The following is a 60,948-nucleotide window of genomic DNA, read 5'->3' on the forward strand; positions in this document are numbered from 1 at the left end:
AAATGTGCCGAATTTGTCAATTTATACATTTTCAAGTACATAGGTGTAGAGAACATACAAAAATGTAATGGCACTAAAACATTAAAGGTTACACACTCCCAGGAATTCCATACATGATGGATCATTAGCTTCCTTACAGAAAATACATTAACCTTCACACATCTAGATGGCCGGGCGGGGTGGGGGTGGAGCCAGAGACAGCAGTGGGATCAAACTGTAGAACCCAGTTCCTACATTTGAATATAAACATGGATTTTATCAAACAAAACTACAATACCTTTTTATCTTTGGGACCCTCAAGATGACAAATCAGAGCACGATTACTGAATGTAAGTACATTATTTACCTTCAGAGGTGAATGTATCAAACCAGTTGCCGTGATAAGCGTTTTGATGTTGTGCACTATCCTCAAACAATAGCATGGTATTTGTTTGCTGTAATAGCTACTGTAAATTGGACACTGCAGTTAGAATAACAATAATTTAAGTTTTCTGCCCATATAAGACATGTATATGTCCCGGAAAGTTCTAGTCACATTATCACATACTGAGCTACAACTGTCCCGGTTTAAGGACACTGATCCAGTAGAGGATAAAGAACTGTACACCTTTGATTGTAATTCCACACCAAGGCTGACTAAGACATTTTTAAAATAATTAAGATCTCCTCTTCTCTTAACAGAAGAAGCCGTGTTGCTGGGAGCACAAATATCTCTTAATGAAATTTAAAGGGCATTGGATAGCATAAATAAAGGCAAATCACCTGGATGGGACTGTTTTCCTCCTGAGGTCTATTTGACATTTTTGAATCAACTATGATTCCATGGATGATATTTTACTATATCTCGACAATGTATCTCCATTGCTCCAAAACGCATTGAAGATCATAGGTAAATTCAGCTTCATCTCAAGTTATAAAATGTATTTAATCAAATCAGCCCTAGTTCCTCTCAAGACCCCGATGTAGGACTCCGTCTCTATTTATGGAATTCCAATTGTTTCCCATTTGAAATATTTGGGAGTAGATATACACTACATGACCAAACGTATGTGAACAGCTGCTCGTCGAACATCTCATTCCAAAATCATGGACATTAATATGGAGTTGGACCCGGTTTGCTGCTATATCAGCCTTCTCTGGGAAGGCTTTCCATTAGAACATTGCTGTGGGGACTTGCTTCCATTCAGCCACAAGAGCATTAGGGAGGTCGGGCACATTACTGAATGGACCGCGCTATGTGCAAAGGGGTATTGTTATGCTGAAACAGGAAAGGGCCTTCCCCAAACTGTTGCCACATAGTTGGAACCACAGAATTGTATAGAATGTCATTGTATGCTGTTGCGTTTAGATTTCCCTTCACTGGAACTAAGGGGCCTAGTCCAAACCATGAAAAACAGCCCCAGACCATTATTCCTCCACCAAACTTTACAGTTGGCACTATGCATTCGGGCAGGTTGCATTCTCCTGGCATCCATTTACACCATTCCAGCCGACACTTGGCATTGCGCATGGTGATCTTAGTCTTGTGTGCGGCTGCTCGGCCATGGAAACCCATTTCATGAAGCTCCCAACAAACAGTTATTGTACTGATGTTGCTTCCAGAGGCAGTTTAGAACTCGGTAGTGATTGTTGCAACCGAGGACAGACAACTTTTACGCGCTTCAGCACTCGACGGTCCCGTTCTGTGAATTTGTGTAGCCTACTACTCCGCGGCTGAGCCGTTGTTGCCGTTGTTGCTCCTAGGCATTTCCACTTCACAATAACAGCACTTTCAGTTGACTGTGGCAGCTCGAGCAGGGCAGAAATGTGATGAACTGACTTGTTGGAAAGGTGACATCCTATTACGGTGTCACATTGAAAGCCATTTAGCTCTTCAGTAAGGCCATTCTAGAGCCAATGTGTGTTTATGGATATTCCATGGCTCGATTGTGTGCTTGATTTAATACACCTGTCAACAACTGGGTTGGCTGAAATAGCCGAACTAACTAATTTGAAGGGGTGTCCACATACTTTTGTACATACAGTGTGTTCGGAAAGTATTCAGACCCTGTGATTATTTCCACATATTGTTATGTTAAAGCCTTATTCTAAAATGCATTAAATCGTTTTTTCCCCCTCATCAATCTATATACAATACCCCATAATGACAAAGTAAAACCAGGATGTTTGAAAAATGTGCTAATTTATTTAAAAATAAAAAACAGAAATATCATATTTACATAAGCATTCATACCCTTTACTCAGTACTTTGTTGAAGCACCTTTGGCAGCTATTACAGCCTTGAGTCTTCTTGGGTATGACGCAACAAGCTTGGAACACCTGTATTTGGGGAGTTTTCCCATTCTTCTCTGCAGATCCTCTCAAGCTCTGTCAGGTTGGATGGGGAGCGTTGCTGCACTGACATTTGCATTCTCTCAAGAGATGTTAGTTCGGGTTCAAGTCCGGGCTCTGGCTGGGCCCCTCAAGGACATTCAGACACTTGTCCCGAAGCCGTTTCTGCGTTGTCTTGGCTGTGTACTTAGGGTCGTTGTCCTTTTGGAAGGTGAACATTCACCCCAGTTTGAGGCCCTGAGCGGTCTGGAGCAGGTTTTCATCAAGGATCTCTCTGTACTTTTCTCCATTCATCTTTCCTTCGATTCTGACTAGTCTCCCAGTCTCTGCCTCCTGAAAAACATACCCGCAGCATGATGTTGCCAACACCGTGCTTCTCCATAGGGATGGTGCCAGGTTTCCTCCAGATGTGATGCTTGGCATTCAGGCCAAAGAGTTCAATCTTGGTTTCATTAGACCAGAGAATCTTGTTTCTCATGATCTGAGAGTCTTTAGATGCCGTTTGGCAAACTCCAAGCGGGCTGTCATGTGCCTTTTACTGAAGAGTGTCTTCCGTCTGGCCACTGTACTGAAGAGTGTCTTCCGTCTGGCCACTGTACCATGATTGGTGGAGTGCTGCAGAGATGGTTGCCCTTCTGAAAGGTTCTCCCATCTCCACAGAGGAGCTCTGTCAGAGTGACCATCGCATTCTTGGTCACCTCCCAGACCAAGGCCCTTTTCTTCCGATTGCTCAGTTTGGCCGGGCGACCAGCTCTAGGAAGAGTATTGGTGTTTCCAAACTTCTTCCATTTTAGAATGATGGAGGCCACTGTGCTCTTGGGGACCTTCAATGCTGCAAAAATGTTTTGGTACCCTTCCCAGATCTGTGCCTCGACACAATCCTGTCTCAGAGCTCTATGGACAATTCCTTTGACCTAATGGCTTGGTTTTTGCTCTAACATGCATTATCAACTGTGGGACCTTAAATAGATAGGTGTTCCTTTCCAAATCCAATCAAGTTGTAGAAACATCTCAAGGATGATCAATGAAAATAGAATGCACCTGAGCTCAATTTTGAGTGTCATAGCGAAGGGTCTGAATAATTATGTAAATAAGGTATTTCTGATTTAGATGTTGTATAAATTAGAAAACATTTCTAAAAACCTGTTTTTGCTTAGCCATTCTGGGGTATGGTGTGTAGATTGATGAGGATTTAGTTTTATTTAATCCATTTTAGAATAAGGCTGTAACGTAACAAAATGTGGAATAAGTCAAGGGGTCTGAATACTTTCCAAAGGCACTGTATAGTGTATTTCCTTCCTTAGATAAAACCATTGGCAGAAACCTTAACAGAATGCTCACATCAATTCAATCCGACCTCAGTGGATGGACTAATATCCCAGTTGCTTTAACCGACAGAATATCTATTGTCAAAATGAATATATTGCCCTTTTGGCTATTGGGATAAAATGCCTTCTGCGGCTTAAAAATGAATATGCCAAGGTAAGCGATCCCTGATACAATTAACAAACTTACAAAGAGGGAAATATGTCGGAGGACTATTTGTATCAAACTTTAAATTGTATTTTCAGGCACTAGCATTTCACCACATCCCCATTCGCCCCAAAATTGAAAAAAGATGTAATTGGAAATCATAGCATGCCCATACTCCATTATTTCACAGTGATGCCTTGCGATCTGGAGGGAGGCCATTTGCATCCTCCCAATTGTACAAATGTAGAATCCGTACCCTTACCGATATCATGGACAGTAATGGTGTAAGAACATTCCAGGATTTGAAAGACACATGCACATTACCAGGCAATTCCTTCTTTCTATATTTAAAACTTAGGTCAGCTATGCTGGCCTATTGAGTCCCTTGGGAAACCCAACTAGCAAACCATCTAATGATGGGATTTATAACTAAAGTATCTGGGCTCCCAAAAAGGATGATCTCTATAATATATAAACAACTTTTGAAAAGCTCATATTCTGACCAAAAGTATGGTCCACAGATCTAAGTGAGTCTGAACAACCCTTTAACTGGACCAGAATATCGCAAAAATATGACCTTGGCATCCTGTAATCTGAACCATCAACTCACAGCTCCCCACTGTTCACTGCATCTACTATGTTACTTAACAATGACAGTTTATTGAATCCAATAAATTGTTTCCCCTTCCCTGTAACTAACTATAGATAAAGGGCTAACTACACGTATTTGTTTAGGCTGCTTCATTTAGACACATCCTTGCAAGCAACTAATTTCACAGTATGGACACAAGATGACACTGAAGTTCCATTTAAATCTGCATCATCCTTGTTTTGAAACTGCTCTCATGCAGATACACTTGGTTTAGAGTTAAAACAACTGAGCTAAAGGACAAATACTCTGGTAGCCTATTTTATGAGGTTAATCAGTATATATGTTTTTGCATCAACCTCAAAATAGTACAATGTTATCATTCCTCTCCTCGCTGTGTAAGCATGCCTGTCACTGACGTTTGTCCCCTGCTGATGGAGAGTGGGTTGCATTATCTTGTGCATTTAAAACAGTTAGTTCGGTTGTATTTAGATTTTCTTTGTCACATCAACGAGGACTAGAGCACTGGCTGATAATAACTAGGCAAGAAAGTATTAAATAGTTGCAAAGTTGCTAATTAGCTAACATACTAAAGTTGTCCGTGATGACATTCGAACACAATCTTTTTAGCAAAGTAGCTAAAAAGAAAAGTAGCTAAAAAGTAAAAAGTAGTAAGTAGTTGCTCATTAGCTCAAATAATGAAATTGTCCATGAATAGAATCAAACAATCAACCTTTGGGTTGCGAGATGTTCATGTTATACTCCTACCGAACCACCACCCTTTCGTTTTGCGTTAAGTAACCTTCCATGTTATGTAACCACACTAAGCGTAACATATACTAATGTCAGTGTCTCGGATTTACATTTACTATGCTACGTCTAGTCTATGAGACCAGTCCGGGTTTGAAAGTCAAACTAACGTTGTTGTGGTTTGACATGCTCGTTTTTTTCCTTGATATGAAGTCTACGTTAGAGAGTTTGTGTAATTTTTTTAATTGGCTACTATCTCACGGATAACCAAGATCAGAGCAATAATCTTTGTTAATTTTTTGGGGGGCGGATTTGGTCTGTCCCAGTCCGTGTCCTGTCCTTGGATTATCCTACATATTACAGCACGCGGGAGGGCAGTCGAACCGTGTTAAAGCAATCGGCGAATTATTTGTGGCGTGCACTCGTTCAATCACTGTCATTACAGCGTAACGTTTAGCAGCAAATTCCCTGAAACAACATGCCACCCAACTAGGCTGTGTGATGTTCTGTGACTATTGCGTGCAGTGACACACGTCGCCTTCAGCGTCTGTGTCTGTGTGCGTCTCTGTGGGATCAAGCATCGTTGCTTTAGGACCATTACATCTGATTCTGGAGCGGGACGCAGATTCTATCGACCGGTTATTCGGACCGGCCTGTCAGGCAACATAGGCTAGGGGAGGCAAAGGAGGCAGACAGAGGAGTGTGTTACTCCAAGAGATTGGCTGGAATAAACATATTTATTGCTTCACTGCAGTCATGATGCCGGTAAGTAAGAGTAATCAGATAGGAATAGAAGATAATATATCTTCTTTTTTCTTTTTTTTCTTTTTCTTTTCTTTTTTTAACTTTGAGAGCTCTTGGAAATATATTGTGGATTGAATTAATAAATGCATGTGGAATGAATAGCTTGGAACAAATGAGCTCTAATAAAAAAAATATATAATTATTTTAGGCTACATATGGATTGTGAGCCTGCAAATTTGAGTGGTGATGACCTACAGTACTCCCATCAATTACAATGTACTTTTTTTGTCCTTTCATCCACCTTTTGTGTTTGAGTGGTGTGTGTTTGTGTGAGCAGGTGGTGAATGAGACAAATCACTGCAATATCAGTTTTTTACTATGATTAAACATCACTTGATAGACCACTGATCTATGCATTTGCTTAACTCTCTGCCTGCCTATACAACTACACAGAGAGAGAGTGAACATTAAGGGGAGTAAGGCATACTTTTAGGGTAGCCTATGTAAGATCCCCACACAACAGTGACAGACAGGCAATTCTGGTGATCACCCACACAGTGACGCACATTCACCATGACCTGTAACCTCCCTGTCAGTGTCAGTGCACCAGTAGCTGATGTCAGTGTAAGAAAGAACACACACACATACACACACCCTGTTCCAACATGGCTCTCCTCATGCCTGCTAATTGGCTTTTGCTCGTTGAGCAATGTTTTACTTATATAATTAGCGATGCAGGGAAGTGGGTTGAAAGTTCAGAATTGCATAGCTACTTTTGCAACAACAAAAAAATAGTGCAATTAATCGTATTGTCTGAATCAAAATACACTGGAAACATCCAAAATACATCATCTATATAGCAACGCGATGTCAAAACCAGTTGACATGGAGGTTAAAGTGTGTGCTTTATCAATTTACCCTCCTGCGGCTGCGTGGAGAGGAGACCAGGCTGGAGAGAGAGAGTCAGTCAGTTGCTGTTTGAATGACGGAAGGGATTAGCCTGTGGATTGTGATGGTCTGGGACGGCCTCGCTGTGCGTCACAGAGGTTGGGTGAGATGGCTGAATTTCTGGGTAATTTCCCACACCAGATGAGCTTTCAGCTCTGCACAAGCCCCTCTCGCTCGCCCCTATAGTCCAACTGTACTAAGGTAGTCCTCCTATCCCTCCCTCAAACCCTTCTCTTCGCCCCTATAGTCCAACTGCTAAGGTAGTCCTCCTATCTCTCCCTTACACTTACAGTTGAAATCGGAAGTTTACATACACTTAGGTTGTAGTCATTAAAACTCGTTTTTCAACCACCCCACACATTTCTTGTTAACAAACTATAGTTTTGACAAGTCGGTTAGGACATCTACTTTGTGCATGACAAGAAATGTTTCCAACAATTGTTTACAGACAGATTATTTCACTTATAATTCACTGTATCACAATTCCAGTGGGTCAAAAGTTTACATACACTCAATTCACTGTGCCTTTAAACAACTTGGAAAATTCCCGAAAATGATGTCAAGGGTTTAGATGCTTCTGATAGACTAATTGACATCCTTTGAGTCAATTGGAGGTGTACCTGTGGATGTATTTCAAGGCCTACCTTCAAACTCAGTGCCTCTTTGCTTCACATCATGGGAAAATCAAAAGAAGTTAGCCAAGACCTCAGAAAAAAATTGTAGACCTCCACAAGTCTGGTTCATCCTTGGGAGCAATTTTCAAATGCCTGAAGGTGCCACGTTCATCTGTCAAACAATAGTACGCAAGTATAAACACCATGGGACCACGCGGCCGTCAAACCACTCAGGAAGGAGACACGTTCTGTCTCCTAGAGATGAACATACTTTGGTGCGACAAGTGCAAATCAATCCCAGAACAACAGCAAAGGACCTTGTGAAGAGGCTGGAGGAAACAGGTACAAAAGTATCTATATCCACAGTAAAACTAGTCCTATATCGACATAACCTGAAAGGCCGCTCAGCAAGGAGAAGCCACTTCTCCAAAACCTCCATGAAAAAAAAGCCAGACTACGGTTTGCAACTGCACATGGGGACAAAGATCGTACTTTTTGGAGAAATGTCCTCTGGTCTGATGAAACAAAAATAGAACTGTTTGGCCATAATGACCATCGTTATGTTTGGAGGAAAAAGGGGGCGGCTTGCAAGCTGAAGAACTCCATCCCAACCGTGAAGCACGGGGGTGGCAGCATCATGTTGTGGGTGTGCTTTGCTGCAGGAGGGACTGGTGCACTTCACAAAATAGATGGCATCATGAGGTAGGAAAATTATGTGGATATATTGAAGCAACATCTCAAGACATCAGTCAGGAAGTTAGATCTTGGTCGCAAATGAGTCTTCCAAATGGACAATGACCCCAAGCATACTTCCAAAGTTGTGGCAAAATGGCTTAAGGACAACAAAGTCAAGGTATTGGAGTGGCCATCACAAGCCCTGACCTCAATACTATAGAAAATTTGTGGGCAGAACTGAAAAAGCATATGCAAGCAAGAAGGCCTACAAACCTGACTCAGTTACACCAGCTCTGTCAGGAGGAATGGGCCAAAATTCAACCAACTCATTGTGTGAAGCTTGTGGAAGGCTACCCAAAACGTTTGACCCAAGTTAAACAATTTAAAGGCAATGCTACCAAATTGCTACCAAATACTAATTGAGTGTAAGTAAACTTCTGACCCACTGGGAATGTGATGAAAGAAATAAAAGCGGAAAGAAATGATTCTTTCTACTATTATTCTGACATTTCATGTTCTTAAAATAAAGTTGTGATCAAAACTGACCTGAGACAGGGAATGTTTACTAGGATTAAATGTCATCAATTGTGAAAAACTGAGTTTAAATGTATTTGGCTAAAGTGTATTTAAACATCCGACTTCAACTGTACTCCCTCCCTATTCCCTTTATTAGCACCTAGATTTACAACCCCTCTCATAGCTTTTAAACAGACAGCGGAATTGACCATTTGGGTGGAATAGTCAGAAAAGACAAGCTGCTAGTGGATTGAGTATTAAGTCTTATTTTGAGCTGCTGAACCTCCATGGAAAATAGACTGGGTTGTACATGAGTTATCATTGGGGGCTTGAGTATTATAAACATCAAAACCAATAGCATATAACCTACTACAATGGCAGTGTTACAAGCCAAATATGAAGTTCAGAGCCCTCCAGTAGTTAACCGGCTGATTTTGATCGTGAGCCATTTTGTACGCTCTCATCTCATCTCATGACTTGACCAGTAGCCAGTTGTAGGCTTACAGACGTAACCTGTTTAATTTGACTTATTAACTTATTGTTGTTGTTATAGTGAGAGTCCCCCTCCTTCTCTTCCTCGATCACATCAGGGCTGAGTCTAAAAATCTCCTCCTCAGCTCTCATTAGTGTAAGTGATGCATGACGTCACTGTGTAGTCGAGCTGCAGGGAGCTGTCGTTGTTATGACTCCTGCCATGTGCCATTTGTATTGATGCTTCCCTCTCAGGTTTGGGGTCAATACCATTTCAATTCAGTCCATTAAGGAAGTAAAGTGAAATTCCAATTCCAATTGGGGGGAAAATCACAGAGGAAAATTGGATTTGGAAATTCTGTTTACTTGCTGAACTTACTGAATTGAAATGGAATTCAACCCAACCGTGATCTCGCTAACTAGAGGATAAAGTACATTTCTGTTTGTAGTAGAACATGGAGCAAACAGTGCTAGTCTATGTCAGCTGCTCCAAGGCAGGGTTCTATCACAGAGAAAGCTATACATCCAAACCAAAACAAACTAGGTTCAGATCCTCACCTTATAAAAACTGAACCTTCCATTCAACCTCTTGACTTCATGGCAAACACTCCCCCCAGTCCCGCGTCAATGTGCTAACCCACTAGGCATGTATGTCAGCTGTGTGAATGGGAGGCTGTCAGCTCCATTGAATAGACTGAGGATGGAGAGTGTTGTTTACAGTCATGTCCTGTGTTTAACTTCCACAATCTCAAGAAGAACAGGACTGTCTGTCTGGGATCTTTTCTATGGGTACCAGGCAAGCGTGTTTCCACAGACACAGTGGTTGCTATGGAGACTTTATTGACTGTTCTGTACTGTGCTGCACAGGGGAGCCAGCCAGGACACTAAATCAGGTGTCGGTTGGTTGGTCCGGGTCAGTCCCAATGTGTCTGACTCTGAAACCTCGCACTGTCTGTCTGCATTTTGGGTTCTTATCTCTGTTGTCTGTCCTGAGACCTGGTTAAAAGTAGCACACACACTATATCTTCCACCAATCAGACATGTTGCAAATCCATCCACTGATAAGGAGATACTGTATCTCAAATCTCTCTAATGATTTGTTATACTTTTCATGTGGTTTGTTTGATGCCTCGGGGGTATTCCTTTTAAGGAGCTTAAGACACTTTGTTTATAAACATCTTGCCCCATAGGACTGCCTCTGAGTCAGAAGTGGATATTAGAAGGGTTTTACACACACACACACACACACACACACACACACACACACACACACACACACACACACACACACACACACACACACACACACACACACACACACACTCACACTCACACTCACACTCACTGTCTATCTCGCTCTGCCTGGTAGATGAGGTCTGAGTAACAGGGTAAACTGTGCATCACAGGGATTTGTTTCCAGGCAGTGGTTCATCAGTCAGCCCAACTCCAGGCCCACTGCGACAACGCCTGCTTTGTGTCCTCAGATTTATTATCGACAAGGCCCGGGATGCTGCTGGCACAACCATTAGATTTGTGCTTCATGGAAATCAGTTAGGAGATCCATTCTGCCCTTCTTCAGACCAAAAATTAAGTGAATGAGAATAGAGAAAGAAAATATGAGATGGGATGGGATCATTTGTTCTCTAACAAATGGAATTATTGTAGTTTTGTCCTCTCAGCAGGTTTAAGTCATTGTAATTAAGATTTTGTTCTTAACTGAGTAGCCTAGTTAAATTAAGGTTAAACAAAAAATAAAAAGTTATGTAGCTGCTGGAACATTTGAACGTTTGAACAGTCAGAATGTGTGTGTGTCACGCCCTGACCTTAGAGAGCCTTTTTTATTCTCTATTTGGTTAGGTCAGGGTGTGACTTGGGTGGGCAAATCTATGTTTCTATTTCTTTGTTGGCCTAGTATGGTTCCCAATCAGAGGCAGCTGTTTATCGTTGTCTCTGATTGGGGATCATACTTAGGCAGCCCTTTTTCCCACCTTAGATTGTGGGATCTTGTTTTTGTATAGTTGCTGTGTTAGCGCTACAAAACGTTACGTTCGTTTATATATATATATTTTTTGGTGTTCATCAAACAAAGAAAGATGTACACTTACCACGCTGCACCTTGGTCCAATCCTTCTCTAAACGCTCTTGACAGTGTGCCCCTGTGTGTGTGTGTGTGTTTAATTTAATTTAATTTTACATAACCTTTATTTAACTAGGCAAGTCAGTTAAGATCAAATTATTATTTACAATGGCGGCCTACACCGGCCAAAGCCGACGATGCTGAGACAATTGTGCTCCGCCCTATGGGACTCCCAATCACGGCCGGTTGTGATACAGCTTGGATGCCTCTGTGTGGTGTTTAGCTGGATGATTATGTGTCTGTGGTCACTGAGTGTCCTGTTCCTCCTATTGATGCCCTATGACAGTGACAGCCTGGTCTGGTTAGTGTCACCAGGCGCCTCTTATCTCTCTCAGCCCCACGGCTGTTCCTGTTCCTAGGGAATCTCATTCTGAAGGGGGCCGGCCGCGTTATATTACCACTACCCCTTGCCTGGCCCTGGCACTGGCTGCATTTATCGCCCCCCCATACCTTGACTATGCTCCTCACGTTCAGTCACTGACACCCCCACCCCTACCCTTCTCCTGCCTTGTGCCTGGTGTCACCCACACGCAGACACTTGGAGACCCGTGCACACAGACAGACACGCAGTGAGTCTCTCTCAGCCCTGCCTGCCCTCCTGTCCATCTGTCTGCCTGTGTGAGTCTTCTCCCTCCGGCTCTATGAAGAGGTTCTTCAGCATGGTGCTGCACAGTCTGGTTAGTGTAACCAAGGACAAGGCCTGGCTCCACCAGAGGGTCCGTCCCGCGCCACAGCAGCAGAGGAACCAGGGCAGGAAGACGCCATGCAGGGCGGCTAAGGTGAACAGACAGAGACAGACAGACAGAGACAGACAGACAGACAGAGACAGACAGAGACAGACAGACAGACAGACAGACAGACAGACAGACAGACAGACAGAGTTATAGCTGTAGCACTGGACTGGCGGGAGCTGACTGGGAGGTGGGTGCTGCCGCTATTCTGTCCTGTCCAGCTTTGAGTCTGACTCTGACGGTACCCATGTGCTGCTGCTTAAAATAGCAAAAGGCATTCACAGCTGGCTAGGAGTCATTTTGGGAAGCTGGAGAGTGTGCTTGTATGTTAAGTGTTTGTGTAAGTTTAAGAGGTTGGTGGGCTGTTTGATGTTTTTGTTAGTGAATGAGTGTAGTTCGGGTGAGGAGACAGGAGACAGGAAAGGCACAGTATGTATGTGGTTGAGTACAGAATGTTGCTGATGCATATGAATGTGTATTGTATCTTTTTGCACAGAGTTTTCAAGGGGATTAGATTCTAGGTGTTAGGCGTATGTGTGGTTTCTTTTTGTAGATATACAATGTTACTTGACTGTGTGAAAGTTTATTATGAATGTTAACATGTTACTGTGTGTGGCTGGCTGGCTCCCCTGTGAAGAACTAACGTGTTGTAGGCTGTTCAGTGTGACTGAGTGTTTAATACTATTAGGCAGAGGTAGGTTTTGCCCCTCTTTTAGCTTTTTTTCTGTCTGGTTTCTGACCTTTCATTGAGAGATGCAGGACAGAGTAGATCACAGATGCATGTGTGTTGGCAAACACGTTCCTGTGTGTCAAGAGAATATTTAGCACCGATGATGAGTTCAGGACTGGTTTGGGTTTTCTGAACCTTGTTGGTTGATTCTAGTTTGATAGAATGGTTCGAAGCGGCCTGTGTTTTTTCCCCCTGTATAATCGACAGCACTACAGGCCAATCCCTAAGGAGAAAAACATAGATTATCCTTTTCCCCCTACAATAACCTTCCCATCCTGGATTTGTTTATGCTCTCTCTCTCTCTCTCTCTCTCTCTCTCCCTGGCGTATGTTTTCACTTGTCACCCCGTGGACACAGACATATACATGTTTATAACCTCCATAATCTCATTATTATAGTGCTCTCTATGTTGTAATCTGCACCTTACAGAATTCCTCCTCTCAATCTATCTGTCTGTGTCTGTGCGTGTGCTCTGGCAGTGAGAGATTACCTTACATCTTGGACTGGACGCGCGGCCCCGTTGCAGGGCTTGTCTCGGTCGGTGTGTCTGTGGTTTAGACATGTTTATGGGGCTGGGCTGAGCCACTACAGAGTGGAGGCAGAGGGTTTATACAGATGGTTTATACAGGCCAAGGGACCCGTGTCAAGCACCTCTGTCTATGTCAATCCTATAGTGGAAGTATCCGCTGCAGCAGGATGGGGGGTATGACATTTAGAGAGGAACATATTTGGATTCCGCAACCCAAATTTGCAGATTAATCCTACATTTTGCAGATTATCCCCCATTTCCGTTTACTACAGATTGTCAATCTGGAAATGAGGACGTCACTTCTCATTTTACCAGGAAATCCTATTTATAAATGTGGTTTCTCAGTACTCTTTATTGAGAGCAAATACTGTATTGCAGGCACGCGCACACACACACCTTCGTGTTGCCTCTTTTTTTGTGCTAGGAATTTCAATAATCGATCTTGTTTTTATTTACCAATAGGTTGTAGACACTAACGGAAGCAAACTTGTCATGATGCCACCAAATCACGCATGTTGGTTTGGCAGTCTGCCTGTACTATCTTTGCACTTGCCATATCTCTTTAATGTTTGTAGCTCAGCTCAGTCTTCAATAGTCTCTCTCCCTCCTGAATGCCTTTAAGGCAAAGCATTTGATGGAAATGTATTTAGGTTAGAGGGCAACTGGAGCTAAGGGGACATTTCCTGTAATTCAAGAGCTTTCCTCCCTGGGTTTACATGCATTCAAATTCCTGGCATATGTACGTTGTATAGATATTACCAGTAGTCTGATCCCAGTCAGTAGCTTGATCCCAGGTATTTATGTGCTGTAGCCAACTCTTCATGACTACGATATAAGAGTTTGCTAAGGCATATACAGTATGAGCCCAGGCTATGTTTCGTCAGAGATATATAGTATGTTTGACAAGCTATTTCTCTGTCTCCCTCATGCAGATGATCCTGACAGTGTACCTGAGTGACAGCCAGCAGATGCTGACAGAGGTGCCCATCACCCCAGAGACCACTTGTAAGAATGTGGTTGAGTTCTGTATGGAGGCCGGAGAGAACGTGTGTCACCTGGCTGAGGTCTGGAAGGGAAAAGGTAAGGGATGCTTTCATCTTTAGCCTCTGACCTCTAACCTATTTAACCTAATCTTCAACCCCTAACCTCCTGGAATTAACTAATTGACTGGTTTATTGCTACACTGACTGACTGGTGTTGTGCTTTGTCACAAGTTCTAAATGCACTGAGCAAAGTGACAAGTTGAAAATCTTAGCTTTACAGATATTTAGCAAAGCACTGTATTTTTTATCATTTGTCTCTGCTTCATGACTTTCTTAAAATGAACTTATAGTGATTTCTTCCAAGTTTTGCATGAATCTATTCAACTGAATGTCTTGATATACAGTGCCTTAACTTTTTTGACATTTTGTTGTGTTGCAAACTGGGAATAAAATGTATTTAATTGTCTTTTTTTTGTCAACGATCTACACAAAATACTCTAATGTCAAAGAAACATTCTTATATTTGTAAAAGAAATATGACAAATAAAACACTAATATATCTTGATTCGATAAGTATTCAACACCCTGAGTCAATACATGTTAGAATCACATTTGTCAGTGATTACAGCTGTGAGTCGTTCTGGGTAAGTCTCTAAGAGCTTTCATTTACATTACATTTAAGTCATTTAGCAGACGCTCTTATCCAGAGCGACTTACAAATTGGTGAATTCACCTTCTTTCCACACCTGGATAGCAATGATCAAAATTTGGCCATTATTCTTTTCACAATTCTTCAAGCACTGTCAAATTGGTTGTTGATCAGTGCTAGACAACAAATTTTCAGGTCTTGACATAGATTTAAATCAAAACTGTAACTCGGCCACTCAGGAACATTCACTGTCTTCTTGGTAAGCAACACCAGTGTAGATTTGTGTTTAAGGTTATTGTCCTGCTGAAAGGTGAATTCATTTCCCAGTGTCTGGTTGAAAGCAGACTGAACCAGGTTTTCCTCAAGGATTTTGCTTGTTCTTATCCTGAAAAACTCCCCAGTCCTTAACGATTATGATTGAAAATATGGAGTGTTACTCAGTAATATGTTGTTTTGGATTTGCCCTAAACATAACACTTTGTATTCATGACAAAAAGTGAATTGCTTTGCAATTTGATTTGCAGTATTACTTTAGTGCCTTGTTGCAAACAGGATGCATGTTTTAGAATATTTTTAATTCTGTACAGGCTTCCTTCTTTTCATTCCACTAGGATTGTGGAGAAACTACAATGTTGTTGATCCATTCTCAGTTTTCTCCGATCACAACCATTTAAACTCATTATTGGCCTCCTGAGTGGTTTCCTTTCTCTCTGGCAACTGTGTTAGGAAGGACACCTGTATCGTTGTAGTGACTGGGTGCATTAATACACCATCCAAAGTGTAATTAATGACTTCACCATGCTCAAAGGTAATTCAATGTCTACTTTTTTTTTCCTACCAAAAGGTGCCCTACTTTGCAAGGCTTTGGAAAACCTCCCTGTCTTTGTGGTTGAATCCGTGTTTGAAATTCACTGCTCGACTGAGGGACCTTACAATTATCTGTATGTGTGGGGTACAGAGATGTGGTTAAAAAAGAATGTTAAACACCCAGCGTGAGTCCATGCAACTTATTATGTGACTTTTTAAGCAAAGTTTTACTCCTGAATCTATTTATTCTTATCATAACAAATGGGGTTGAATGCTTATGTCACGTTTTACCAAGGTGGGTGGACTCAGGCGCAGAGAGCAGGTTTCAGTGATTTGACAGTTTATTCTCCGACGCACAAAAACGACAGTCAACCCAACACACAGGGTGAATAATCCAGCACAGGATCAAAATAGACCGGAGAATAAAACACAAGTACTCCACCAAATGACATGAATACAAAAAACAATCCCGCACAAAACAGGGGCGGGACAACCTACTACATATAAGGACGCTAATTAAACTAAAATACACACAGGTGAAACTAATAAGACAAAACCAACAGACAAACGAAAAAGGGATCGGTAGTGGCTAGTAGGACGGTGACGACGACCGCCGAGCACCGCCCGAACAGGCAGGGGAGCCAACTTTGGCGGAAGTCGTGACAGCTTACTAACTCAAGACTGCTTTTCATTTGTATTAATTTGTAATAGTTAATAAAGTATTGTGTGTAGGCCAGTGACCAAAATATCTCAATTTAATACATTTTAAATTCAGGCTGTAACACAACAAAATGTGGAAACAGACATTGACAGCCAGCCATCATTGAGGAATTTTACTTGGCTAATGACCCTCTCCCCTCCCTGAACAAAAGCAGTGGTGGTCTGCCCCTGACATACAACAATGATGTTTTTGTCTCAGGCAGCCTGTACGTCCCAGACAGACAGTGAGGCGGGATAGAAAGTGGGTCAGGATGTCTCTCTGTGACACTCCAGGCTCTGGTGCTTGTTTACACACGTAGCCTGTGGGCCTGTCGTCACGTAGAAATAGAATTACTGGAACAGAAAAAGCACCTCAGAACACAGCAGTTTTGTTTTTGAAGCTCAGACCGCAGACAGCAATTTGACAGTACACTCATGGGTACACTCAATATGGCCGCCGGTCCACCCATTACAGAATGTTGGCCGCACAGGCCAGGGAGCGCATGAACACATGCCCTAGTGAGGGAACATAGAGTAGCTAGCTACAGTGTCAATAAGGTTGTCCTGACTTTCATAGGTTCTTTACTGAAGACAGGTATTTCTCTTCATCGCGACCCAATACAGTGCGCCAGTGCCAGAGTATAGCTGTGGGGACTTATGTGGTTCATCCTATTCTGTTAATAGAAAGTACTTAGTTCATCTCTAATGATGATCAGGGCTGAGGGGCAATCAACCCACCGTATCACTTCACAATCACCAATAGATAACTACCCAAGTCTATGTGTCTAATAACAACCTCTGTTTTCTTCTCCCTCCCATAGAGCGATCCTCTCATTAGTGTTGTATATGTTATAATTATGTTATAACTTTGTCCTCCTTGTCCTCCCCAGAGAGAGTGATCCCCTTTGACTACCTGATGTATGAGCACCTGCAGAAGTGGGGTTCTAGGAGGATGGAGGTCAGGTTCTACCTGAGGCACGAAGACTCCCCCTCAGAGAGCAGAAACCAGGGTGGGTGACTGGCCCTCGCCAGGCCTGGTCCCAGATCTGTTTATGCTCTTGCCAACACCATTGCTGTCATTGTCAAGCCAAATATGACAATGAGTGACATGGAGTTATAACAGCACATTTAGGCTTGACCCATGGTTTAGGCTACATCTTAAATGGCACCCTATTCCCTGTATAGTATGCTACCTTTGTACCTGAAGTGAAACTATTCATTATAGAGTGCATTACTTTTGGCCAGAGGCACCCTATTCCATATAGAGTGCACTACTTTTGGACAGAGGCACCCTATTCCATATAGAACATAGGGTGCCATTTCTGACACAGACTTATTCTGTTTCTCAGTTAGCTAGTAACATATCAGATAACATAAACCAGAAATTCACTGAGAAGCCATTATCATAAGAAGGTTGTCATGAAAAGCAGTGTGTGCTCTCAATTCTGGAACAGCTCAATGTTTGTGTCGCAAGTGGCACCCTATTCCCGAAATACCGCACTACCCATAGGGCTCTGGTCAAGAGGACTCAAAAGTAGTGCACTATAAATGGAATAGAATGCCATTTGGGACATACTCTGTACTTTTGTTTTGTTTCTCTGAACAGGAAGGTGTGTTTCTGTTTTGACTCCGAAGTTCCTGTTAGAGCTCTCAATCATGTTTTTCCATGACACATAACTGGCTCTGTCTGTCCCTTTCCACGTGGCTGAGTGTTTGTGTGCGTGTGTGTGATGGCTCTGTATGGTTGGCCTGCCTGCCTGCCTGCCTGACTGGCTTTTATGTAACTAATCTCTTTTGTGGCTAATTGGTCTCCTCGCCTGTGACCTCCTCTGACCGGTGCACCTGAGATGGATCAGAGAGAGAGACACCCAGGCCTGCAGGGTTAAGGAGGGTGGAGGCCTGACCAGGGGTGGAGGGCAGGGGGCTGGTGCCTGACTGGGACCTGACCAGGCGTGGAGGGCTGGGGAACTGGGGCCTAACCAGGGGTGGAAGAAAGGCCTGGGAAGTTGGAACGAGCCTTAACTAAAGAGAGGAGCTTTACCGCTGTTCACTAGTTCTTATCATGTTAGCTATCTATACTGTAGACTGACTTCCTGAGAGGGGAGGATAAGGTATCAGAGGCTCCCAGCCCACCTTCAGACAGAGGGAGGGGGAGGTACAGTCAACGCAAGATAAATCCAGCCATGTGGAACATGCTACAGATGTAGGATCTTAATTTGATTACCCTGTTGCAGGAGAACATTTCTAATTACAGACCTGTCTGGTGGGCATTGCAATGAGGACAGGTCTGGCCCATTGAGGTTGAAGTCAAGTACAGAGAAACCCCTGCCTGGGGGGCATTGTACTGTAATTAGCACAAGTCGGCCCATTGAGGTTGAACATGTTAAGGCCCTGCCTGGGGGATAATGAGAACTGGGCCATTAACGTTGAACCTCCTATAGCCCTGCCTGAGGGGCATTGTAATGAGGACCGGCCCATTGAGGTTGAGGTATTTGCAGCTGACTGACAGGATTACCCACATAGTGATTCAGGCCCAGGATTTAGGGAATTAAACATCTAGCTATTTATAGATGACACAGTTGGGGGGGGGGGGGGGGCTGTTTCACCAAAGAGAATAGAGAGTCCAGAACACTGGACTGAGTGCCTGAGGGAGGAACGGTTGGGTAAACGAACCGTTTGGGATCACACGGTTAAGGACAAACGTCCCTCCTTTATGACTCTGGACTGGAGTCACATGGCACGGCGCGCCGGCCCAGTGGAGAACCAACCAATGATAATTAGACTTAATACTGGATCCTGGACAGCTCTGGCTCAGTGTTTGGACTCATTAGACCAGATCACTATCTGAATGAGGACTCTGTGGGGGCTGTACTATACTGTACCGCGCCGGGCATCTGCTCTTATCCAGTATGAGACTAGTGTGACAGGGGAGTTTGGAAGTTGGTTAGGAGACCGCAATGCAGTGAGTTGTCCTAGAAGGTATGGCTGTGGTGATAGTGATCAGATGTCTGACTCCTGATAGATTTGTCCTGGGCTGTATCCTGAAGCAATTGTTATCCTGTGTAGTAGGTGTAATGTCAATGTAATTTTGTTAGGAATGCATTTTTCTCCTCATGATTGGTAGACCTCTGTGTTTCATTATTGAGTCATGTGTGATCTAGATTCTTGATTGGTCATTGTACTCTATATTATTAACTCTGTACTGCTCTTCTGTGTTAGTGACTGGTTATTTGCATTGTTGTCTGATGTAATGTCCTTCTTTGCTATTCAGGGAGACAGCTCTCTCAGGACCAGTCCAGCAAAGACAGTAGAGGGAGCTCAGACCAGCCTTGTGAGGACAGGGTAAGTCCTCACAACATAACACACACACAAATGCACACATTCACACACTGCAGTAAACAAACACACTTCCTGGCACAATGCCTGCCTGCTCATTAGGTTTGTGAATGGGAAGGAAAGCTGTATGGCATCATGATTTAGCATCTCAATAATTAATCTTAATCTTAATAATTCCTATCCATAGGGGCAAAAACAATGTTTTTACGGTAATACCAAGGACTTCCTCGGTCACTCTCTTTAAGAGATTTTTTTAGTGGGTCTTTAACTGTGAGAGAGAGGCAGAGAGTGCATTGCTGTGTGTGTGTGTGTGTGTGCTCAATTGTGCGACTGTGGGTGTGTGTGTTGGTGTGCTCAAGTACGTGTGTGTGTGTGTGTGTGTGTGTGTGTGTGTGTGTGTGTGTGTGTGTGTGTGTGTGTGTGTGTGTGTGTGTGTGTGTGTGTGTGTGTGCGCGTGTTAGATTGTGCTCGAGTGAGTGTGTGTATTAGAGTGTGTGTGTGTCTGTTGTTGTTTGTAGAGTACAGAGGATTAGAAGAAGGCTTAGTGACAGGCATGATTACAGTTCCCTCAGAATTTGTCCATGTGAAAACAGGAGATAAAGCTCAACTTACTACGGTCTGGCATCTTTGACCCAGGCTGGAATCCTGACTGCTTTCTTTGGCTATTATTTTTGTGTCACATATCAACAATTTCCCCTAGATGCTGTCCCCAGGCAGTGCTCAAAAGCAATTGCATTTAGTTTCACAGTTTATGATCTGAGATACTCATCTGTCACTCAAATGTTCGCTTATGTCCTTCATTGACAGCCATTTGGTTAAGGGCTTGTAAGTAAGCATTTCACGGTAAGGTCTACACTTGTTGTATTCAGTGAATGTGACAAATAAAGTTTCATTTGATTTGAGTTACATGCCCACATCTTCAAGTTCAGATTCCGCCATGAATGTATTAAAAGACGCAGATAACTTAGAATATAATTTAGCCTAGTAACTTAACAAGTTTAGCGACAGTGCATCTACCTTTAGTTGAGTGCTTTTATTCAGGACTGGTTCTCTTAGTCAGTCCTGATGGATTACAACAATCTCATGAAATAACTGTTTTAAGATAATTTGGGGGGGCTGATTCTCACTGTGGTGTGTGTGTGTGTGTGTGTGTGTGTGTGTGTGTGTGTGTGTGTGTGTGTGTGTGTGTGTGTGTGTGTGTGTGTGTGTGTGTGTGTGTGTGTGTGTGCGCGCGCTGAGGTTACAGTTACTGGGGTGGGGTTACTGTAAATACACTACATAACCAAAAGTATCTGGCACCTGCACGTCGAACATCTCATTCCAAAATCATAGGCATTAATATGGAGTTGGTCTCCCCTTTGATGCTATAACAGCCTCCACTCTTCGGTGAAGGCTTTCCACGAGATGTTGAAACAGTGCTGTGGAGACTTGCTTCCATTCAGCCACAAGAGCATTAGTGAGGTTGGGCACTAATGTTGGGCAAAAGGCCTAGCTCTCAGTCGGCGTTCCAATTCATCCCAAAGGTGTTCGATGGGGTTGAGGTTAGGGCTCTGTGCAGGCCAGTCAAGTTCTTCCACACTGATCTCGACAAACCATTTCTGTATGGACCTCGCTTTGTGCACGGGGGGTTCATGCTGAAACAAGAAAGGGTTTTCTCCAAACTGTTGCCACAAAGTTGGAAGCACAGAATTGTCTAGAATGTCATTGTATGCTGTAGTGTTTAGATTTCCCTTCACTGGAACTAAGGGGCATAGCCCAAACCATGAAAAACATCCTCAGACCATTATTCCTCCTCCACCAAACTTTACAGTTTACAGTTGGCACTATGCATTGGGGCAGGTAGCGTTCTCCTGCCATCCGCCAAACCCTGATTCGTCAGACTGCCAGATGGTGAAGTGTGATTCATCACTCCAGGGAACGCTTTTCCACTGCTCCAGAGTCCAACGGCGGCGAGCTTTACGCCACTCCAGCCGACGCTTGGCATTGCACATGGTGATCTTAGGTTTGTGTGTGGCCTAGGAAACCAACTTCATGAAGCTCCCAATGTACAGTTCTTATTCTGACGTTGCTTCCAGAGGCAGTTTGGAACTCAGTAGTGAGTAGTTCCAACTGAGGACAGACGATTTTTACGTGCTACGTGCATCAGCACTCGGCTGTCCTGTTCTGTGAGCTTATGTGGCCTACCACTTCGCGGCTGAGCCGTTGTTGCTCCTAGACGTTTCTACTTCACAATAACAGCTCGCACAGTTGACCGGGGCAGGTCTAGCAGGGCAGACATTTGACGAACTGACTTGTTGGAAAGGTGGTATCCTATGACGGTTCCACGTTGAAAGTCAATCATTAAAGCCATTCTACTGCCAATGTTTGTCTATGGAGATTGCATTGGTGTCTGCTGGATTGTATATACCTGTCAGCAATGGGTGTGGCTGAAATAGCCGAATCCATTCTTTTGAAGGGTTGTCCACATACTTTTGAATATATAGTGTATAAATAATATGCCATTTCGCAGATACTTTTATCCAAAGCAACATTTATGTATGGGTGGCAACAACTGGAATCCTGACATTGCAAGCACTATGATCTAGCAACTGAGACACTCAGGACAACTGTTCATTGATAACATGTAGCATGATGTCTCTTTCAAGTGGCACTCAAGCTGCAACCCATGGGCTTGTCGTGGTTGGCTGTCAGTGGTTTCGTTTAAAAAAAAATGGTACTTTAATAGTCTACTGTACTATGTTGATTCTTAGCAATCTCATATCTCTCTGTGCGTCATTGTCTTCATAGGGTGGAGTAGTTCACTGCCAGGAAAGTGTGTGTCTTGTCATTTATATGTAGGCCAACTCAATCCAAGCAATCATTTTTTTTAATGGAGATTGGAGATTTGAACATCCTTTGATCTTTTTATGGGTTTTCAGACAGTATAGGCAGATGTTAGGGGGGAGACAATGAAGGATGAATGACCGGTAGGAAGGGCTAAGCCGAGACCTGAACCCTGTGGGTGGGCATATGTGGTCCAGAGTCTAGAGCGTTACAACTTGACCAGACTGAAAGTTCAGTGTGGAGACAGAGGCAACTTTAGGAGAAACAGAAGTTGCCTACGCCAGCACACTGTGCTGATCTCATTGTCTGTCAGTGTCTTTCCCTCCTCTTCTTTATCCTCCCTCTCTATGTCTCTCTGTATGTTCATTTCCTTCCTCTCTTTCTCCTAGACATGAAGGGTGCTGCCTCCACCCTCACATGCTCCTGCTACTGGATGTGTTGTAAGGGAGTGAGCTGTGGCTACAACAGAGCAAGGCTCAGGCAGCAGTGGTTGGGTGGACCCTTATGGCTGACATGACACTGACACCTTTGTTTGCACAACTGTGTGTAATTATAGAAATAACAGCTGGGTATACGTTTATGTCAAAACAGGTCAAGGGTTTGTTGATAAAGATTAGTATCTGCTCTTTTTACATTGTATATTTTGTTTTGCGGGGCGGAGGAATCAAAATTGAAGACAGTTTAGGTGTCATAATGATTAGGTCCTTAGAATTGGGATTTGTGTGTGGAGCGAGCAGCAACTGAATCAGTCTCATTTATGTTTGAGACTGACTCTGAGGTTCTACTGAGCATCACATTTATTATGCAAGAAGTGTAATCTGTATTTCTGAGATCACAGCCATTTTAGAATATGATGCATGAAAGCGCTGGAATGATTGGCAGGTTTTGTTCCCCCTAAATTTCCATTATGTTCATTATCAGGAGGGTCCCAGTACCTGTCCTGGAGACAGCTGTGGCGCAGAGACTTTATGGCAGCAGGAGCTTGGGAAAGGGAGGGGATGTTCTCGTGCTGCAGTCCGGCTCCAGCAGCATAGAGAGGAGAGGAGGAGCGAGAGAGGGAGAGTGAAAAGAACTGCTGGCACGTCAAAATTGGAACAAATCCCTCACAGGGCAGAAAAACTTACGCAGTCACAAAGTCACGTCAACGACGAAGAATGGGCGCTTTTGATACATGTTTGAGATGTTCTTATAGCCAATGTACATTTTTTTTAAGGTAGCTAGTGGTGTTTGTCGTATGAACATATAGTGTGACCCATTACTCTTCAGGCTAAATGGATGTGACAACTATACCGGTCCATCTCATCCCGACTGAGTCACGGACTTGATTTGCCCTCTCTGTTTACTGAATGCGCACGCTGGTTTACATGTTCTAACGTGACACGAGGGGAATAACAAACCGTGCTCCTTGAGCCATAGGAAGAGACTCGTAAATCACCGCATCGGACAAGTACGAAAGTTGCGATAGGAATCGGTGCATTGTCATTCATTAGCGCGGTGACCGGGGCTACGTTTACTAGATGAGTAGAGGAACGATTTGAATGAGAAAAATGGAGTGGAAACATGTTGAGGCTGTACAGGAATTTACAGTTGAAGGACAATGCAGCAAAATTAAGGTGCGATCTTGCAGAATTACCTGGGACGCCCACCAGGTAATAAAACCAATTTAAATTAGATCTCGTTGATGTTTTGTCATGGTGTAAAGTTTCTCGGGCAGGTCACATATTGTCAGCCTATATGTTTTCATGTGTTTTTATTGGTTTGTATAGCATTTCATTGTATGCTATATATGCTATAAAGGCTAGGAATACCATAAGGCATGCATAAAAAGCTAATAATATAATTTATTTAATTGAATTGAATCTTTATATAACTAGGCAAGAATAAAGATATGCCCAAATCCCTGATGATTAGGGTATTACATGTTTGAAAATGAGCATTTTTCTGGATTTTACTGATCATGCAATATGTCATAATTGCATAATTAAATGAATTATTGTCAAATGGCACTGATTTTAAATATAGCTGCCCGTTAGTGTGTGTAATTAAAATATGTAAGACATGTTCTATAGCCTACATCTTTTTCTTTAGGATCCCCATTCATGTGGGGTGTGATTAAAACTACATATCATTTAAGCTAGTGCTATCGTCATACCTATGATTACTATGAGACAGCCTATAGGGAGGAGGTCAGGGACCTGGCAGTGTGTTGCCAGGACAACAACCTCTCCCTCAATGTCAGCAAGACAAATGAGCTGATTGTGGACTACAGGAAACATAGGGCCAAGCACGCCCCCATTCACATCGACGGGGCTGTAGTGGAGCACACAACCAACACAGTCGTGAAGTGGGCACGACAACACCTTCTCCCCTTCAGGAGTCTGAAAAGATTTGGCATGGGCCCTCAGAATCTTAAAAAGTTATACTGCTGCACCATTGAGAACATCTTGACTGGCTGTATCACCGCTTGGTATGGCGACTGCTTGGCATTCGACAGCAAGGTGCTACAGCGGGTAGTGCGTGCGGCCAAGTACATCACTGTGGCCAAACTCCCTGGCATCCAGGACCTCTATACAAGGGGTGTCAGAGGAAGGCCCGAAAAATGGTCAAAGAGTCTAGCTACCCAAGTCATAGACTGTTTTCTCTGCTACCACATGGCTAGCGGTACCAATGCTCTGGAACCAACAGGACCCTGAACAGCTTCTACCCAAAGCGTTAAGACTGCTAAATAGCTAGTTAAATAGTCAACCAAATAGCTACCCGGACTATCTGTATTGACCTTTTGCTCTAACTTTTTTGACTCATCACATACTGCTGCTACTGTTTATTATCTGTCACTTTATTCCTAGTTATAAACTCAGCAAAAAAACATCCTCTCACTGTCAACTGCATTTATTTTCAGCAAACATAACATGTGTAAATATTTGTATGAACATAACAAGATTCAACAACTAAGACATAAAGTGAACAAGTTCCACAGACATGTGACTAACAGAAATGGAATAATGTGTCCCTGAACAAAAGGGGGGTCAAAATCAAAAGTAACAGTCAGTATCTGGTGTGGCCACCAGCTACATTAAGTACTGCAGTGCATCTCCTCCTGCACAAGATTTGCCAGTTCTTGCTGTGAGATGTTACCCCACTCTTCCACCAAGGCACCTGCACGTTCCCGGACATTTCTCGGTGGAATGGCCCTAGCCCTCACCCTCCAATCCAACAGGTCCCAGACGTGCTCAATGGGATTGAGATCCGGGATCTTCGCTGGCCATGGCAGAACACTGACATTCCTGTCTTGCAAGAAATCATGCACAGGACGAGCAGTATGGCTGGTAGCATTGTCATGCTGGAGGGTCATGTCAAGATGAGCCTGCAGGAAGGGTACCACATGAGGGAGGAGGATGTCTTCCCTGTAACACACAGCGTTGAGATTGACAACAAGTTCAGTCCGATGATGCTGTGACACACCGCTGACGGACCCTCCACCTCCAAATTGATCCCGCTCTGAGTACAAGCCTCAATGTAACCTCCAAATTGATCCCGCACTGAGTACAGGCCTCAGTGTAACGCTCATTCCTTCGATGATAAATGCGAATCCGACCATCACCCCTGGTGAGACAAAACCGCGACTCGTCAGTGAAGAGCACTTTTTGCCAATCCAGTCTGGTCAAGCAACGGTAGGTTTGTGCTCATAGGTGATGTTGTTGCCGGTGATGTCTGGTGAGGAGCTGCCTTACAACAGGCCTTCAAGCCATCAGTCCAGCCTCTCTCAGCCTATAGCGGACAGTCTGAGTACTGATGGAGGGATTTGTTGTAGGGCAGTTGTTGTTGCCATCCTGTACCTGTCCCACAGGTGCAATGTATCAATCCTGTGCAGGTGCTGTTACACGTGGTCTGCCACTGTGAGGACGATCAGCTGTCTGTCCTGTCTCCCTGTAGCGCTGTTTTAGGGGTCTCACAATACAGACATTGCAATTTATTGCCCTGCCCACATCTGCAATCCTCATGCCTCCTTGCAGCATGCCTAAGGCACGTTCATGCAGATGAGCAGGGACCCTGGGCATCTTTCTTTTGGTGTTTTTCAGAGTCAGTAGAAAGGCCTCTTTAGTGTCCTAACTTTTCATAACTGTGACCTTAATTGCCTACCGTCTGTAAGCTGTTAGTGTCTTAACGACCGTTCCACAGGTGCATGCTCATTAATTGTTTATGGTTCATTGAACAAGCATGGGAAACAGTGTTTTAACCTTTTACAGTGAAGATCTGTGAAGTTATTTGTATTTTTACGAGTTATCCTTGAAAGACAGGGTCCTGAAAAAGGGATGCTTCTTTTTTTGCTGAGTTTATGTACAGTACCTATAAAAAGTTTGGACACACCTACTCATTCAAGGGTTTTTCTTTATTTTTACTATTGTCTACATTGTAGAATAATAATGAAGACATCAAAACTATGAAATAACACATTTGGAATCATGTAGTAAACAAAAAAGTGTTAAACAAAATGTATTTTATATTTGTTTGCTTTAATGACAGCTTTGCACATGCTTGGCATTCTCTCAACCAGCTTCATGAGGTAGTCTGTCATGTCTTGTTATGTCTGTTCCTGTCCTTTCTCTTCACTCTGTCTCTCTCTGCTGGTCTTTTTAGGTTACCTTCTCTGTCTCTCATTCTTCAGCTGTTCTACATTTCCCCTAACTAGCTCATTCACTCTTTCCCCACCTGTTCTCTCTTCCCCCTCTGATTAGGTCTCTATTTCTCTCTCTGTTCCTGCTACTTTCAGTGTCTGATTCTTGTTTGTGTTTTTGATACCAGAAGCAAGCTGTCGTCCCGTTTGCTTCCACCTTGTCCTATCCTGTCGGAGTCTGCCTGGCAGGTGCATCCTGCATTATACTACGTTCTTTTGTTCCATTGACTACGTTGGAAGAGGATTTATGCCATTCCTGTTTTTTCATTAAAGAACTCTGTTTTCTGTTACAACCGCTTTTGGGTCTTCACTCAAGTACATAACAGAAGAATCAGACCAAGAATGGACCCAGCGGCTCCGGACCCTTTTCACTCCGCTGTCGAGATCCAGGGAGCGATGCTAGGCAGACACGAGGAGGAATTGTCTGCTGCTCGACATGCCGTTGAGACCCTGGCCGTCCAAGTCTCCGACCTCACAAGACAGGTTCACCAACTCCACCTCGATCCACCGCCCACTTCCAGGGTTTCCGAGTCTCCGGAGCCCAGGATCAACAACCCGCCGTGTTACTCTGGGGAGCCCACTGAGTGCCGCTCATTCCTCACTCAGTGTGATGTGGTGTTCTCTCTCCAGCCCAACACTTACTCCAGGAGCGCAGCCCGCATCGCCTACGTCATTTCTCTCCTTACCGGACGGGCGCGTGAGTGGGGCACGGCAATCTGGGAGGCGAGGGCTGAGTGTATTAACCAGTATCAGGACTTTAAGGAGGAGATGATACGGGTTTTTGACCGTTCTGTTTTTGGCGAGGAGGCTTCCAGGGCCCTGTCTTCCCTATGTCAGGGGAATAGATCCATAACGGATTATTCTATTGAGTTTCGCACTCTCGCTGCCTCTAGTGACTGGAACGAGCCGGCTTTGCTCGCTCGTTTTCTGGAGGGTCTCCTCGTCGAGGTTAAGGATGAGATCCTCTCCCGGGAGGTTCCTTCCTGTCTGGACTCCTTAATAGCTCTCGCTATTCGCATAGAGCAACGGTTTGATCTTCGTCGCCGAGCTCGTGGAAAGGAGCTCGCGTTCTCCGTTGCTCCCCTCTCCACATCACTGCCACCTGCCGCATCACTGCCACCCTCCTCCGCCGGCTCGGATGCTGAGCCTATGCAGCTGGGGGGTATCCGCATCTCGGCCAAGGAGAAGGAACGGAGAATCACCAATCGCCTCTGTCTCTACTGCGGCTCCGCTGGTCATTTTGTCACCTCATGTCCAGTAAAAGCCAGAGCTCATCAGTAAAGGGAGGGCTACTGGTGAGCGCAACTACTCAGGCCTCTCCTTCTGGATCACGCACTACCTTTCCGGTCCATCTCCGCTGGCCCGGTTCATCTGCTTCCTGCAGTGCCTTGATAGACTCTGGGGCGGAGGGCTGTTTTATGGACGAGACCTGGGCTCGGGAACATGACATTCCTCTCAGACAGTTAGGGAGCCCACGGCCTTGTTCGCTTTAGATGGTAGTTCTCTCCCCAAGATTCAGCGTGAGACGCTGCCTTTAACCCTCACTGTCTCTGGTAATCATAGCGAAACCATTTCTTTTTAAATTTTTCGTTCACCTTTTACACCTGTTGTTTTGGGTCATCCCTGGCTAGTGCGCCATAACCCTTCTATTAATTGGTCTAGTAATACTATCCTATCCTGGAATGTTTCTTGTCATGTGACCTGTTTAATGTCTGCTATCCCTCCTGTTTCCTCTGTCTCTTCTTCACAGGAGGAGCCTGGCGATTTGACAGGGGTGCCGGAGGAGTATCACGATCTGCGCACGGTGTTCAGTCGTTCCAAGGCCACTTCTCTCCCTCCACACCGGTCGTATGACTGTAGTATTGATCTCCTTCCGGGAACTACTCCCCCCCGGGTAGATTATACTCTCTGTCGGCTCCCGAACGTAAGGCTCTCGAGGATTATTTGTCGGTTTCGCTCAACGCCGGTACCATAGTCTCCTCCTCCTCTCCCGCCGGAGCGGGGTTTTTTTTTGTTCAGAAGAAGGACGGGTCCCTGCGCCCATGCGTGGATTATCGAGGGCTGAATGACATAACAGTTAAGAATCGTTATCCGCTTCCTCTTATGTCTTCAGCCTTCGAGATCCTGCAGGGAGCCAGGTTTTTCACCAAATTGGACCTTCGTAACGCCTACCATCTCGTGCGCATCAGGGAGGGGGACGAGTGGAAGACGGCGTTTAACACTCCGTTAGGGCACTTTGAATACCGGGTTCTTCCTTTCGGCCTCGTTAACGCTCCAGCTGTCTTTCAGGCACTAGTTAACGACGTCCTGAGAGACATGCTGAACATTTTTGTTTTCGTTTACATGGACGATATCCTGATTTTTTCTCCGTCTCTCTCGATTCATGTTCAGCACGTGCGACGCGTCCTCCAGCGCCTTTTGGAGAACTGTCTTTATGTGAAGGCTGAGAAGTGCATTTTTCATGCCACCTCTGTCCCTTTTCTCGGTTCCGTTATTTCCGCTGAGGGCATTAAGATGGATCCCGCTAAGGTCCAGGCTGTCATTGATTGGCCCGTTCCTAAGTCACGCGTCGAGCTGCAGCGCTTTCTGGGCTTCGCTAATTTCTATCGTCGTTTCATCCGTAATTTCGGTCAGGTGGCAGCTCCCCTCACAGCCCTTACTTCTGTTAAGACGTGCTTTAAGTGGTCCGTTTCCGCCCAGGGAGCTTTTGATCTTCTTAAGAATCGTTTTACATCCGCTCCTATTCTTGTTACACCTGACATCTCTAGACAGTTTGTTGTTGAGGTTGACGCGTCAGAGGTGGGCGTGGGAGCCATTCTTTCTCAGCGCTCTCTCTCTGACGGCAAGGTCCATCCTTGCGCGTTTTTCTCTCATCGCTTATCGCCGTCAGAACGTAACTATGATGTTGGTAATCGCGAACTGCTCGCCATCCGCTTAGCCCTAGGCGAATGGCGACAGTGGTTGGAGGGGGCGACCGTTCCTTTTGTCGTTTGGACTGACCATAGGAACCTTGAGTACATCCGTTCAGCCAAACGACTTAATGCGTGTCAGGCTCGTTGGGCTCTGTTTTTCGCTCGTTTCGAGTTTGTTATTTCTTATCGTCCGGGCTCAAAAACACCAAGCCTGATGCTTTATCTCGTCTCTTCAGTTCTTCTGAGGTCTCCACCGACCCCGAGGGGATTCTCCCTGACGGGCGTGTTGTCGGGTTGACTGTCTGGGGAATTGAGAGGCAGGTAAAGCAAGCACTCGCTCACACTCCGTCGCCGCGAGCTTGTCCTAGGAACCTTCTGTTCGTTCCCGTTCCTACTCGTCCGGCCGTTCTTCAGTGGGCCCACTCTGCCAAGTTAGCCGGCCACCCCGGCGTTCGGGGTACGCTCGCTTCCATTCGCCAGCGTTTCTGGTGGCCCACTCGGGAACGTGATGCGCGTCGATTTGTCGCCGCTTGTTCGGTCTGCGCGCAGACTAAATCTGGGAACTCTCCTCCTGCCGGCCGTCTCAGACCGCTTCCCATTCCCTCTCGACCGTGGTCTCACATCGCTTTAGATTTTATCACCGGACTGCCTTCATCAGCGGGGAAGACAGTTATTCTTACGGTTGTCGATAGATTCTCTAAGGCGGCTCATTTCATTCCTCTCGATAAGCTCCCTTCTGCTAAGGAGACGGCTCAGATCATTATCGAGAATGTTTTCCGTATTCATGGCCTTCCTTCTGACGTCGTTTCCGACAGAGGCCCGCAGTTCACGTCCCAATTTTGGAGGGAGTTTTGCCGTTTGATTGGGGCTTCCGTCAGTCTCTCGTCCGGCTTTCATCCCCAGTCTAACGGTCAAGCCGAACGGGCCAATCAGACTGTTGGTCGCATTTTACGCAGTCTTTCTTTTCGTAACCCTGCGTCTTGGTCAGAACAGCTCCCCTGGGCAGAGTACGCCCACAACTCGCTTCCCTCGTCTGCTACCGGTCTATCCCCTTTTCAGAGTAGCCTCGGGTACCAGCCTCCGCTGTTCTCTTCTCAGCTCGCCGAGTCCTGCGTCCCCTCCGCTCAGGCTTTTGTCCAGCGTTGCGAGCGCACCTGGAAGGGGGTCAGGTCGGCACTTTGCCGTAATAGGGCGCAGACTGTGAGGGCCGCTAATAAGCGTAGGACCAAGAGTCCTAGATATTGTTGCGGTCAGAGAGTATGGCTCTCCACTCAGAACCTTCCCCTTAAGACAGCTTCTCGCAAGTTGGCCCCGCGGTTCATTGGTCCGTTCCGTATTTCTCAGGTCATTAATCCTGTCGCAGTGCGACTTCTTCTCCCGCGCTATCTTCGTCGCGTTCACCCGGTCTTCCATGTCTCCTGTGTTAAGCCCGTTCTTCGCGCCCCCGCTCGTCCCCCCATCCTTGTCGAGGGCGCACCCATCTACAGGGTTCGTAAGATTTTGGACATGCGCCCTCGGGGCCGTGGTCATCAGTACCTAGTGGATTGGGAGGGGTACGGTCCTGAGGAGAGGAGTTGGGTTCCCTCTCGGGACGTGCTGGACCGTTCGCTGATCGATGATTTCCTCCGTTGCCGCCAGGTTTCCTCCTCGAGTGCGCCAGGAGGCGCTCGGTGAGTGGGGGGGTACTGTCATGTCTTGTTATGTCTGTTCCTGTCCTTTCTCTTCACTCTGTCTCTCTCTGCTGGTCTTTTTAGGTTACCTTCTCTGTCTCTCATTCTTCAGCTGTTCTACATTTCCCCTAACTAGCTCATTCACTCTTTCCCCACCTGTTCTCTCTTCCCCTCTGATTAGGTCTCTATTTCTCTCTCTGTTCCTGCTACTTTCAGTGTCTGATTCTTGTTTGTGTTTTTGATACCAGAAGCAAGCTGTCGTCCCGTTTGCTTCCACCTTGTCCTATCCTGTCGGAGTCTGCCTGGCAGGTGCATCCTGCATTATACTACGTTCTTTTGTTCCATTGACTACGTTGGAAGAGGATTTATGCCATTCCTGTTTTTTCATTAAAGAACTCTGTTTTCTGTTACAACCGCTTTTGGGTCTTCACTCAAGTACATAACATAGTCACCTGGAATGCATTTCAAGTAACAGATGTACCTTGTTCAAAGTTAATTTGTGGAATTTCTTTCCTTCTTAATAAATTTGAGCCAATCAGTTGTGTTGTGACAAGTTAGGGGTGGTATACAGAACATAGCCCTATTTGATAAAAGACCAAGTCCATATTATGGCAAGAACAGCTCAAATAAGCAAAGAGAAACTACTTTAAAACTACTTTACTTTAAAACATGGTCAGCCAATCTGGAAAATTTCAAGAACTTTGAAAGTGTAGTCGCAAAAACCATCAAGCGCTGTGATGAAACTGGCTCTCATGAGGACTGCCACAGCAAATGAAGACCCAGAGTTACCTCTGCAGCAGAGGATAAGTTCATTAGAGTTACCAGCCTCAAATTGCAGCCCAAATACATGCTTCACAGAATTCTAGTAACAGACACATCTCAATATCAATTGTTCGGAGGAGACCATGAATCAGGACTTCATGGTCAAATTGCTTGGCACCAGGAAAAACTATTAATGGACATTAGACTGGTGGAAAACTGTCCTTTGTGGTTCCCACCGTGCAGCGTTGAGGAGGAGGTGTGAAGAGGTGTGGTGGTGCTTTGCTGGTGACACTGTCAGTGAGTTATTTAGAATTCAAGGCACACTTAACCAGCATGGCTACCAAGCATTCTGCAGCAATACGCCATCCCATCTGGTTTGCGTTTGGTGGGAGCATCATTTGTTTTTCAATAGGACAATGACCCAACACACCTCCAGGCTGTGTAAGGGCTATTTGATCAAGAAGGAGAGTAATGGAGTGCTGCATCAGATGACCTGGCCTCCACAATCACCTGACCTCACACCAAATGAGATGGTTTTATCGCAGAGTGAAGGAAAATCAGCCAACAAGTACCCAGCATATGTGGGAACTCCTTCAAGACTGTTGGAAAAGCATTGCAGGTGAAGCTGGTTGAGAGAATGCCATAGTGTTTAAAGCTGTCATCAAGGTGAAGTGTGGACTTTTAAGAATCTCAAATATAAAATATATTTAGATTTGTTTAACACTTTTTTGGTTACCACGTGTTATTTCATAGTTTTGATGTCTTCACTATTATTCTACAATGTAGAAAATAGTGAATATAAAGAAACCCCCTTGAATGAGTAGGTGTTCTAAAACTTTTGACCGGTAGTGTAGGTGCACAGGTCAAAAGAAATTTGATTAATCAAGGTGACAGACATTGACATATTAAATTCCTCCATGCACACTCTTGCCTGCATTTATCTGATCTACAGTGCAATCATTAGTCCAACAGTTGCAAACGAGAGTTTCTGTTGGACAAATTTAGGAATGTTTATCCCCGTTTTGTTCTGTTTACTTCCGTTAAAATCTCTTGATGCTAGGGGGCACTATTTCTATGTTTGGAAAAAATAACGTTCCCAAAGTAAACAGCCTATTTCTCAGGACCAGATGCTAGAATATGCATATAATTGACAGATTAGGATAGAAAACACTCTAAAGTTTCCAAAACTGTAAAAATATTGTCTGTGAGTATAACATAACTGATATTGCAGGCGAAAGCCTGAGAAGAATCCAATCAGGAAGTGACTCTTATTTTGAAACCCCTGTGCTCTAATGCATCCCTATTGCCCATTGAAAGGGATATCAACCAGATTCATTTTTCTATGGCTTCCCTACGGTGTCAACAGCCTTTAGACATAGTTTCAGGCTTTTATTTTGAAGAATGAGCATGAACGACCACATTGCGTAAGTGGACAGGAGGGGGCTCTTAGAGTGATTTGTGCGCAAAAGAGAGAGGCGGCCATTGTTACTCCCGGTCCTAGTGAAAAGCCAACTGTCCCGGTTGATATATTATCAAATAGATATTTGAAAAACACCCTGAGGATTGATTATAAAAAACGTTTGACATGTTTCTGTGGACATTATGGATAGAATTTGGAATTTTTGTTTGCGTTGTCGTAACCGCTCTTTCCGGTGGATTCCTGGGCATAACGTACCAAACTAAAAGGTATTTGGATATAAAAAAATATAGAAAATATCTTTATGGAACAAAAAGAACATTTGTTGTCTAACTGGGAGTCTCGTGAGTGAAAACATCCAAAGATCATCAAAGGTAAACGATTAATTTGATTGCTTTTCTGATTTTCGTGACCAAGTTACCTGATGCTATGTGTACTTATTGTTTTGACGAGCAATCGATAAACTTACACAAAGGTTTGTATTGCTTTCTCTGTAAAGCATAATTTCAAAATCTGAGACGACAGGTGGATTAAAAAATGCTAATCTGTGTTTTCCTATATTGCACTTGTGATTTCATGAATATGAATATTTTCTAGTAGTATTATTTGACTGTGGCGCTATGCTATTCAGCGTTGTTGATGACAATTCTCCCGGATCCGGGATGGGTGGTTCTAAGATTAAGAAACGTTTTTCAACAGAATCGGTGGAATGCACCCCTGATCACACACAGACACAGTTCACTTTCATAGCAGCCACATAAAAAAAACATGGTCCATTTGAACCTTGTATTCCTTCTCGCATCTACGCGCTCTCCTCTCACATTTTTCCTTCACTTGTGAACTTCAGTGCACAATACATCAGCTTTCTGTGATCAGGCGAAAAAACCTATCCAGGCCAAACCTTGATATCATAATTGCTATCCTCTACACACAGCCTACATCGTTGTCACAATATTACTATTATATGTAATAGTCAACATAGCTACTCGAACAGTGTACAGTCAGCAGCAAGCATTTACACTGGCAGGCACTGTGGCAAGAAATTAATAAAACCAAAAGCTTACCTTGACTTGGAAGAATTCCAGTGTTGAACAGCCATAGCCAGCTAGCTAACATAGCGTCCCTCTCTGTTTGAACCGGGTGTTGGAGTAGGCTAAACTAGCTAGCTGCATTCACTAGCTAAATAAGTGAAAGTGAAATACAACATCTCCCTCACTCTTTCTTGCCTCTCCTAATAGTCATTTTATCTCTCTTTGAGTCAACTACTCAACATATTTTACGCATTGCTAGCTAGCTAGCTGTAGCTTATGCTTTTAGTACTAGATGCATTCTCTGATTCTTTGATTGGGTGGGCAACATGTTAGTTCATGCTGCAAGAGCTCTGATCGGTTAGAGGACATCCTCCTGAAGTTGTCATAATTACAGTGTAAGTCTATGGAAGGGGGTGAGAACCAAGAGCCTCCTAGGTTTTCTATTGAAGTCAATGTACCCAGAGGAGTACAGAAACTAGCTGTCCTTCGGCTACAACATGGTGCTACCCTACAGAGTGCTGTTGAGGCTATTGTAGACCTTCATTGCAAAACAGTGTGTTTTAATCTATTATTTGGTGATGTGAATATATTTAGTATAGTTTTATCTAAAAATGCTAACTTAAAAAAAAAGAAATCACTTTAAAAAAAATCACTAAGGAGGATGATCCTCCCCTTCGTCCTCTGAGGAGCCTCCACTAGTACATATCTACCTCAATTACTTCTTACGCCTGCACATCGACTCAGTACTGGTGCCCCATTTTTAGCCAAGTTATCATTACTCATTGTGTATTTATTATTACTTTTATTGCGTGTTTTACTTTTCTATTATATCTCTATATTCTTTCTCTCCTTCTTGTTGGGAAGGGCCCGTAAGTAAGCATTTCACTGTCAGCCTACACCTGTTTAACATTTTATTTGTCTTTTCCTATGGATAAAATATTGCAGGTACAGTACTCTGGCATGGTCCTGCGTATGGTATGAGGGCTGAGTCAGAATTCTGATCCTGCACAGGGACGCTGTTTCCTAATATCAGCAGTTATGTCAATGTTTGATGTGAAGGAAATGCACTGTTAAGAGTTTTTTGTCCATTTCCCTTAACTTGCATTAGAGACCCCTTTTCTCCTGCTGTTTTTTAACTTACAATGACAGACTAGTTAAGACAGACAGCAGTAGTTATCAAAGTTAGCTATGTTGTATGAAGCTTCTCTACAGCTCTGTTGAAATGCAAACAAGCCTGCTTCAGTTGTCTTTTAAAACCTCATTTGACATAATTTGGTGCCTCTCTAGAATGAGGACAATTCTGCCCATAGGCCGAATCAATGGATTCCACTGGTCCAAAATGTTCAGTGTAGTACTCATTCTATCCTTCTGACAATGGATGACCCAATGTTCCACTGTTGAATTGTTACTGGTGACTTGAAATGTTCCATATTTAAGCCCCTCAGGGGAGAGGAAGTCATGTATTCCAGGAAATCTTGATGTGACAGGCGACACTTGACATGTCCATTGACTGAGGCATGAATGAATCGACCACTCAGAGGCACCTCTCATTGTTCCAACACACACACACACACACACACACACACACACACACACACACACACACACACACACACACACACACACACACACGCACACACACACGCACAGACAGAGGAATGACCCTATTTCCCTCATGGCGTCTATTGTCCAAAGGCGAACAGCAAGCCTTCCTGTTTTCACTAGCTCACAGATGCTGCCTTGGCACCACAAGCTAAAGCACCAGAGGCCTGTTCAAGGTTGCTGTAATGTATTTCCCTTTGAACATCATGGTTTCAACTTTAGCCGTAATGGGAATGGATTGGAATGGTCCAGTGACCTCACGAAGCTGTGCTTTGTAGTCTTCCTGTTCACTAGCCCTTTTCTCAAGTTACAAAACCATAAACTCTTCACCTCAAAAGGATAGACTCGAGATCAAGCACCTGAGGGAGATTATGAGTTGACTGTGAAAGCAGGACTTAATGTGTGTGTTTTATAAAAAGTGTGTGTGAGAGAGAGACAGCATTGTGTTTGTTAATCAGTGACTATACACAAAACTATACACAATTGCAGGACATGACAGGACTACAAGCTTCCTGTTTAGGCAATCCAGGCATTTCCTAGTGGTCCAGTGATGATTGCTGGTGTGTGTGTGTGAGCACGATGTGACTGCAGTGTGTGTGCACTGAGAAATGCATTTAAACAAAATATATATATTGTTTTTGACAGCTGTGTGTTGCACACATCCTGCACACAGCATCACGGGTCAGCATCAAACCTTTTAATATCATGAGCATAATGTTTGATATTCAAATTTGCATGATATTCTGTTTGATATTCATTTTGTATTTAACAAAGCTAATGTAACTTCACATCAGAGAGGAGAGTTATGTGTTTTTTGACGTTATGGAGAATACTCTTACATAAGACGGTGAGATGAGACCTGTTGTCTTCATGTTTGACGTTGTTATATCTAGGTCTACTGCTGCCTACACTGCCTGTCTCTGTAACTCTACAGCATAATGTTTCATCTTCTGATGCAGCCAGTGTTTCATGTCAATATGTGTGTGTGATGATGTGCTTTGTTTGTTGTTTGAGAGGGCCCACATTTTGAGCTTGTTCTTTCTCCCGGTTTGTCTGATGTGTGTGTGCGTACGTGTGTGTGTGTTTGCGCGTGCGTGCGTGTGTGTGTAGGTGGGAAACCCTAGCGTGGAGCTGTCTCTGTCGGAGCTGCAGGAGATGGCCACACGTCAACAGCAACAGATCGAGGCCCAACAGCAGATGCTGGTTGCCAAGGTACCAGGACACAGACACCACAGATCAATAATATATATATATATATATATTTATATATAAACAATAAACATAATATACAGTACCAATCAAAAGTTTGGATACACCTACTCATTCAAGAGTTTTCTTAATTTTTAAATTATTTTTCTACATTGTAGAATAATAGTGAAGACATCAAAACTATGAAATAACACATATCTAATCACATATGTAGTAACTTTATATTTGAGATTCTTCAACGTAGCCACCTTTTGCCTTGATGTCAACCAGCTCTCAACCAGCTTCGTGAGGTAGTCACCTGGAATGCATTTCAATTGTGTGCCTTGTTGAAAGTTAATTTGTGGAATTTCATTCCTTCTTAATGCGTTTGAGACAATCAGTTGTGACAAGATAGGGGTGGTATACAGAAGATAGACCTATTTGGTAAAAGACCAAGTCCATATTATGCCAAGAACAGCTCAAATAAGCAAAGAGAAATGACAGGCCATCATTATTTTAAGATGGCCAGTCAATCCGGAAAACATCAATTGTTCAGAGGAGACCGCGTGAATCAGGCCATCATGGTCGATTTGCTGCAAAGAAACTACTACTAAAGGACACCAATAAGAAGAAGAGACTTGCTTGGGCCAAGAAACACTAGCAATGGACATTAGACCGGTGGAAATCTGTCCTTTGGTCTGAGGAGTCCAAAGTTTTGATTTTTGGTCCCAACAGCCGTGTCTTTGTGAGACGCAGAGTAGGTGAACGGATGATCTCCGCATGTGTTGTTCCCACCGTGAATCATGGAGGTGTGGGGGTGCTTTGCTGGTGACACTGTCTGTGATATATTTAGAATTCAAGGCACACTTAACCAGCATGGTTACCACAGCATTCTGCAGTGATACACCATCCCATCTGGTTTGCGCTTAGTGGGACAATAATTTGTTTTTCAACAGGACAATGACTCAACACACCTCCAGGCTGTGTAAGGGCTATTTGTCCAAAAAGGAGAGTGATGGAGTGCTGCATTAGATGACCTGGCCTCCACAGTCACCCAACCTTAACCCAATTGCGAAGGCTTGGCATGAGTTGGACCGCAGAGTGAAGGAAAAGCAGCCAACAAGTGCTCAGCATGTGTGAGAACTCCTTCAAGACTGTTGGAAAAGCATTTCATTTGAAGCTGGTTGAGAGAATGCCAAGAGTGTGTGAAGCTGTCATCAAGGCAAAAGGTGGCTATTTTGAATAATTCTAAAATAAATAATATATTTGGATTTGTTCAACACTTTTTTGGTTACTACATTATTCTGTATGTGTTATTTCATAGTTTTGCTGTCTTCACTTTTAGTCTACAATGTGGAAAATAGTAAAAATAAAGAAAAACCCTTGAATGGAGTTTGTCCAAACTTTTGACTGGTACTGTATATATATTTTGTTGTTGTTGAACTTTTACTCCTTTTTCTCCCCAATTCTGTAAATTTCAATGGGTAGTTACAGTCTTCTCCCATCGTTGCAACTCCCGTAACAAATTATTGTCCCACTAAGCGCAAAGGTGAAGGTCAAGAGCCATGAGTCCTCCGGATCACGCCCCTGTCTAGCCGCACTGATTCTTGACACACTAATCGCTTATCCCGGAAGCCAGCCACACCAATGTGTTGGAGGAAACACCTTACAACTGGCAACCAAAGTCAGCTTTCAGGCGCCCGTAACCCCACAATGAGTCGCTAGAGCGCGATGGGACAAAGACATCCCACCCTTAACCCGGACGACGCTGGGCCAATTGTGTGCTGCTTCATGGGTCTCCCGGTCATGGCCGGCTTTGACACAGCCTGGGATCGAACCCGGGGCAGTAGTGACGCCTCAAGTTACTGCAATGCCTTAGACCACAGCTCCACTCGGACGGCCTTACCAGGAACCATCTTGACCTCACATTCAGAAAACCGACTGGTGTCTATAGCTTTAGTCTCTGAGAGATGTCTGTCCATTTCTGTTGTGTTGAGTGGTTGTGTTGGTTTAGCTTGGTTTGTGTCCATTACAGAACACTGCAGCAAAACGCTTCAAAGCTTTTCGCATTGGACAAGTCCGGGTAGTCCCCCTTACTTCAGTCCCTTTTTCTTCCATTTGGTGGCTACTGAACATCAACCTGGTGCCATTTGAGTGTGTCCAGAGTGTAAATCATTCTGCTTGGTCACAGACAGTTGTTCTGGTTTGGCTCAGGTTTCAGCCCCTCCCTCTCTCTGCTGTGGGCTCCAGTCAGTCAACATGTGGGTCAGAGAGCAGATCTATATGTTATAGAGCTAAACATAGATCCTCAGTTTACAAATGTCACCGGGGATCCATCTGATATGGCACCCTATCTCCTCTATAGCAATGGTATTCAAACGTTTTCAGCCAGAATTTCTGGGTACACCATTTTGTCCACAATCATTTCTTGTGACCCTACCCCAAATATAATGACACAATCTTACAATCGGTGCATTTCGATTTTTAGATCCACAAATAACCTTCAATTCATTCCATTTTTTTAATCTCTTATAAAAATGTTAATTATTTTTCAAAATATCATTCTCAGAAGTACAATGGTCAGGAAAAACTCTTCCCCAACTCATCCCACCACAAATGCTGTTTGTGCTGAGCAACCAACTCTATTAAGACATGACAGGCAAGCAGGTAACATGTTTGTATATTGTCCCATACAATAATCTGTACTCCACATTTTTTGTTCCTAAAAAATAAAATAAATAAGTTGGCGACCCCGACTTTGAATACCACTGCTCTAAGGAATAGGCCAGGATAGGGAGGCCTGTTTTACTGTGGTCTCAGACAGAGGGACATGCTAACATGCTATCAGGGAAAATAGATACCTGCACACTGTCAAAGGGTTTGGATGAAGATCCAAAACAGATGCATCTGTTTACATGCAGGATACATTAACATGCAAACATGAGTGCTAAAAGGTCAGAGAGGCAGTGAGTGTGTGTTACCTGCTTGCCTGTCATGTCTTAATAGTGTTGGTTGCTCATCACAAACAGCATTTGTGGTGGGATGCGTTGGGGAAGAGTTTTTCCTGACCATTGTACTTCTGCCTATGCTTGATTTTTGATTTGTTGGGATATAGTTCACACATGGTCTGTTGTTGATCTGGTCACATGTGCGGTGGTCAGCTTGTTGTGGTCTCTGTGGTCATTTAAACACATCAAGCAGTTCCTATATCATCTTGTGTGTGATGTTGTGTACAGTCACTAGCTAGGTACAGGGTTATGGTTCCTAAGGTCAGTATGGTCATTGTGTGAGGTGGCAGCATGCATCGCCAGGGACAACGAGCAGGGACAACAACAGGAAGGGAATAGATGTCCGGCAGGAAATGAGGTCAGCGGTGAGCAGCCAGCTGCTGGGCTGTCTCAAGGAGAGGAGAGGATGGAGAGGAACCTAGAGGGTTTAACAGTTAAGGGTTTACCCTATTTTACCACACGCAACATACTGGAAACTCAAATTTAGCACCAGGAAAGCATTTACCTGAGACATCAGGGGTGAACTTGTCATGTATTCTTTAGTATTTTATTGATAATCACATTTCCTGTTTAGATCCGATTGTGGATTAGGTTTTAACTGGTGTTTCTCAGTCTGAAGGTAAATATGTCTGTTTATGTTTTATTATGGGTGTGAGGAAACACTGGATGTTTCAACGTAGTCTATCCTATAAGCAGCCATGATGCCTTTTTATGTGTTGATGATTAGGGTAATACCGGTGATGCAGTTGACTACTAGAGGTTTAATGAAGCTTCTGTGACTTTATAAGCTACGTACACGTGTCAGTATGGGAATGTTTTATTTCCTCACTCTAATAACACTGTGTATTAATGTTTGTGATTAGTTGTGATTTTGGGTGTTTGCATAGAGTGGGTTACCGCTCTCATTTTGTCCTTCTATTGAACAGTGGATTGTGTTTAGTCAACACTCCCTGCCCAGTTCTCTCTCTCTCTCTCTCGCTCTCTCTTTCTGTGTCAGAACCTGCATTGTGTTTGCTCATTCTAGAGCAGACCTGAAAATTCTTTAGTCAGCACCACATAGCCTTGCAATCCCTTGTACTCACTACCTCATTCACTCTCATTCACATACTGATTTGTTTTTCACTCATTCACTCACTCCACTACTGGTATGTATGGATTTGTTTTCGTTATTTAGATTATCTATGTATGTCATTTGCAAGGCTGGTGTTTTTTGTATTGGAGAAAACATGTGTTGGCAGCAAAGCCCTTTAAATGTTTTGATAAGAGAAAAATGGTTTGTGTATTCTCTCTTCTCTGCAAATCTGTGTGTTTAGGTCCACTAAGTTAGCTGAATTTGATTACATTTGCTGTGTGTCTCTTGCTCCCTCTTTTTTCAATACTTTTTTATTACTTTCTTTCTCTTTTCACTCTCTTTTTCCTTTACCATCTCCTTCCTTTTCGTCCTTTGTTCCTTTCAGCTCTCTTCTGTGAGAACGGAGGTGTGTGTGTGGCTGTGTGTGTGTGAAAAGTTATTTCTAAAAGCAGGTCATTGTTATGTACTTGTGTTCGAATATGTGTGTCTGCGTCAGTGTGTGTAATTTTATCTGTGTCTGAATGAAGTGGAGGAATGCTTGCACTACATTTTACCTCCCCACATCTGTAACTCATTGTTCCCCTCTGTCCCTCCTTCAACTCTCCCCTCCCCTCCCCTCCCCTCCCCTCCCCCTCCCCTCCCCTCCCCTCCCCTCCCCTCCCCTCCCCTCCCCTCAGGAGCAGCGTTTGAGGTACCTGAAGCAGCAGGACAACACACAGGGCCAGACAGCATCAGAGGCTGAGAAGCTGCAGAGGTTGAAGGAGCGAGTGGAGAGTCAGGAGGCCAAACTAAAGAAGATCCGCGCCATGAGGGGCCAGGTGGACTACAGCAAGCTCATCAATGGCAACCTGTGTAAGCAATGCTCCAATACAGACACACTTGCGCGCACACACACACTGCCCTGTTAACATGGTGAAAGTAGAATCTGGGCTCCGTTCAGCTGTCCATGATGTCATCTCTTTCCTTAGTTCTGTCAGTGAGCCTGGAATCTGACCCTCCCTATGTTGTGGTCTGGAACTGGGTGTGTCTGGGTGTTGACAGGAGTTCTCTGAATGTTTTAACGTCTCCATGGTCATACTGTAGCAGGGTCTTGTTCTGTATAACGTCCAAGGCTGCACCCTGCCTGCCACACACTGATAATGATACACTATACTCACTCTTCTCTCACACAGCGTCAGACTTGAAGCATATGTTTTGATTTCTCCATAACACACACATATACACACACATAATACATAGTTACTGATATTAGTGTATTGCGTCCCCTGTCCTCTACCCATGCAGCGGCTGAGATCCAGCATGTGAGTGGGCTGTTCCAGGAGAAGCAGGCAGAGCTGCAGTCAGCTGTGGTGAAGGTGGACCAGCTCACCCAGCAGCTGGAGGACCTGAGGAGGGGACGTCTCAACGGCTTGCAGCCCCTAGGAGGACCTCTCACTGGCACCGCCGCCCTGGAGCTACGCAAACTTTACCAGGAGCTACAGGTACATTTCCTGAAGAAAATGTGTGCTTGCTTCAGCCATTTAAAATGATATTTTCAGTAGTACTGCAAGTACTGTACAGAAGTGAACATCTCATCACAATACCACTACATTATGATGACACAGAGTCATGCTGAGAGATCAATTTAATGTGACACGTGTTTTTACACTATATAAAGTAATGACACTTCAGATTCATATTTTCAGGGGGAAGTTACATCATCCAGCTGTAGATCAGATGAAGGAGAGGAGATTAGAGTCAGATTGACATTTTCATTCTGAAGGACATTTGCAGCTTTTGTCTCTTCATCCCTCATCCTGCCAGGGCCTGGTTAAACAGAGACAGGACAGGATGCCCACTGGCGTGACTCTGCCATGCCACCAACGCGCACACACGTCCACTCGTATACACACACACACACACACACACACACACACACACACACACACACACACACACACACACACACACACACACACACACACACACACACACACACACACACACACACACACACACACACACACACACACACACACACACACACACACACACACACACACACACACACACACACACACAGGAATGACCCTACTTCCCATCCATCTGACCCCTGGTGTGACTCACAGCCATGCCGTTCCCTGTTCCCTCTGTGTCTCTGTCAGGTGCGTAACAAGCTGAACGCGGAGCAGAGCGGCAGGCTGCAGCAGAACAAGGAGCTGCTGAATAAGCGCAACACAGAGGTGACCATGATGGACAAGCGCATCTGGGACCTCCGCGAGCGCCTGCACAAGAAAAAAGCTGAGGCACGTCAAAAAGAGAACAACCCTGTAAGACCAGGAAGGAACTCTCACAAGCTCACCAGAGATACTCAATCTATCTCAATACTCAATACCTTTGTGTTTCTAGAGATACTCAATATATCTCAATACCTTTGTGTTTCCAGAGAAATTCAATCTATCTCAATACTCAATACCTTTGTGTTCCTAGAGATCTCAATACCTTTGTGTTCCCAGAGATCTCAATACCTTTGTGTTCCCATGGATTCTCAATATATCTCAATACTCATTACCGTTGTGTTCCTACAGATACTCAATCTATCTCAATACTCAATACCTTTGTGTTCCCAGAGATCTCAATACCTTTGTGTTCCCATGGATTCTCAATCTATCTCAATACTCATTACCGTTGTGTTCCTACAGATACTCAATCTATCTCAATACTCAATACCTTTGTGTTCTCAGAGATATTCAATCTATCTCAATACTCAATACCTTTGTGTTCCCAGAGATCTCAATACCTTTGTGTTCCCATGGATTCTCAATCTATCTCAATACTCATTACCGTTGTGTTCCTACAGATACTCAATCTATCTCAATACTCATTACCTTTGTGTTCCTACAGATACTCAATCTATCTCAATACTCAATACCTTTGTGTTCTCAGAGATACTCAATCTATCTCAATACTCAATACCTTTGTGTTCCTACAGATACTCAATCTACCTCAATACTCAATACCTTTGTGTTCTCAGAGATACTCAATCTATCTCAATACTCAATAACTTTCTGTTCCCACTCACTCTTACACTCAGACCATCAGCTCATATGCAGTAGCATAGCACACCTACATACTGCACTGCACAGTGCCTAGGGAAAGTACTCACAGTTTTCACATTTTGATGCCTTAAAACAAGTTTTTAAATTTGCAAATGTAAGCCAACAAAATGCTAATAATTTCACTAGGCACTGTTTATACATTCAGTATTTAGGTAATTGGCTTCACTCTCTGTCTCTTTGAATTTCTCTGTAATCTACAGCAGATCATTGTGATTTTAAGTATAGCTGACATTGTATTTCCTGTCTCTCTCTCTCCACTCCACAGCTTAACAGGATAAATGGGCCTCCCTCCCCCCAGCCCACCCCCAGCAGCTCAGGGCGCGTGGCCGCTGTGTGTCCCTATATCCAGGTCCCCGTCCCAGGCAGACAGGAGGGAGGCTACGCTCTGCCCCCAGACCCCTTAAAACCACAGTCTGTCCCTGGGACTGGCCCCATCAACCATGGCCGCTCTAAATCAGGTCAGTCCCTGCTCCACACTCTGCAGTTTTACCTACGTTATCACTCTCAAACTACTGTTTGTCAGACTATATCTGTCTATTTGGGACACCTTGGTTGATCTTATCTCGACAGTCATGAGATTGGTAAGGAGGAGGTGGTAGAGGATTTTAGTTCAGAGTGGTAGCAGCACGTAACACCTCTGAGCAGATATTTCAAATCTAAACTCGTCGTATTTTTGTGTTATCTGGCTCAGCTTTCTCTAACTTCCTTTCCTCTATTCTCCCATGTCTGTCTGTGGACCTCTTCTTCTCCTTCCCTTACTCGTATCGTCTTTTCCTGCTGTTGTTTTCGTCGTTATTGTTGTTGTTGTGACCACGGTGTGTGTGGCGGTCTCGGCTCAGCAGTGGAGGAGGGGTGCGGTGTGAGGAAGTCCTCCGGCCAATGGAAGGTCTCAGATTTAGACATCATAGTGGACCCAGTGGAGCTGAGAGAGGGGCCCCGGTCCCCCTCAGGGGCCCACGGTGCCAACAGTGAGTCGGCAGCCAGGGACCAGGGCAGCAGAAGGAGAGGGGCTTCAGTAGCATAACTCAATATCAACAACAGTGCTTAAACATGAATTCTGATAGTTATGTACACTACCGGTCAAAAGTTTTAGAACACCTACTCATTCAAGGGTTTTTCTTTATTTTTACTATTTTCTAGATTGTAGAATAATAGTGAAGACATCAAAACTATGAAATAATACATGTGGAATCATGTAGTAAACAAAAAAGTGTTAAACAAATATATTTTATATTCAAATAGCCACCCTTTGCCTTGATGACAGCTTTGCACACTCTTGGCATTTTCTCAACCCGCTTCAACTGGAATGCTTTTCCAACAGTCCCGAAGGAGTTCCCACATATGCTGAGCACTTGTTGGTTGCTTTTCCTTCCCTCTGCAGTCTGACTCATCCCAAACTATCTCAATTTGGTTGAGGTCGGGGGATTGTGGAGGCCAGGTCATCTGATGCAGCACTCTATCACTCTCCTTCTTGGTAAAATAGCCCTTACACAGCCTGGAGGTGTGTCGGGTCATTGTCCTGTTGAAAAATAAATTATCTCACTAAGCCCAAACCAGATGGGATGGCGTGTTCAGAATGCTGTGGTAGCCATGCTGGTTAAGTGTGCCTTGAGTTCTAAATAAATCACAGACAGTGTCACCAGCAAAGCACCCCCACACCATAACACCTCCTCCTCCATACTTTACGGTTGTAAACTCATGCGGAGGTCATCCGTTCACCCACACCGTGTATCACAAAGACACGGCAGTCTTTGTGAGACTCCAAAAATCTCAAATTTGGACTCCAGACCAAATGACAAGTTTCCATTGGCCCAAGCAAGTCTCTTCTTATTATTGGTGTCCTTTAGTAGTAGTTTATTTGCAGCAATTCGACCACGAAGGCCTGATTCACACAGTCTCCTCTGAACAGTTGCCGGTTACTTGAACTCTGTGAAGCATTTATTTGGGCTGCAATTTCTGAGGCTGGTAACTTTAATGAACTTATCCTCTGCAGCAGAGGTAACTCTGGGTCTTCCATTCCTGTGGCGGACCTCATGAGAGCCAGTTTCATCATAGCGCTTGATGGGTTTTGCGACTGCAGTTGAAGAAACTTTAAAAGTTCTTGAAATGTTCCGTATTGACTGACCTTCATATCTTAAAGTAATGATGGACTGTTTTTACTCTTTGCTTATTTGAGCTGTTCTTGCCATAATATGGACTTGGACGTTTACCAAATAGGGCTATCTTCTGTATACCACCCCTACCTTGTCACAACACAACTGATTGGCTCAAACACATTAAGAAGGAAAGAAATTCCACAAATGTACTTTTAACAAGGCACGCCTGTAAATTGAAATGCATTCCAGGTGACTACGTCATGAAGCTGGTTGAGAGAATGCCAAGTGTGTGCAAAGCTGTCATCAAGGCAAAGGGTGGCAATTTGAAGAATCTCAAATATAAAATATATTTAGATTTGTTTAACACTTTTTGGGTTACTACCTGATTCCATATGTGTTATTTCATCGTTTTGATGTCTTCACTATTATTCTACAATGTAGAAAATAGTAAAATTAAAGAAAAACCCTTGAAGAAAAGGTGTTCTAAAACTTTTGACCGGTAGTGTACATGCATGTATATAGTTATAACATCTACCTAAAACTAATGCCACAGCCTTGCCTTCCCTCCTTACATAAAATATGTAGCTACAGGTTGAATAATTATGTAACTATTGTGTTCATCTTCTGTAGGCCTACTATGACGTCCCATTCCTTTCCCACCTAGAAAATCAATTTATTTATATTGGAATTGAATGTTATTGTGTGAATATTTGTAGCCAAAAATCCCACGGTCAGTCTAAATGACCTTGATTGAATAAGGGGAAATGGATAGGCTACATGGTTTATTTGTATGGACAAAAATAGATCTATGACGTTCGAGAACGGGTTACTGATGCATAGTTGTCCACCTCTATGAATGTACAGTTCAAACGGGACACATGTAGAGAGAGGAATGATGTGTCCTCTTTGATGGACTTGTGCTGCGTCAGAAATGGCACCCTATTCCCTATATTGTCCACTTTATTTGACCAGAGCTCTATGTGGGCCCTGGTCAAAACTAGTGCTCTATATAGGGAACAGCATGCCATTTCAGGCTCAGCCTTAGATGATGTAGCGCCTCTAGTGCTCGTCTTTAATAGGACCGGACAGTTGTAATGTTTGAAAGGGAGAGTAGCAGTGGCTTTGCTGGCACAGACACTGCAACAGGTTTAATAGGAAGCCTGGCAGGCAGACAGACAGGATGCAGGGAATAGTTTACCTCCAGACAGGAGAGCTGAGCGAGAGAAGAGAGGGAGAGGGAGTGAGATCCTCTTGGAGTGATAGTCATTCTCTAATCCCTTTAACCTGATCTAAACCGGATCAGAAACAGGGACTAAAATACACACAGCACATACTCCTTGTTATTAGAACTGACACTCTGTCCCTCAGGTCAGTCTGTCCTGCAATATAGGTATGGAGGTCACCCTGTTCCTGTACTGTGCCAGTCTGTATGAGACTAATCTCTAGTGGACAGACGACATAAACGGTACTGGAGATCTGTCATGATACAATGGGATGCGCGGGGTAACGAGCAGCATTAGTTCCCGGTGCTGTGGGCAAATTGTGATTTTGCAGGTGTTAGCATTTTTCGAATTTTGGAAGGGGAGGCAACATTTGGACTCTAACTTGCAAAGAGAGAGGGTGGAGCTCTTCGTTCTGGTTCCTATCCTCTTCTCTTAACACATATGGACCCAGAACTTAATCGAGCATCTGACCAACTACGCAAGACTTTAGTTCTGGGTTAACCGAGATTAGTATGAGACACAAGGCAAAGAGAGCAACGTGATCTAGAAATGGAAACGTATTAGCCTCAGGTACTAGTTTTTCAAATACAGTGCTGTGTGTGTAACTGTACTTTCAGTTGCTCATTTAGACTACGTCAACATTCTATCGATCACTTCTCAAGACAACTAGAATACCACAGCTCATCTTCCCCAACCTTTATACTGATACACAGACTACCGGGTCCTGCAGTCTCCCCCCCCTCTTTTACCTCTTGCCTTTCTCACTCAATCCCTCTCTTCTCTACCCCTCCTGTAGCCAATGATGCAGTGTGGCCCACCCTGAGTAAAAGTGTCTCCTCACGCCAACCTTCAGATTGGAGGAAAACCAGCCCAGACCAGGTGAGATCCCTACTTCACCTCCCACTACTACGGTCATTGAGTACCTCTCAATAGTCTAAAGTAGCTTCCTGTCATCATCTCCTCTCCTTCACCTGCACTGTTATTCTATAACTAACCATGAAAAGCAAATTCCTACTAGGCATTATCCACCATTTTGCTTTCACAGACCCTGTTTTTTCAGATCACTAAGGACAAAGGAGAGGACACAAGTAGAGAATCCACTTTAGACTATTGAGACGCAGCCATTTACTTTTTGCTCTTTCGCACATTCCTTGGTCTCTCTCCTTCCTACTGTCCTACATGGACGTCTATCTAACTGGTTCACTCTATTTCCTTCCACAGAGCCTTGACTCCAGTAAGCTACCAGGAGGATCCGTGTCCAAACCACCACCCATCTATGGCACTTACCCTGCACCTACTGGTCACCCGTCTATAGTCTGCTCTACCAGCTCCCTGCCCAGGTCTGCCCCTGCCACCTTAGCCTGGCAGCGCTCAGCCCCAACCCCTGCACCTCCTGGTTCCTCCTCCCAGCAAATCCAGCAGCGCATCTCTGTCCCCCCCAGCCCCACACCCCAGCCGGGCCAGGGAGAGAGGCCTGACCCCCCGTTGGCTGTGGCTGTGAGGCCCTACGTCCCAGACAGGTCCTCCTCCAGGCCTCAGTCCCCCAGGAAGGGCCCAGCCACCATGAACTCCTCCTCCATCTACCACATGTACCTGCAGCAGCCTGCAGCCAAGAGCTACACACTAGGAGGCAGATCTGCTGTCAAAGCAGGTAAACCCCTCAATAGATTAACATGATATTTTGTGAAGAGTCAGTCAGACCTGGGTTCTAATAGTATTTGATGTCTTTCAAATAATGAATCTGCACTTGATTGAGCTTGTCTGGCACAGTAGGACCAATGTAATAATCCCAAAAGTGCAAACCCATTTGAATCCAGATAACGCTTGACTTTCCTGTTGGGCCTCAATCGGTATGGTCCTATAATAATGTCTTTATCTCCTTTTGTTTGTAGTGTATGGGAAACCAGTGCTTCCCTCCAGCACCTCTCCCTCCCCTGTGCCCTTCCAACATGGGGCACTGTCCCCAGGAGGAGGCCTGGGGGGTGGAGAGGACATGGTGGACAGGGAAGGGGACACCACAGAGGGTAGACTCCTACCCCCTCCCAGTGTGGAGAACATCCCGCGGCCCCTGAGCCCCACCAAGCTGACCCCCGTGGCCCACTCCCCGCTGCGTTACCAGAGCGATGCCGACCTGGAGGTCCTGCGCCGGCGGTTGACCAACGCGCCTCGCCCGCTGAAGAAACGCAGCTCCATCACAGAGCCAGAGGGCCCCACCGGACCCAACATCCAGAAGCTCCTGTACCAGCGCTTCAACACCCTGGCCGGAGGCATGGAGGGCAGCAACAACACTCCGTTCTACCAGCCTGTCTTCATGGGTGGTGTCCTGGGATGTCCTGACATGGACAACATCAACACTGCTAATGGGAACCTGATGGAGACAGCCTCCCTTGTGGTCACTGCAGCAGAGGGTCCCAATTCAGACCATCGCCTGTCCCCTTCCTCTGACTCCAATGAAAACCAGCAGCAGAGGACCCCCCCACCCAATGAGACCATTCCCTGCTTGCCCACCCCCCAGCCCAGCAAGGAAGACAACAACAACAACCAGCCTGGTCCTACCACCACCAGCACCACCTCCACTCCAAGGCCCATCCCTGAGGCCTCGTCCCCCCAGCAGAAAGACACCTCTCCCCGGACTGTCACACCCCCGGCACTGCCTAAGGTAAGCCTGCGGAGCTACAGCTCCACAATGTAACAGCATGCTTCCTTTTGGTAAATCATAATTCATAGGGTCCAGATCTTCTCCTGGTCAGGTCACACGGTAAGCAAAAACTCCTTGAAAAAAAGAAAGTGATGACTGTAACTCTGACTTATGTTAAGAGTTGCCATCAGAGTTGCAGACTTCACTTTCTTCACAGGAAAAACTCTCTGCCTTAGTCATAACATTAGGTAGAGAGTAACTCCTCTTTCTCTGTCTCAGCAGATCAAGAGGACTAACCTGAAGAAGCCTGAGTCAGAGCGGACAGGCCATGGGCTGCGGGTCAAGTTCAACCCCCTGGCCCTGCTACTGGACGCCTCTCTGGAGGGAGAGTTTGACCTGGTGCAAAGGATCATCTATGAGGTAATCATACGCTCTTCAATTCAAACTATTATCCCAGAAGATAAATGAACTGTGTTGAGTCTTCTCATTTTACATACCATAGACTGTCAGCATGTGAGGGATTTCAAACTGACATCTAAATCATCTACCTTTAAACATTTTAACGGCTTTTGTGACAACTGTTGAATGTAAAAAAAAAAGTATTTATCATGATTATTTAATTGAATAATGAAATACATGTGATTGATTGACCCTTTCGCCATGCAGGTTGAGAATCCCAGCACAGCCAATGACGAGGGCATCACCCCCCTGCACAACGCTGTATGTGCTGGACATCACCACATCGTCAAGTTCCTGCTCGACTTTGGGGTCAACGTCAACGCTGCTGACAGCGATGGATGGTGAGGACATACACTGTTGAAACCCTGCTGTGACCATTCCTCTTTCACTTCATATTTTCTATTTCTTTCACCTTAGCTTTGCTCATCAGACTACAATAAATGGCTTCCTAAAGAAAATCAAATCCAAACCTGGCCAAAAGAGCACTCTTCCTTGGCTAAATGGAGAAATCTGGAAATTGATGAAAGAACGAGATTATGCTCTAAAAATAGCCCTAAAATCTAAATTAGAGCATGACAGACGTAAGTTTACCATGTTGAGAAATAAGGTGATGAAAGAAATCAGACAGGCCAAGGCAAACTTTTTTATTAACATAATTGGTGAAGCAAAGGGAAATTCTAAATTGATATGGGAGAATCTAAAAAAGTTAACAGGGAAAGACCATAGTAACACTGCAAAAAGACTAGAAATCATGGTGAATAACAATCTAACACAGGATGCAGTCGAAATAGCAATAGCCTTCAATTCCTACTTTATTGACTCTGTCAGGGCACTGACACAGAACCCCTCCACCGGTTTCTTGGGCTCAGTGCTAGTGAATGACACTCAACCTGTCTTCATCATAAGGGAGGTTTCTGAGTCAAAGGTGAACAAGGTGATTAGCTCACTAAAGAACTCTAAAGCCAAAGATGTGTTTGGGATGGACTCTACCTTTCTTAAAAACTACAAAGAGTCACTCATTGGCCCCATTACTAAGGTCACCAACACATCTATTGGTCTCGGTGTGTTTCCAAGGGTATGGAAGTCGGCCATAATAATGGCCATCTTTAAATCAGGCGACCCTGCTGACGTGAGTAACTACAGGCCCATTAGTAAACTACCTGTGGTGTCAAAGGTTGTTGAAAAGTGTGTAGCAGAACAACTGATTGCCCACCTCAACAACAGCCCCTTAACATTACACTCCATGCAGTTTGGCTTCAGAGTGAAACACTCCACAGAAACGGCCAACTGCTTTCTTCTGGAAAATGTGAAGTCCAAGATGGACAAAGGGGGTGCTGTTGGGGCTGTGTTTCTGGACCTAAGGAAGGCTTTTGATACTGTTAACCATGAGATTCTCATCACAAAATTGTCAAAGTTCAACTTTTCCCCTGATGCCTTGAGATGGATGAAATCATACCTTGAAGGCAGAACTCAGTGTGTCAGAGTGAGCAATGAGCTGTCGCCCTATCGTAGCTATGATGTGGGCGTGCCCCAAGGGTCAATACTGGGGCCCCTCCTGTTCAGCCTGTACATTAATGATCTGCCTTCTGTCTGTACTGGGTCTGAAGTTCAAATGTATGCAGATGATACAGTGATATATGTGCATGCAAAGAGCAAACAACAAGCTGCACAAGAACTCACTACTGTAATGGTCCAGGTTACAAAGTGGCTCAGTGACTCGTGCTTGCATCTCAATGTGAAAAAAACTGTTTGCATGTTCTTCACAAAGAGGGCAACAGATGCTACTGAGCCAGATGTCTATGTGTCAGGGGAGAAGCTCCAGGTGGTATCCGATTTTAAGTACCTTGGCATCATACTTGATTCCAACCTCTCTTTTAAAAAGCATGTGAAAAAGGTAATTCAAATAACTAAATTCAACCTAGCTAATTTCCAATTTATACGAAATTGTTTGACTACAGAGGTAGCAAAACTGTACTTCAACTCTATGATACTCCCCCACTTAACATACTGCTTGACTAGTTGGGCCCAAGATTGCTGTACAACATTAAAACCTATTCAGTCTGTCTACAAACAGGCTCTCAAAGTGCTTGATAGGAAGCCCAATAGCCATCATCATTGTCACATCCTTAGAAAGCATGAGCTCTTGAGTTGGGAAAATCTTGTGCAATACACCAACGCATGTCTTGTATTCAAGATCCTTAATGGCCTGGCTCCCCCTCCACTCAATATTTTTGTTAAACAGAAAACCCAGACATATGGCAGCAGATCCACAAGGTCTGCCATGAGAGGTGACTGTATAGTTCCCCTAAGGAAAAGCACCTTTAGTAAATCTGCATTCTCTGTGAGAGCTTCCCATGTCTGGAATACACTGCCATCAGACACACATAACTGCACCACATATCACACTTTCACAAAATGCTTGAAGACATGGCTAACGGTCAATCAGATTTGTGAACATGGTCCCTAGCTGTGTGTTGCCGCTTTCCATGTTGTCTGTTGTCTGTAGCTTGTGAGGTGTGGAAACACTTTGTTGCTTTTATGAATTTTGTCTTGCTGCTTTTTGCTCTATGTTGCTCTGTCTGTATGCTACATCTTGCTTGTCCTATGTTGCTATGTCTTGCTTGTTCTATGTTGCTATTGTCTATATTGTAATTGTTTTTAATAACCTGCCCAGGGACTGCGGTTGAAAATTAGCCAGCTGGCTAAAACCGGCACTTTTACTGAAACGTTGATTAATGTGCACTGTCCCTGTAAAAATAAAAATAAACTCAAACTCAAACCTGTATTTACAATGGTCAAGACTACACAATGTCTCCATGAACGTCTCTCCTTTTGTGTCCGTCATACATCCAGGACCCCACTACACTGTGCAGCCTCCTGTAACAGTGTACATCTCTGTAAGATGCTGGTGGAGTCAGGTGCGGCCATCTTTGCCACCACCATAAGTGACGTGGAGACAGCGGCTGATAAGTGTGAGGAGATGGAGGATGGATACACACAGTGTTCCCAGTTCCTCTACGGTGAGTGGTGTTATATAGAGAGACATATGGCTCCTGAACACAAACAACCCATAGCCCCTACACCCTACACACTAGGAACTTGTGCTAGGATATGTAAAATTGGATAGGTATAAGCAATATGGTGAAAGCTCCACCTAACCTATCTGAAGGCTAGGTGAAGTTCCAACGTTGTTTGGCCAGGGTTTTCTAGACAGGGCCATGGTTTTGTGTCAGGAAGGTTCAATAGTTTTTCCTTGTGACGTGACCCTCTTCCCCTCTATCCGCCCCCCAGGGGTGCAGGAGAAGCTGGGTGTGATGAATAAAGGGTCAGTGTACGGGCTGTGGGACTACGAGGCCCAGAGCTCAGACGAGCTGTCCTTCCACGAGGGAGACGCCATTACCACTCTGAGCCGCAGGGACGACGCTGAGACAGAATGGTGGTGGGCCAGACTACATGACAAGGAGGGATACGTGCCACGCAACCTGCTAGGGGTAAGGCCAGCCACCATGATGGATACAACTATGGTCTAAATCACCAGGATGTTAATATGAATCCCCAAGATGTTAATATCATAGAGATCCTTTAATTATGTGATTAATGTGGTGTATTTATGCGTATATACTTATGTATAAGATATCCACAATCTTGTTTGAAATTACATGTTAATTAAATGTTAGTTGAAATTGAGCTTTAACCCAATGACATAAGTGGCATCTCAAAATATTTGGTAATAAATCCTATGCCTGTATAAGCTGAATATTCCTTAATATGAACAATAACGTTTTCTTCTTCTTCTTACAGTTGTATCCAAGGATCAAGCCTAGACAACGTTCTCTGGCATAGAGAAGATGACGCATGTTGCTGAGAAGATAGTGCACGTTGTTGTGCTGGGACTGGGCTCAGAGCTGGAGCTGACTAGACTTGCAGACAGTGGCAGCGCCTGGACAGTGCCCTCTCTCTGTGTCAGTCTGTGCCACCCCAGAACAAAGGACAAGGGCCAGGGCATGGACAGAGTGGCCTATATCTGAACAGACAGACAGACAGAGACAGACAGACGGACGGGCGGACGGACAGACGGACAGACAGGCTCAATATTGGTGGTCACTTACCAAGTAGGAAGAAGAGCCAGCACACACCATCCATAGATCCCTGTCTGCATTTAAGGTTTCGCTTTTCTCCCTGACTAAGCTGACTTTTTCTCATTGGTTCATGAAGCAATGAAGCACCATTTTAACTTATTTTTTTGCCACCACCTCTCATTCAGAGAATACTCTGGGACTGGGCTTCCCATTTCCCTCTCTCACTCAGTGTTTTTCTCCTGTGTGTCAGTCGAGTAAGGACTTGAATGTGATAGTCTCAGAGAAGGGAGCAGAGGACAGGACAGAGGCAGTCATGGGTTAGTGAATGTGGGTTTGAACTAAGTGCTGTTAGATGAAGATGGACAGTTACCCTGCAAGGCAAATCTTCAGGGTTTCAGTGGAGGAAAGAAAGCGAGAGATAAGATAATGTTTTTACGAGATGAGAAATGGACAGGATGAAATGTGACAGCAGGTGTTATTGAACGACTCTGAAGGTTGGTTAAAGCTACTGAAAGAGATGTGGAATGTTTAAAACAGTCATACAATATTGGTTTTATTTTTGCGAACCAAAATGTGTTCGTTCTGAAGGAATGAGGGGAAGAGGTAGTGCTGGGATAGGAAAGTGAGAGGTGCAGTATTTTCTTATACAGATATAATAACTATGAAGCTAACGATGAGTGTGAATTGAAACTAAGCTCATCAAACACGCATAGGCCTACAGTATATAAATGCTTTATCACCCAAACAGGAGGTCTATAGTTAGGATCTCTCTTTGGCGTTTGTATTCATATTGAGTTCAATTTAGGCAGAAGTTTCTACATTGTGCTATTTTCCCTATTTTTGTTTCAGGTTGGTTGTTGTCTATTTAATAGCCATCATTGCAATTGATACACAATTTCATCACTGAGTATAGCCTACCTGTTGACCGACGCTGGCTTGATATACTGGTTGTGTATTACAGTCTACTGTATGGATGGGTTATGTGACATACAAAACAAACACCAATCAATATGCTGCAAAACATTTAAATGTACACAATAAATAATTATTACCCTTGAATGGGAGTAAAAAAAAATGTAACATAGAATTTTGTATGTTGTTATTGTAATAACGTCTCACTATGCTATGCACAATGCTTGCTTACATTGGCTGCAGTTTTCACACAATCTACCAAACAAGAGTTAATAACAGGGGGCGTGTCGATTAATTTATGATCTATCCCACCTCCTTTGAAAGCTAAACATTAACGGATAGATATGGCAGTTTATGCAAAGGTCAGGGATAAATCATGTAATGATTGTCGCAGCAAGCTATCTTGTCACAAAGTTGCACCGCCTACGACGACAAACGGAATATTGTTCTACAGTAGCCTACTTCTTGCCTATTATTGTCTTGTCATCCGCAACGGAATTGCAATTTTAGTTGACAGCGGTACATTGCGTCTCTCTGTTGATTGGGCACATTGGCGAGAAAAGAAAACCTGGATTTGCACATACGCAATTTACGCACTGTCATTCAAGGGGACATCGAATACTTCCAACGTTGTTATCCTGAGCCCCCATGGCAAGCCCAAAAGCCTTTCACATAAATAGCCCGTTTTTGGAGAGCATAGACATGTCAAAACGGACGGGGACCGATGTGTATTTAAAAATGGAAAGTTCCCAACCATCCGGTTCATTCAAAATCCGTGGTATTGGACACCTGTGCCAAAAGGTAGGCATGTTCAAAGGGTTGAAGTAAAATTATCGTAAATCCAATTTACATAACATCTAATGACAACCATACGTAAAATAGAGATTTAGTAACATTTCAAAGATTAGCCTATTGTTTTACCCAAGTTATCAGCCTACATACTGGAAACAAACAACCTCACACGCACAAACCTTTGAAATTCTGCTGATCATGGAAAATATCCGCAATTATTATAAAGAGTTTGTTTCAGGTTTATTTAGTACTGCTCAAACACTTGTGTGATAACACCTCCTAGTGTTGACCAGATACATTTTTATTGAATGCTTCCTTGAGTTCATGATGATAAGAACAGAGCAATGTTTCAATATATAAATAACACTTTCCCAGTTTGAATTAAAAAAAAAATACACATCTGATCAATGGCATTATACTTTTTTAAATTTCTAGATTGCAGGACCAGAGTCCAAAGGCGTTGTCTGCTCTTCAGGTAGTAGATGATTTAAATAATAATATTTCCAAGTGATCCAAACATTCCCCAATATGACAATATCTTTATGTTGTGTTCAGGTGGCAACGCTGGGATGGCCACAGCCTATGTGGCACGCAAACTAAACATTCCAGCAACTATCATTGTGCCTTCATCCTCTCCTGAGCTGATTAGGGAGAAGCTAAAGGACCAGGGAGCCACGGTCAGAGTAGTCGGCAAGGTAATCCCGCCAATTAGTGACCACCTCTCCTCTCTAGTTTTTTCCAGCCTTATAACCAAAGACTGATTTACTTGTGGACTTTGTAGGCTACTCTGTTCCCCCAGGTGTTTGTTGCCATTTGTCTGTCTCATTTTTCCTGTTCAGGTGTGGGATGATGCCAATGATGAAGCCCTGCGTCTGACCCAGACTGATGGCCTGACCTATGTCCCACCCTTTGACCATCCTCTGCTCTGGTGAGAAGATACTCCAGTCACACCAACATTAAATGAGCCTGTAAGGGGCATGACTTCTAGAATGACTGACTTAGATCACAAATAATGGTTCAGATTCTGTGAAATTAACACCAATCTTCTCCTATTAGGAGTTGCTGTTGCCTTTTCTTTTGAATGGACAGTTTCCCAACCCCTTTTCTTGTTGTTTGTCTAATTTTTTTCCCCCTTTCTATTTTGTGTAAAGTGTATGGTGACACATTTGTTTGGAAATTACACTTTAAATATGATTTGATTTGATTCTCCCCCAGGCAAGGCCATGCCAGTATTGTGAGAGAGATCAAGGCCTCTCTTCCATCCAAGCCTGGGGCTGTAGTTTTATCTGTGGGGGGAGGAGGGCTGCTCTGTGGGGTGGTGGAGGGCATGAAGGAAGTGGGCTGGGCCAGTGTGCCCATCATCTGCATGGAGACTGAGGGAGCAGACTGTTTTAATGCAGCAGTAAAGGCTGGCAAGATAGTCACCCTCCCTGACATCACTAGGTGAGAAGAGAACAGAGATTACACTGAGATATTCATTTAGCTTTATGTTATATTCAAATATTTTCTACTCTATTCCATTGTAATGATCTGGCATGATGGTTGCATTGCCAGTGAGGCCAAGTGTCTGGGTTCGAAGACGGTGTGCAGCCAGGCCTTTGAGTACATTAAGGAGGGCAACATGAACATCATATCAGAGCTGGTCACTGACCAGCAGGCCTTGCAAGCAGTGGAGACCTTCCTGGGTGAGGTTATACCAGACACCGCTGTTGTCAGATGGCGCATTCTAGAATTGTTTTAAATGTTCAATTCATCTCCATACATTACTCTGCTTTATTTGATGTATAGTTATATCCTAAAAGAAACGTAGCTACTGTTACAACTACGACTAAAACTGTGTGTGTGTGTATGTGTCCGTCAAGACGAGGAACGTGTGCTGGTGGAGCTGGCCTGTGGGGCTGCGTTAGCGGCTGTGTACTGTGGTGTCATCCAGAGACTGCAGGGTGAGGGCCGGCTGCCTGTTCCCCTAGCAGGACCCCTAGTCATGATTGTCTGTGGAGGGAGCAGCATCAACCAGGCAGAGCTGGAACATCTCAGGAAGGTCCTCAACAGATGAACACAGAACATGGAGCTCCTAGGCTGAGTCTCAAATGTCACCCTATTCTCTATATAGTTCACTACTTTTGACCAGGGCCTATAGCCAAGTCCCATAGTTGATCAAACAATAAAATATTTGGCTACAGCACATACAGTATGGACGAGGCTATTGGATTTCCACCAGCAGGTCATGGCTCCAGACTGTTTTAATGAAAGATTATGAGGACCGATTCGTAATTTGTTTTTTATTGCAGCTTCTCACCCTGTTGTATACATTTTCACAATGTTGACTAATGCTGCCTCTAATTTCCCTGCTTTGCAATCAGTGTCACGCTTGGAAAATCTCTGACAACCTTTTATGTCTCATAGAATAAAATCTGATATACAATTCAGTAGTGGTTATTATCTGTACATTTAATGCTTTGTTCAAATGCAGTTACTCTTTGTTACCAGCAGGTGGTACTCCTTGTTGAGAATTCCAACCAAAGACCAGTGGACTTGGTAGGCTATATTAAGAAGACAACCGTTGCTTAACTTCTGACATCATTCTGTTTCTATCGGCTATTAGTATGTCTTTTCTGGTATTCCATTGTTTATTTGATATACATTTAGGCTACTATTTTGTTTAAGATGACATGGTTGATGAGACAGTCTTAACCCAACGTGGCTATGTTTAACAGATATCAGTAGAAGCCTCATAAAATCTATCATATAATAATCTAAAATAGTAATGAAAAAGCAGAGACAGGTTAAAGAAGGATTTTTAAGCCTTGAGACAATTGAGACATAGATTGTGTGTGTGTCATACAGAGGGTGAATGGGCAAGACAAAATATTTCAGTGCCTTTGAACTGCGTATGGTAGTAGGTGCCAGGCGCACTGGTTTGAGTGTGTCAAAAACTGCAAAGCTACTGGGTTTTTCACGCTCAACAGTTTCTCATGGGTATCAAGAATGGTCCACCACCCAAAGGGCATCCAGACAACTTGACACAACTGTGGGACACAATGTCTGTGAGTTAGACACCATCTCCCAAGCTACAGGGTCATAAGAAGCACCACAGAATGGAATAGCACCATTACTTATGTGAGTTTATTGAATGTGACAGGTTTACCTCACACTTATGAAGCAGTTCACCAAGGCACTAGGTCAGTCACAGTTCTACCAGGCCTTTCCAGGAAGAGAGTTGATTTACAAATTGAAGTATGATTTCCCAGCATGACTATAACAATTCAAGATTATAGTAAAACATTTAGTTTAAAAAAGTAATAAAATAAAGTAAGGTGCTTTTCTTCTTTTTGGACACTGATTTGTTGTAAATGACAGTCATTGAGATCCACTATGAAGATGTGATTAAGCTTTAATTTCTTTGAAATGCTTTTTAATGACTATTTTCATAGTCTATTATCCCTCCCCCAGGGGATGGAGTCTTAAAGGATAATCTGAGACCAGATCAGAGACATTAGAGGATTGATTCCCCACCTCCCTTAAGAGGACATCTTCCCTCATATTCGCTGAGGTTGTATCCCAAAATACACCCTATTCCCTATATAGTGTATCATTTTTATGGCCAAAAGTAGTGCACTATATAAAGAATAAGGTGCCACTTGAGAAGCAGCCTCAGCTATCAATGATGATGCCTTCCAGACAAGGAAAGTACAGGCTGGTACAATATTAGGTATAGACATTGGCATACTAACTTCTTTCTTTACTGTAATGTAGTTAAAGGAAGTAACGCTGTAAGC

General features: G+C 44.0%; 2 protein-coding genes across 8 annotated transcripts; both read left to right on the top strand.

Moving 5' to 3' along the window:
• Nucleotides 1-5,237: 5,237 nt before the first annotated feature.
• LOC135508011 (apoptosis-stimulating of p53 protein 1-like) lies at nt 5,238-56,543 on the top strand. 7 transcript variants are annotated; one of them, XM_064927877.1, is made up of 17 exons: nt 5,238-5,908; nt 14,171-14,318; nt 17,267-17,386; nt 19,648-19,718; nt 37,715-37,816; nt 42,550-42,724; nt 43,157-43,353; nt 44,017-44,181; nt 45,236-45,428; nt 49,086-49,168; nt 49,511-49,940; nt 50,182-50,948; nt 51,207-51,347; nt 51,594-51,727; nt 54,240-54,406; nt 54,678-54,877; nt 55,188-56,543. In XM_064927877.1, exons 1-17 carry the CDS (start codon nt 5,900-5,902, stop codon nt 55,227-55,229), a joined length of 3,144 nt encoding a protein of 1,047 aa, XP_064783949.1. In that variant the 5' UTR covers nt 5,238-5,899; the 3' UTR covers nt 55,230-56,543. The 7 variants fall into 7 exon arrangements, with proteins under 7 accessions (XP_064783949.1, XP_064783951.1, XP_064783950.1 ...); XM_064927879.1 differs by having other exon boundaries at nt 44,017-44,157; XM_064927878.1 differs by having other exon boundaries at nt 5,265-5,908; nt 51,210-51,347.
• A 189-nt stretch (nt 56,544-56,732) lies between these two features.
• Nucleotides 56,733-59,598, top strand: LOC135508012 (L-serine dehydratase/L-threonine deaminase-like). Its single transcript, XM_064927885.1, has 7 exons — nt 56,733-57,178; nt 57,605-57,644; nt 57,725-57,864; nt 58,009-58,097; nt 58,385-58,612; nt 58,724-58,854; nt 59,032-59,598. Exons 1-7 carry the CDS (start codon nt 57,026-57,028, stop codon nt 59,223-59,225), a joined length of 975 nt encoding a protein of 324 aa, XP_064783957.1. The 5' UTR covers nt 56,733-57,025; the 3' UTR covers nt 59,226-59,598.
• Nucleotides 59,599-60,948: the final 1,350 nt, after the last annotated feature.

Source organism: Oncorhynchus masou, chromosome 21 (assembly GCF_036934945.1).
Source record: "Oncorhynchus masou masou isolate Uvic2021 chromosome 21, UVic_Omas_1.1, whole genome shotgun sequence".
NCBI classification, from domain to species: domain Eukaryota; kingdom Metazoa; phylum Chordata; class Actinopteri; order Salmoniformes; family Salmonidae; genus Oncorhynchus; species Oncorhynchus masou.

Excerpts from the sequence above, each read along its gene's own strand:
- LOC135508011 (XM_064927877.1), top strand. Across the intron at positions 54,407-54,677 it reads GTGTTCCCAGTTCCTCTACG|GGGTGCAGGAGAAGCTGGGT; the intron begins GTGAGTGGTGTT and ends TCCGCCCCCCAG. Across the intron at positions 54,878-55,187 it reads TGCCACGCAACCTGCTAGGG|TTGTATCCAAGGATCAAGCC; the intron begins GTAAGGCCAGCC and ends TTCTTCTTACAG.
- LOC135508012 (XM_064927885.1), top strand. The coding sequence starts at position 57,026 with ATGGCAAGCCCAAAAGCCTTTCACATAAATAGCCCGTTTTTGGAGAGC. Across the intron at positions 58,098-58,384 it reads TTTGACCATCCTCTGCTCTG|GCAAGGCCATGCCAGTATTG; the intron begins GTGAGAAGATAC and ends ATTCTCCCCCAG. Across the intron at positions 58,855-59,031 it reads AGCAGTGGAGACCTTCCTGG|ACGAGGAACGTGTGCTGGTG; the intron begins GTGAGGTTATAC and ends GTGTCCGTCAAG.